General features: G+C 38.4%; 1 pseudogene; it reads left to right on the forward strand.

Annotated features, from left to right (window-relative positions):
• The first annotated feature begins 18434 nt into the window (after positions 1–18434).
• Positions 18435–40270, forward strand: LOC138080176 (frizzled-3-like; annotated as a pseudogene).
• The last annotated feature ends 31819 nt before the right edge of the window (positions 40271–72089 follow it).

Raw genomic sequence — 72089 nt, forward strand, 5'->3', positions numbered from 1 at the left:
ACTGGTAAATTGGGGAATATCAGATTCCTGACGTTACACATTGATAAAAATTAAAGTGTAGGGTTAAATTTATTTAGTCCTTTTTGTTTTCTGATGAAATAATCATCAGGTCACTTAATCTGAAATTAGTTTTCCACATATCTTATATTGCTCTGTAAAGAAGTAAATGTCTCTTTTCTCAGGATTAGGGTATGAAAAACTGTTGCGAGACCCCTCATTTTTACTGGTCTTTGGAGCCTGAGACTGTTCCTTCCAGTTACTCCAGCAATTTCCTTTGTTCAGCTGAGATTCTGCAGATTCCTATAGTAAAAGATATATCAAAAAGAATGCAAAAAATCTTTTAACCTGTATGTGATCAGTTGCTGTATTTTGTCAGTATTTCCTGGTTTCCTCAATATTCTGTGTCCTGCTGTCTGAAACTTGCAGCTTCTTCAAGGATGGTTCTCTTAGGAAAAAGGACTGTTGCTATCCATACTCACGTGATCCTGATTAGAAGCACTTATTTCATTATGTTATTGAAAAGCAATTTAGAATATATATCAGAAGTTTTTTTTTTTTTTAACTGTGCGTAATATTTGGTTCAGCTGAGAGGTGATCTGATTTTTCTTCAGTATTGAAAATCAATTTTTGACCCATTCTAAGTTTATCATCTTTTTTTTTTTTTTTTTTTTTTTTTGCTTTTCTTGCAACCTGTAGTAGGGCATTTTTGTGTCCCTTGGCTTATTACTTAATCAACAGCCAGGAAATCATTGATTCAAGTAGTATTATTGTCAGCACATGTTTATAGATTTAGCAAACTTAATTTTCCCGTACACAAATAACATGTGACAGATTTTAAAATAACATTTCAGCATTTATAATACTTTACTACTTTTTTGGTTTTTGACCATGCTGTGCAGTGTGGGACCTTAATTCCCTGACCAGGGATCAAACTTGAGCTCCCTGAAGTAGCAGTGTGGAGTCCTAATCCCTGGATTGCCAGAGAAGTCCCTATAATATTGTATTTTCAAACAGTTCAGATAGTTTTATTCTGTTCCATGTATGTATGTTTTTGACAAAAGTGGGAGACTATATGCTGTTTTATAAATCATTTAAAATTTTATTTTTCACTTATTGTAGTTACTGTCTTTTCAAGTCAGCATATACAGATCTTGCTCATCATTTTTAGTGAGTGTGTTATGTGTTGGCTGTACCGTAGTTTAACCAATTCCTTATTGGTAGACTTTCAGATTGTTGTACTGACATTTCAGTTATACATCAGTTTACTTTCTTAGAATAAATTGCAGAATAGGTCTGCTGAATCAAATTATATACATTTTAAGGGCTTCTGGTGTCCATAGCTATATTTTTGAAATACCAACTAGTTTGCTTTTCCTCCAGTAGTATTTGAAACTGGAGAATTTCCTGGTGGTCTAGTGGTTAGACACTTCACTACCCTGGGCTGGGTTCAGGCCTTGTTTGGGGAACTAAGATTCTGCAAGCCATGTGGGACAGCCAAAAAAAAAAAAATTTCCAAGTGTTGGAATGTTGAATATATTATTTTTTCTGAACCGTCTCCTATACTGTGTTCTATTATTCTTACTTTGCTCATCTGATTGGCAAAAATGTTATATATCATGTTTGTATGTTTTTATTAGTAAAGTTGAATATCTTTTCATATGTTTGCTGGACATTTGCATTTCTTTTGTAAATTTATGTCCTTTTCCCATTTTTCTATTAAGGTAGTATTCTTTATCTGCTTTTTAAGAAATTCATTTTATGTGTTACTTTTGCTAAGCACATAATTATGTGCAAATATCCTGTACTGTTTTAAATTATTCTATTTTAGAATAGTATTTATCAAAATATGACTTATAGATCACTTGTAACAGTACCAAGATAATCGTTAGAATGCATGTACATCATTCATTTTCCAGAGGTTCGGATTTCTTAGACCTATGGGGTTTCTATGAATCTGCTGTACATTAAAATTAGGGAACCTCTGATTTGGAAGAAATATAAATTCCTTAATATTTTTACTGTTTCTATTTTTCTTCTTGTCTCATGGCATTCTACGTTTTTTTTTTTCTTATTTATCTTAATAATCATAAACTACAGTCTTAATGTATTAAGGTTTTATCCTACCCCAGCCTAAAAATAAGTTTACAAAAATGTTTTGATATATGGAAATTTGAATGTTAAAGTACATAAAGGAAAGCACTTTTGTAAGTCTGTGAGAAGCATTGTTCGTAAATGAGGCAAAAGGAATAACTGAGAGAAAAACAAGTAAAATAGAGTAGACAGAAGTATAAGGGGGTTTCTCATCTAGTTTAAAAAACTCAGTATTACTTTGTTGCTTCCTCAAGTTTTGTATGGTAATCTTCTTTGAACTGTAAATTTGGAACCCATACTGCTTGAAAAATAGTCTAAATGAGATTTTTGAAATTCTCATTGTTATATACATATTCAGTAGAGAGCAGTGTTCCCGTTACTTTTTTTTAAAGTTGCAAGCAGATGAACATGCTGCATAAGCAGCAAACTACAAAAAAGGAACTTATATGGATGTTTTGATACTGTAGCCAAATAAAGCTTTCAGGGCTTATTTGACACATTTATTGATAGGCATAATTGTTACTGTGCTGCATGATAATTAAGCTTAAATATACATGACTGTGTTTAATATCACTTTTCCATAGCCAGACATCACATTTCTGGGCCCACCTTGAAGGAGGAAAAAATATGGCAGGCCCAGAAGTTTTAACAAATATTTCTGATTTAGAGATTTCAATTTCAGAGAGATTAGACGTTTGAGGCAGAGGTTGCTTGTAAGTTTGGTGTTCCTAATTCCTAAGGTTATAGACTTTCCTTTTCCCTTCTTCTACTCAAGACCATATGCTTGGGGGAGAAATTGGGAAGATTCAGCCATGGCTTTACTGTCTCAAAATAGTTTTTTCTGCCCAATAATTAAAGCTTGGGATGCAGAGGTCTCTGTCATTGGTAGTACACAAAGGACAGTTTCTCTGCTTTAGCCAAGCCGGTTCAAGTTCTCAGGGTCTAAGCTGTCACGAGCCCTAATATCTTTTTGAGTTGTCCTGTTTACCTGGGTCTCTTGAGGATTTCTGAACTGGCCTTCTCATGTTTTCCCAGTCGAGGTTGTGTACTTCAAACAGAAATATTTGACATCTGTGAAACAAAAATAAAGTAAAAGCAGATTTAAAATCATTGCAAAACCAAATGCAAGTATGATAGTTTTAGAATATGCTTTTTTCCTACCAGTCCTGCCTTCCACTCTAACTACCCTTCCAGCCCCAAAAGAGGTGCATAGTTTTCTCTCTAGAAAAAAAGTGAAAGTGAAAGTTGGATCCAACTCTCTGCAACCCCATGGACTGTAAGCCTGCCAGGCTCCTCTGTCCATGGAATTCTCCAGGCAAGAATACTGGAGTGGGTTGCCATTTCCTCCTCCAGGGAATCTTCCCAACCCAGGGATCGAACCCTTGTCTCTAGCATTGCAGGTGGATTCTTTACCATCTGAGCCACCAAGGAAGCCCCCAGGAAAGGCAGTGTCAAGTCAGACTCTGAAACTTGGTATAAACTCTTTAACTGGAAATCATTCATATCCCACACTGTAACTTTCTAGGGTTGACTCTTCTCTGCAGCCTGACTGTGTAATGAAGCATTTGTTGGTCAAACATTTTCTCTATCTAGGTACTAAATTTTTGTACTATTTAAAAGGATGAAGCATTGTTGGAAAAATGTCCTCATACTACTTTTAGAATCTTCTGTTTGCCAGTTCAGTATTGGTTGATAGAAGTAAGTCTTTGTATCCACTATAATTCAGTACTAAAACTGCCTGAAGTTTGATGTTGCTTTACCTTTTATAGAGTACATTATTTTGTAATTCACTGATATACCATCTTTGATAGGTGCAATTTTTAGAAAGAAAAATTCTGAGCTCAGAGAAGTTAAGTGATTCACATAGTTGGGAAAAGGCTTGAATCTTTATCTTTTGATTTCTTTATATTTTACGCCTTTCACAGATACTATCTGCTGAATCATTTAATGATTAAAACATACATAATAAAATTTAAATAACTTGTTATTAACTGTGCCAGATATTTAAATAAAATTTAGGACAACAGCATGCAAATTTTTCAGAATGGATCAATTATGTCTTTGTGACAAATGAAAAACTACCATTATAGATGGGAAATTAAACTATATCTTATATAAACAACTGAGGAAGCAAATAGTACCTTTAAATGCTATTTATGGATTCTTTGGTATATCTATAGCAAGAATGATAAGGTAGAAAAATTATAGTATTTTTATTATGAAATACCCATGTATTTTATCTGTAAGGCAGTATTGTATCTCTCATCAAAGTTTGTGATTGGTGTTGTTAGCCACACTCCCGGCATTTGGAATTTTAGTTCTCCACCAGGGAGTGCACTGGTGCTCCAGCAGTGGATGTGTGCAGTTTTAATCACGGGACCTCCAGAAAGTCCCAAAGGCAGTATCTTAAAATTTCTCTTTCTAGTAGCTAATTGTTAGTGTGTAGAAACGCAACTGATTTTTGTATACCGATTTTGTATCCTGCAACTTTACTGAGCTAATCAAAGTTTTAATATCAAGCCTGTAATATTTTAAGAGGAAATTGCTAATTTCTCCCAATTTTTTTAAAAAATTATTTTTCAGATATTTCAGTCAAAGGAAGAAATAGTTGTTCTCCTAGCATGGAATCTGTTGTTTGGGAGTGTGGTTGTTAGCAGCTTGACAAGTTGGCCAAATGGTGCCCGATGTAATAAAATGAAAAGAAGAGGCAAGATGATGTTATTTTCCCATATTGTGAAACCAAAAACAAATGCCTTTTGTGAGACTAAGCTAACAAACCTCTGACGGTGCAAAGAGTAATTCTATTTGAAGAACTTAACAGTAAAATAGAATATGAAGTACTTTCAAGCTGAGACCTGCAGTTGTACAGAGATCTAAAATACGTATTGAGTAGGCCTGATCATCTGAATCTCATTGAATAGAGAAAGCATGGCTATGAGTTGGATTGTCTTCTGTCTGTGGCCCTTGACTATATTTGTAGGCCATATAGGTGGGCACAGTTTGTTTTCTTTGAGCCTATTACCTTGAGGATATGCCAAGATTTGCCTTATAAACTGCCTTTCATGCCCAATCTTCTCAATCATTATGACCAACAGAGAACAGCTTTAGCAATGGAGGTAAGACTTCATCTATTATTTGGCATGTCATAGAAAATTATTCTTGTATTGCCCTTTTAATCAGTCTAATGAATGTGTTTGATAAATAGCAGGAAAAACTAATGTGTTATTTTTAACTGCATCTTGTACATTAAAAAGATATGTATTTAGGTTCAGACTCAGATAGATTGAAGATTTCATGTTTGGGGAATGTTACTCATCTTAGTTTTCAGATATTATTCTTTTAGGAAGAAATTTGAAGCATTAGAACTGGGGAAGTAATAGCCTTTCAGAAGTTTAAATATTCCAAGTTATGGTTACATCTTTTCTGTTATTTGATAATAAGACTTTAAAGAGCAGACTATAATAATATTCATAATTCAGTTAGTAAATATTAAAGGTAACATGATTTTGAAAATGGATTCTTTGGTTCACCCTTTAGGCTGATGGGTTTACAGTATTTTAGTTCAGTTCAGTCACTCAATCGCGTCCGACTCTTTGCGACCCTATGAATTGCAGCACGCCGGGCCTCCCTGTCCATCACCAACTCCCAGAGTTCACTTGGACTCACGTCCATCCAGTCAGTGATGCCATCCAGCCATCTCATCCTCTGTCATCCCCTTCTCCTCCTGCCCCCAATCCCTCCCAGCATCAGAGTCTTTTCCAATGAGTCAACTCTTCCCATGAGGTGGCCAAAGTACTGGAGCTTCAACTTTAGGATCATTCCTTCCAAAGAACACCTAGGGCTGATCTCCTTTAGAATGGACTGGTTGGATCTCCTTGCAGTGCAAGGGACTCTCAAGAGTCTTCTCCAACACCACAGTTCTAAAGCATCAATTCTTCGGTGCTCAGCTTTCTTCACAGTCCAACTCTCACATCCATACATGACTACTGGAAAAACCATAGCCATGACTAGACTGAACTTTGTTGCAAAGTAATGTCTCTGCTTTTGAATATGCTATCTAGGTTGGTGATAACTTTCTTTCCAAGGAGTAAGCGTCTTTTAATCTCATGGCTGCAGTCACCATCTGCAGTGATTTTGGAGCCCAAAAAAATAAAGTCTGACACCATTTCCACTATTTCCCCATCTATTTCCCATGAAGTGATGGGTCCAGATGCCATGATCTTCGTTTTCTGAATGTTGAGCTTTAAGCCAACATTTTCACTCTCCTCTTTCACTTTCATCAAGAGGCTATTTCCACTTCACTTTCTGCCATAATGGTGGTTTCATCTGCATATCTGAGGTTATTAATATTCCTCCTGGCAATCTTGATTCCAGCTTGTGCTTCTTCCAGCCCAGCATTTCTCATGATGTACTCTGCATAGAAGTTAAATAATCAGGGTAACAATATACAGCCTCGACATACTCCTTTTCCTATTTGGAACCAGTCTGTTGTTCCATGTCCAGTTTTAACTGTTGCTTCCTGACCTGTATATAGGTTTCTCAAGAGGCAGGTCAGGTGATCTGGTATTCCCATCTCTTGAAGAATTTTCCACAGTTTATTGTGACCCACACAGTCAAATGCTTTGGCATAGTCAATAATGCAGAAATAGATGTTTTTCGGGAACTCTCTTGCTTTTTTCCATGATCCAGCAGATGTTGGCAATTTGATTTCTGGTTCTTCTGCCTTTTCTAAAACAAGCTTGAACATCTGGAAGTTCATGGTTCACGTAATTGCTGAAGCCTGGCTTAGAGAATTTTGAGCATTACTTTACTAGCGTGTGAGATGAGTGCAATTATATGGTAGTTTGAGCATTCTTTGGCATTGCCTTTCTTTGTGACTGGAATGAAAACTGACCTTTTCCAGTCCTGTGGCCACTGCTGAGTTTTCCTTATTTGCTGGCATATTGAGTGCAGCACTTTCACAGCATTGATACATAGAAATTAGGGATCAGTAAACTGTGACGATAAGAGATAAAAGTTTTGGAGTTGTATAAACTGCAGCAGCAGCTACCACTTTCACTTTCTATCTGTATTACTTTGGGCAATTTACTTGAGCTTTCTTACTATTGTCACTTTGCTTGTAAAATAGAGTTAACACTTTGGCAAATATGGAATGAAGCGTTTATAAAGTACTTGTCACAGTACTTTTGGAGTAAGTTCTCTTAAAGTGATAGCTTTTACCATTTTTCCATATTCTCATATAAATGTAGCTACATAATACATAGAATTTAAAGTTTTTTTTTTTTTTTTTTTTTAATTTAGTCTCTAATCCTTTGTTACCGTGCTTTCAGCAAGTTGAATACTATGTGTTTTGGAATCTTCATTTTATAGTAAAATTCAAAGGTTTAGTACTTCCAAGTAAAATAACATAAATCTGGAAAAATTTGTAGAAAGATTATTATTCATAGATTTTGAAACATAAGAGGGCAGCTTGTATAGTCCAAATACTTGAAAATATTGTAGAGATTGAACAAAATATTTCTGCTCTTCCACTGACTATGCAAAGTCTAACTGGTAAGGGGAGATTTGGTATAGGCTGTTAGATTGGGTATATGAAATGCATATTGTTTTAATATAGGAATTTGATTCCAGGCATAGTAGTCCCTGTTGGATATTAAAACTACCCAATTCTCTCACCAAAAAAAATGAAGGAGGAATATCTTTGGTTCTGGTGTCATTTTAAGTCAGTATAACTCCTTTGGAAAGCAAATAGAGTTGTAAGAAATAAGTCATAAAGATTTGGGTTTACCTGGTGGCTCAGAGGTTAAAGCATCTGACTGCAATGCGGGAGACCTGTGTTCGATCCCTGTGTCAGGAAGATCCCCTGAAGAAGGAAATGGCAACCCACTCCAGTATTCTTGCCCAGAGAATCCCATGGATGGAGGAGCCTGGTGGGCTACAGTCCACGGGGTCGCAAAGAGTCGGGTACGACTGAGTGACTTCACTTTCACTTTGCCTCTTTCCCGTAGTAGCTTTCAGACTTTGAAATTAAGTCACCTAACATCTCTGTGATCTGGAGAAGGAAATGGCAACCCACTCCAGTACTCTTGCCTGGAAAATCCCATAGACGGAGGAGCCCAGTAGGCTACAGTCCATGGGGTGGCAAAGAGTTGGACACGACTGAGTCACTTTACTTCAACATGTTTGTGAAAATCATTTGTGAAAAGGCACTAATAACAAAAATACTTTGAATGGCTATTAAGATTAAATGAGAGATTTAAGTAGCTAGCACAATCCATGATGCAGAATAGATGATCCGCAAGTGTTAATTCTATTCCAAATTTCATTTCTAAGTGACCCTAGAGAGAAAGTACTAGAAAAACGATGTATTTGTTTCATATGAATTTGCATCTCTCATTGTGGGCTTTCATAATGGTGGCATGGTGAGCTGTCTCTGTCCTCTCTTCAAACATGCCCATATAGGCTAGACAATTTGTTGGCAGTGAGACTGCATCTTTTTGAATTTCACTCATTCTAGGGAGAGCACCTAGATGAGTAAGAAAAAGCTCTGGTGATATGAAGTGATGTGGGGATAGTTGGCTTGGTCATCATATCAGGACAGTGATGCCACTGACGGAGTCTCCTGACAGTCTGGGAGTGTCAAGTTTCTGTAATAGCAAAGAATATGGAAATTCAGCAATCAGCACAGCATACTTGCAAATAGAAGTAAGGATTCTTAGATCCTTACAAGGACTTGTCTGCTGATGACACCCTCCTGTCTCTAATCCAGGAACTTTGGATCAGCTTGGCAGCTTTTAGTGGGAGCAAATAATTGGAGCAGGTAACCCCAACACATTCTTGAGTGTTCTTTGTGGGACTGGATGTGTTGAAAGACATTTCCTAGGTATAGCATCTTTCAGCAGACCCAGGCTTCAAGCCTGCCTCGAGTTCATTCCCATACTGATGTTTGGTGAAATCAAAATGAGTGCTTCGAATGAAATAATATATGATATTGAACTAAGGATGCCAGGAGAGAAATTGCAGAACTTGGATTATTTCAAATTTTCTTATTATTGTTCATAATCAACAAGTTGGGTGTTCTTTCATCATGTATAGAAAATTCCTCCTCAATACTTCGATTGAAATTGGAACATGTTCAAATAAATGGGGTGAATGTCTGTTTATTAAATTGGAGAAAAGATCCTTGTTAGTATGTTAATATGTTTATTTCTCTTATTTACAAAACGTGCATTTATACACACATACACATATTAAATTTTTCTTAAGTTCTTAACTTGATGTCTGTCTTTTCCCTGAGTATTGTGGCTTTTGATAGAAACAGGATTACTCATTCCTGAGTTTCTCACACCATTTTGAACTGTCTAAATTGCCAAGTACAGGATATAGTACAGTTGTCTTCAATGTACAATTGTCATTGTACAGGAGACAGGAATCAAGACCATCCCCAAGAAAAAGAAATGCAAAAAAGCAAAATGGCTGTCTGAGGAGGCCTTACAAATAGCTGTGAAAAGACAGGAAGTGAAAAGCAAAGGAGAAAAGGAAAGATACACCCATTTGAGTGCAGAGTTCCAAAGAATAGCAAGGAGAGATAAGAAAGCCTTCCTCAGCGATCAGTGCAAAGAAATAGAGGAAAACAATAGAATGGGAAAGACTAGAGATCTCTTCAAGAAAGTTAGAGATACCAACAGAACATTTCATGCAAAGATGAGCTCAATAAAGGACAGAAATGGTAGGGACCTAACAGAAGCAGAGGATATTAAAAACAAGTGGCAAGAACACACAGAAGAACTGTACAAAAAAGATCTTCACTACACAGATACTCACGATGGTGTGATCACTCACCTAGTGCCAGGCATCCTGGAATGTGAAGTCAAGTGGGACTTAGGAAGCATCACTACAAACAAAGCTAGTGGAGGTGATGAAATTCCAGTTGAGCTATTTCAAATCCTGAAACATGATGCTGTGAAAGTGCTGCACTCAATATGCCAGCAAATAAGGAAAACTCAGTAGTGGCCACAGGACCAGAAAAGTCAGTTTTCATTCCAATTTCAAAGAAAGGCTATTCCAAAGAATGCTCAGAATACCACACAATTGCAATCATCTCACATGCTAGTAAAGTTCTCCAAGCCAGGCTTCAGCAATACATGGACTGAGAACTTCCAGTTGTTCAAGCTGGTTTTAGACAAGGCAGAAGAACCAGAGATCAAATTGCCAACATCTGCTGGATCATGGAAAAAGCAAGAGAGTTCCAGAAAAATATCTATTTCTGCATTATTGACTATGCCAAAGCCTTTGACTGTGTAGATCACAATAAACTCTGGACAGTTCTGAAAGAGATGGGAATACCAGAACACCTGACCTGCCTCTTGAGAAACCTATATACAGGTCAGGAAGCAATAGTTAGAACTGGACATGGAACAACAGATTGGTTCCAAATAGGAAAAGGAGTATGTCAAGGCTGTATATTGTCACCCTGCTTATCTAACTCATACCCAGAGTACATCATGAGAAATGCTGGGCTGGAGGAAGCACAAGCTGGAATCAAGATTGCCAGGAGAAATATCAATAACCTTAGAGATGCAGATGATGCCACCCTTATGGCAGAAAGTGAAGAGGAAATAAAAAGCCTCTTGATGAAAGTGAAAGAGGAGAGTGAAAAAGTTGGTTGAAAGCTCAGCCAACATTCAGAAAACGAAGATCATGACATCTGGTCCCATCACTTCAAGAGAAATACATGGGGAAACAGTGGAAATGGTGTCAGACTTTATTTTTGGGGGCTCCAAAATCACTGCAGATGGTGACTGCAGCCATGAAATTAAAAGATGCATACTCCTTGGAAGAAAAGTTATGACCAACCTAGATAGCATATTGAAAAGCAGAGACATTACTTTGCCAACAAAGGTCCATCTAGTCAAGGCTATGGTTTATCCAGTGGTCATGTATGGATGTGAGAGTTGGACTGTGAAGAAAGCTGAGCGCCGAAGAATTGATGCTTTTGAACTGTGGTGTTGGAGAAAACTCTTTGAGAGTCCCTTGGACTGCAAAGAGATCCAACCATTCCATTCTAAAGAAGATCAGCCCTGGGTGTTTTTTGGAAGGAATGATGCTAAAAACTCTAGTACTTTGGCCACCTCATGCGAAGAGTTGACTCATTGAAAAAGACTCTGATGCTGGGAGGGATTGGGGGGCAGGAGGAGAGGATGAGATGTCTGGATGGCATTACCAACTCAATGGAAGTGAGTTTGAGTGAAGTCCGGGAGTTGATGATGGACAGGAAGGCCTGGTGTGCTACGATTCATGGGATTGCAAAGAGTCAGACATGACTGAGTGACTGAACTGAACTGAACTGTCTAGTTTTGGTATCAGGTTGATGGTGGCCTTGTAGAATGAGTTTGGAATTGTTCCTTCCTGTGCAATTTTTGAAAGAATTTTAGAAGGATAGGCATTAGATGTTCTCTAAATGTTTGATAGAATCCTGCTTTTGAAGCCATCTGGTCCTGGGCCTTTGCTTTTTGGGAGATTTTTGATCACAGCTTCAATTTTAATGCTTGCAGTTGGGTTGTTCATAATTTCTATTTCTTCCTGGTTCAGTCTTAGAATATAGAAGGTTTCTAAGAATCTGTCAGTTTCTTCCAGGTTATCCATTTTATTACCATATAGTTGTTTATCATAGTCTCATAATCCTTTGTATTTCTGCATTGATGTTTTAGCCTCTCCTTTTCATTTCTGATTTTGTTGATTTGATTCTTCTCTCCTTCTTTCTTGATGAATCTGGCTAAAGGTTTGTCAATTTTGTTTATCTTCTCAAAGAACCAGCTTTTAGTTTTATTAATCTTTACTATTGTTTCTTTCATTTCTTTTTCATTTATTTCTGCTTGGATCTTTGTGATTTCTTTCCTTCTTCTTTTTTTTTTTTTTTGTTCTTTTTACTTCAGTAGTTTTAGGTGTAAAGTTAGGTTGTCTATTCCATGTTTTTCTTTTTTATTAAGGTAAGATTGTATTGTCATAAACTTCCCTCTTAGAGCTGCTTTTGCTGCATCCCATAGGTTTTGAGTTGTCATGTTTTCATTGTCATTTGTTTCTAGGAATTCTTTTATTTCCCTTTTAACTTCTTCAGTAACTTGTTGGTTGTTTAGAAACATGTTCTTTAATCTCCGTGTGTTTGTGTTTCTTACAGTTTTTTCTTGTAATTGATATCTAGTCTCATAGCATTATGGTCAGAGAAGATGCTTGATACGATTTCAATTTTCTTAAATTTACTGAGGTTTGATTTGTGACCTAAGATGTGGTCTAGCCTGGAGAATGTTCCATGTGCCCTTGGGAAGAAGGTGTATTCTTCTGCATTTGGATGGAATGTCCTGAAGATATCAATGAGATCCATCTCATCTAATGTGTCATTTAAGACTTGTGTTTCCTTATTAATTTTCTGTTTTGATGATCTGTCCAGTGGTGTGAGTGGGGTGTTAAAGTCTCTTACTATTATTGTGTTACTGTCAGTTTCTCCTTTTATGTCTGTTAGTGTTTGTCTTATGTATTGAGATGCTCCTATGTTGGGTGCATAAATATTTATAATTGTTATGTCTTCCTCTTGGACTGATCCTTTGATCATTATGTAGTGTCCTTCCTTATCTCTTATAATTTCCTTTACTTTAAGGTCTTCTTTGTCTGATATGAGGATTGCTATTCCAGCTTTCTTTTACTTCCCATTTGCATGCAATATATTTTTCAATCCCCTCACTTTCAATCTATATGTGTCTTTATGTCTAAAGTGGGTTTCTTGTTGACAGCATATATATGGGTCTTTGGTATCCATTCAGCCAGTCTTTGTCTTTTGGTTGGAGCATTTAATCCATTTACATTTAAAGTAATTATTGATATATATGTTCCTATTGCCATTTCCTTAATTGTTTTGGGTTGATATTTTAGATCTTTTTTCTTTTATATTTCTTGTCTGTATAAGTCCCTTTAACATTTGTTGTAAAGCTGGTTTGGTGGTACTGAATTCTTTTAACTTTTGCTTGTCTGAAAAGCTTTTTATTTCTCCATCAATTTTGAATGAGATCCTTGCCAGGTACAGTAATCTTGGTTGTAGATTTTTCCCTTTCAGTACTTTAAATATATCCTTCATTCCCTTCTGGCCTGCAGAGTTTCTGCTGAAAGATAGCTGTTAAGTGTATGGGGTTTCCCTTGTATGTTACTTGTTGCTTCTCCCTTGCTGCTTTGGATATTCTTTCTTTGTGTTTAGTCTTCGTTACTTTGATTAGTGTGTGTCTCAGCATGTTTCTCCTTGTGTTTATCCTGTATGGGACTCTTTGAGCCTCTTGGACTTGACTGACTTTCCTTTTACATGTTGGGGAAGTTTTCAACAATAATCTCTCAACAATTTTCTCATACCCAGTCTTTTTCTCTTATTCTTCTGGGGCCCCTGTAATTTGAATGTTGGTGCATTTGCTATTGTTCCAGAGGTCTCTGAGACTATCCTCAGTTCTTTCCATTCTTTTAATTCTTCTAGGCCTTGTTAATTGATTCTTGCATTCTCTCTATTTTGTTTTCAAGGTTTTTGATCGTCTTTACTATCCTTATTCTGAATTGTTTTTCAGGTAGTTTGTCTATTTCCTCTTCATTTATTTGGAATTCTGTGTTTCTAGTTTGCTCCTTCATTTGTGTAGTATTTTTCTGCCTTTTCATAATTTTTTCTTAACTTGTTGTGTTTGAAGTCTCCTTTTCCCAGCTTCAAGCAAAGTTGAATTCTTGAAGAAGGTTTTGGTTTCTGCCCTTCTAAGGCTGGTCCAGTAGTTTGTGTAAGCTTTGTGTAGAGTGAGATTTGTGCTGAGGTTTTGTTTGTTTGTTTTTCCTCTGATGGGTAACGCTGAGTGAGGTGGTAATCCTATCTGTTGATGATTTTGTATTTTTGTTTTGTTTGTTGTTTAGATGAGGCGTCCTGCACAGGGTGCTACTGGTGGTTGGGTGATGCTGGATATACTGTTCAAGTGGTTTCCTTTGTGTGAGTTCTCACTATTTGATATGCCCTATGGTAGTATAGTTCAAATAGTTCTCTGGTAGTCTAAGGTCAGTGCTCTGACTCCAAAGGTTCAGGGCTTGATCTCTGATTAGAAACAAAGATTCCACAAGTGGTTTGTTATGACATTAAGTGAGATTAAAACAAATATCCAAAAATGAGAAACCAAAGGTGAACCCCAGACAAATGGCAGTTACAAAATCAGGCAAATAATAGTTAAAATAATGGAATATACACATACATATATATACACCCATGAGCAAAGTCGAAACAGTCCAACAAAAATAAAGTGCAGAAGATTGATCCGGCAAACAAAGGAAATCAAAAGTTATATTTACCAGTTAAGAACAAAACTAACTAAAGCACAAACTAGAAAACAAAACTAAAGCAATGTGCCAAGTGGGGAATAGAGCAATGAAAACAAAACTAACAAATATGTTGAGAGGAAAGGAAGGAAAGAAAAGAAAGAATGGATTTGCAAATTTAAATAGAGATAGATGAAGATTTATATACATTAAAGATTAACTGCAAGGGAGAAAAACAATAGGAAAGGCAAAGAAAAGGATAGATATACAAAAAATACAATAGGTTTAAAAAAATTAAAATTATAAAGAGGAGAAAAGGAAAAAAAAAATGGAAGAAAGAAAAAAGGAAAAGTCCACAGAACTGCAAAAGCCCAATGTAAAGGCAGAGGTTTATAACAACATTAAAAAGTGTGACTGAATATACACATATACATATACACCCATAGGCAAAATCAAAAAGTCCAACAAAAATAAAGTACAATAGATTGACCCAGTGAACAAAAGAAACCAAAAATTATATCTACCAGAACAAAACTAGTGAAAGCACAAACTGGAAAACAAAACTAAAGCAAGGTGCCAACTGGGGAATAAAGCATTTAAACTATAACAACTATGTTGTTAGAAAAGGAGAGAAAGAAACAAAAGAAAGCATAGATATACAATGTTAGATAAAGGTAGATAAAGAAGATTTATATATGTTAAAGATTAACTGCAAGGGAAAAATAACCATAGGAAAAGCAAACAAAGGAATAAGTATAAAAAAATAAAAATAGGTTTAAAAATTTTAAAAAAGAGAAAAGAAAAAAAGAGGAAAATTCCACAGAACTGCAGAAGCCCAATATAGAGGCAGAGGTTTATAACAATAAAAGTGACTAGAAAAAGTAAAGCTCAAAAGCTTAATTGGATTTCATAGTGCCAGTAAAATCGACAGCTACAATAGAGGGGGAAGAAAAGGGGAAAAAAGAAAAAAAAAATCCAAAAGAATATACAGAACAAGTCAAAAAATAAGAATAATAAATGTTTTTCTTGAGTGGTTGCTGTCAGCGTCCTTTCCCTAGCTGGGAGTCATAGTCCACTTTACCTCCCTAGGATGCCCTCCAGCACTGTGCTGGTCTCTGGACCTGCTGTAGGGGCAGCTCAGATTCTAATCTGGTCCTACCCCTGTGTATTCTTGCCTCCAGTGTCCACAGCTTTCAGAACTAGTGAGTTTTCTTTTGTTGGAGCTCTCAGTGACCTTTTATATATTCAGTAGACACAGAGTCTGCCTAGTTGATCATGTGGATTTAATCTGCAGCTTGTACAGCTGGTGGTAAGGTTTTAGGTCTTCTTCCTTAGCCACACTGCCCCTGGGTTTCAATTGTGGTTTTATTTCCACCTATACATGTTGGTCTTCCACTGGGGTTTGCTCCTGCGGCTGCCCTGGAGGACTTGGATTTGCCCCTGTGAGGGTCAGGTATGGAGGTGGTGCCGTTGATGGGTTGCAGGGGTTCTGGCAGCACCAGGTACTCAGGGGAGTTGGTGGCTAGGGCAGCAGGAAATACAGTGCTCTAGAAGGGTATGGCAGGGCTTCCCTGGTGGCTCAGAGGTTAAAGCATCTGCCTGCAATGCGGGAGACCTGGGTTCGATCCCTGGGTCGGGAAGATCCCCTGGAGAAGGAAATGGCAACCCACTCCAGTATTCTTGCCTGGAGAATTCCATGGATGGAGGAGCCTGGTCGACTACAGTCCACGGGGTCGCAAAGGGTCGGACACGACTAAGCGACTTCACTTTCACTTTCAGGAGGGTATGGCAACCAGTATTGGCCAGTACACTCCAGTGTTCTTGCCTGGAGAACCCCCTCCTCCCTGACAGAGATGCCTGGCAGGCCACAGTTTACAAGGCAGCAAAGAGTTGCACATGACTGAAGCGACCCTGTGGGCATAGACACAAGACTTTTGCCTGTGGCAGCTCTGCCCCAGTGAGAATTGAGCATGAAGGTGGCACAGCTGCTTGGCTTGCAGGGACCCTGGCAGCACCAAGTGTGCAAGGACCTGGACTGCCTCCACTGCAGGAGTTATGTCCCTATCAGAGTCTTTTTTTGAGCCTCTTGTAGCTGGTGATCAAAAGGCCTCTTTGCCCATTCTATCCCTGTAGCTCCGCCTGTTCAGGCACTTAAAGGGCTACCTTGCCTGGGGTCCTCTGTTGTTCGGTGTGTCAGGCACATAGAGGGGCTGTCCTGGCTGGGATCCTAGTCTGTAGGTTGGCGCCCCTGGCACTTAAAGTGGCACCCTGGATGGGGCCTACCCTGTAGTGCAATGTGTCAGGTGTTTGATGGGCCAGCCTCTCTCTATTGTTTAGCGGCCGATGCTGGCATCTGGGGACAGAGAGGCTATGGTGATGGCTCCATCCACCACCCGTGACTCAGCAGTATTAACTTGCTTCCATGGCTGCCTGGCTTTCCTCCCTGCTATCCCCTCAGTCCGTCTCTCTTCCCTCACATCCCCTCAGTCCATCTCTCCCCAGTCAACAGCAGCCCTCGCCTTGGGATTGCCCCACAATCCCTAAACTCCAGCTCCCAGCTGCTGTGCCTTCCAGGGGACCAGTGTTCCTGTCCAGGATGTGTTTGGCTGCGGCAAGGACTGTCTGATTCTCACTCCATTTAGGCTGCCACAGATCAGCTGTTTCCCGCTCAGCCTTAAATGTTTCTCCTCTGACTCAGACAGTTGCCCCAATGCGGGGATTGGACCCCTGCCTCAGTTCCCTCACCAGCCGAGGGCAGGTCCAGTCCTTCTAACACTCCTGTTATTCCCCATAGTTGTTCGTCCTACCGCGTTTTGCGTGGAAGAAGGCTGAGTGCCGAAGAATTGATGCTTTTGAACTGTGGTGTTGGAGAAGACTCTTGAGAGTCCCTTGGACTGCAAGGAGATCCAACCAGTCCATTCTGAAGGAGATCAACCCTGGGATTTCTTTGGAAGGAATGATGCTAAAGCTGAAACTCCAGTACTTCGGCCACCTCATGCAAAGAGTTGACTCATTGGAAAAAACTCTGATGCTGGGAGGGATTGGGGGCAGGAGGAGAAGGGGACGACCAAGGATGAGATGGCTGGATGGCATCCTGGACTCGATGGACGTGAGTCTGAGTGAACTCTGGGAGATGGTGATGAACAGAGAGGCCTGGCATGCTGCGATTCATGGGGTCGCAAAGAGTCGAACACGACTGAGCAACTGAACTGAACTGATATATTCTTTTCCACTGGTCAGGTACTCTTGTCCTCTGTTAGCTGGTGTTCTGCATTCACTTCTGTCTCTGAAGGTGTATTCCTGATGTATTCTTGGAGAGAGATGTACTCCACATCCACCGACTCCTCTGCCATCTTGTTCTAGGGAAGATTTTTACCTCTTATTTTTAAGAAAGTTGCATTTGAGTCTAGGGTAAATTAAGGACTACCTTGTAATTAAATGTTTAAAAAAAAATAACTTTTAGCTACTATTCTACTGGAGCTTTTTATTTTTGTATGTTTATTTTATATATATACTTATAGTTTGAAATTTTACTGTAAACTGTGTGTCCTAAAGAAATAGTATTAATTACACTATTTATTAATGGCTATGCCTGTTTTAATAAAGAGTAATATTTTTGAAGCCAAAACAAAATTAAGTATGTATTTTTCATTTTTTTGCCAACTGTGCAGTATCTCATTGTATGACCCACAAGCAAGATATTTGCATTATTTCTTCGACATATGGTAATGTTCTCCAAGGACATAAGCATAAATAAGCCACAACTGCTAAATGTGGAAATCCAAATCATTGGGTTCCCAATAAGTAAATGATTCTTGTCTTGTGTTTTTAGGTTCCCAGATTGTGATGAGCCATATTCTGGGCTAGTGGACCTGAATTTATCTGGTGATCCTACTGAAGGAGCCTCAGTGGCAGTGCAGAGGGACTATGGCTGTTGGTGTCCCTGAGAGTTGAAAATTGATCCTGATCTTGGCTATTCATTTTTGCACATGTATGATTGTTCACCTCCTTGTTCAAATATGTACTTTAGGAGAGAAGAGCTTTCATTTGCTCGGTATTTCATAGGACTGATTTCAGTCATTTGCCTCTCTGCCACGTTGTTTACTTTGTTAACTTTTTTGATTGATGTGATAAGATTCTGTTTTCTTGAAAGACCCATTATATTTTATGCCATCTGCTACATGATGGTGTCATTAATTTTCTTTATTGTGTTTTTGCTTGAGGACCGAGTCGCCTGCAATACATCCAGCCCTGCACAATATAAGGTTTCCATAGTGACTCAAGGATCTCATAACAAAGCCTGTATCATGCTTTTTATGATACTGTATTTTTTTTTTTACTATGGCTGGCAGCGTTTGGTGGGTGATTCTTACCATGACGTGGTTCTTGGCAGTCGTGCCAAAGTGGGGTAGTGAAGCTATTGAGCAGAAAGCCTTGCTGTTTCATGCCAGTGCGTGGGGCATCCCTGGAACGCTGACCATCATCCTTTTAGCGATGAATAAAATTGAAGGTAACAATATCAGTGGTGTGTGTTTTGTTGGCCTCTACGATGTTGATCCCTTGAGGTATTGTTCTTGCACCCCTCTGCCTGTATGTGGTAGGTGGGCTTTCACTCCTTTTAGCCAGCATTATATCCCTAAACAGGGTGTGAGTTGAGATTCCATTAGAAAAGTAGAACCAGGATAAACTGGTGAAGTTTATGATCCAGATTGGTGTTTTCAGCACTGTATCTCATACCACTCTTGGTTGTAATTAGATGCTACTTTTATGAGCAAGCTTACCGTGGCATCTGGGAAACAATGTGGATATAAGAACGCTTCAAAGAATATCACATTCCATGTCCATATCAGGTAAAGGAAACCTTGTTCTAAATTTCAAAAATATTTAACAGTAAGCTAAGAGCTAATCTTAGCTGTTTTTTTTTTTTAACTCTTCATGAAAAACATGAACATTAAAATTTTGAAGTGAAGTTAATGAACAAATTTATTGTAGTAAGAATGTCATACACACATTTCTGTTAACATCTTCCTTTTAAAAGATCACTTTCGTGAGTCCAAGCCATGGCTTTTAAGCATGTTACTTCTGTTATCACAAAATAGTTACTACACACATTTCTGTTAACATCTTCCTTTTAAAAGATCACTTTCGTGAGTCCAAGCCATGGCTTTTAAGCATGTTACTTCTGTTATCACAAAATAGTTACTACACACATTTCTGTTAACATCTTCCTTTTAAAAGATCACTTTCGTGAGTCCAAGCCTTGGCTTTTAAGCATGTTACTTTTGTTATCACAAAATAGTTGCTTGTTGATTACTTAGAAGTCTGCAGGTTTGAGGGGAAGATATTGATTAAAAGACTGTGGAAATTTTACTGATACTTAGAACGGGAGTTTTAGTAGTTTTGAAAAAAAAATTAGAATGCATTTGTACAAACAGTTTCATCTTTTAGTTGCTCTTAGTTTTTCTTTTTTGTATACTGAATATTTGTGATTTACCTTTTAACTTAAAGAGATCAGATAATCATAGAATTTTAGATCTAGAGGGGACCTTAGAGATGGTTTATTCAAATTCCCTCTATAATTTAGAGTTCTTAAACATCTGTCTCATTTGAGGCTTAGAAATGTTAAGTGACTTGCTCACTTTATTAAAGTACTTATGCATTATAGATAACTTCCATTTACTTGTCTCTTTCCGCTAATAGACAGTTAACTCTTTAAACGCAAGAACATCTTTTTCATATTTTTTCAAAGCATGTTTTATAGATTAGTAGATGATGGCATTGAGAATGGGAATGTGTATATCGAGAAGAAAAGACATTTTTAAGAAATGTTCCAGTTTTACTGGAAACACGGAATGTGTGATTAGTACATAGTCAATTCTTGTAAATACTTGATGACTGAAAATGCCATTTCCTTTTTTATTTTGTGGTATAAATAATTCTACACAAAATTACATTTTAATTATAATATTACATTATATATATAATATTATAAATATTAGCTACTGGCTTTTAAAAAAACAGCCTATAATTGAGAGACCAGAAAAAATGAATAATTGAAATTTTATTACATTTCTTGATAGAATTGCTTATGAAAAACTCTTAATAAGTTTTCAGGCCTGAAGCTCAGTAAGCAAATTTTGCCTCTAATGAGAAAGAGATGATTGAATTACATCATGTGTTTCTCCGTGTAAGGTTTCTAAGATTCCAAATATATATTATCTTAGGAAAAGGCAATGGCACCCCAATCCAGTACTCTCATGGACGGAGGAGCCTGGTAGGGTGCAGTCCATGGGGTCGCTGAGAGTCGGACACGACTGAGTGACTTCACTTTCACTTTTCACTTTCATGCATTGGAGAAGGAAATGGCAACCCACTCCAGTGTTCTTGCCTGGAGAATCCCAGGGACTGGGAAGCCTGGTGGTCTGCCGTCTATGGGGTCGCACAGAGTCAGACACAACTGAAGAGACTTAGCAGCAGCAGGACTATAAAAGAATGTTTGGCTCTGAAATAATGATCTGAAAAATACCAGACCTCAAACATGTAAATTAGTAAAATAGAGTAGTTGGGACAGCACTATTTTAAAGACATTCCTAAGAATCTTATAGCATCTTTAGAACCAATTTGAGCTATACAAAAATCTGTGTGTGTATTCATTTCTTTACAGTCATAGGTTCTATAAGTGTTTTTTATTTCCAACTCACAGAAATAATGTTGGATTTCCAACATCCTAAAAAGAATAGAAAATGGTATAAAACTAATAATATGGTATAAAGTCTGGGTCAGGAATCCTGGCTTCATATCTAACTCTTATTATTTACTAGTTTTATAGCTTTAGATCAGCTTCACCTCTCTCCACTTCAATTCCTCATCTGTGGAATGAGTAATGGAATCTCATAGTAATAAAAGAAAAATCGTGTTAGATAGAAATAGTAGTAGCATCTGTGTCCTAGGACTGTTTTTAGGCATCTACATGCAGTTAGAAGTGTGCCTTCTGTATAATAAGTGCTCGAATGTTAGTTCTGTTACTCATTTTTTCATTTATTGTTGCTGTTGTTACTGTTATTTACATACATACATACATAAACATTTTTAAAAACCATTCAGTACCAAACTTTAGCAAATGCCATATTTAACTTATTGAGAATATACATGACAGTATGTGTACCATTAACTTGTTCATTTTAACTGCAGTTCAATTCAGTTCAGTCCCTCAGTCGTATCCGACTCTTTGCCACCCCATGAATTGCAGCACGCCAGGCCTCCTTGTCCATCACCAACCCCCGGAGTTCACTCAAACTCAACGTCCATCCAGTCGGTGATGCCATCCAGCCATCTCATCCTCTGTCGTCCCCTTTTCCTGCTGCCCCCAATCCCTCCCAGCATCAGAGTCTTTTCCAGTGAGTCAACTCTTCGCATGAGGTGGCCAAAGTACTGGAGTTTCAGCTTTAGCATCAGTCCTTCCCAAGAACACCCAGGGCTGATCTCCTTTAGAATGGACTGTTTGGATCTCTTTGCAGTCCATGGGACTCTCAAGGGTCTTCTCCAACACCACAGTTCAAAAGCATCAATTCTTTGGCGCTCAACTTTCTTCACAGTCCAGCTCTGACATCTGTACATGACCACTGGATAAACCATAGCCGACTAGATGGACCTTTGTTGGCAAAGTAATGTCTCTGCTTTTGAATATGCTATCCAGGTTGGTCATAACTGTCCTTCCAAGGAGTAAGCGTCTTTTAATTTCATGGCTGTGGTCACCATCTGCAGTGACTTTGGAGCCCAAAAATATAAAGTCTGACATTGTTTCCACTGTTTCCCCATCTATTTCCCATGAAGTGATGGGACTAGATGCCATGATCTTCGTTTTCTGAATGTTGAGCTTTAAGCCAACTTTTTCACTCTCCTCTTTCACTTTCATCAGGAGGCTTTTTAGTTCCTCTTCACTTTCTGCCATAAGGCTGGTGTCATCTGCATATCTGAGGTTATTGATATTTTTCCCCAACAATCTTGATTCCAGCTTGTGCTTCTTCCAGCCCAGTGTTTCTCGTGATGTACTCTGCATATAAGTTAAATAAGCAGGGTGACAATATACAGCCTTGACGTATATTTTTTTCTTTTTCCTGTTTGGAACCAGTCTATTGTTCCATGTCCAGTTCTAACTGTTGCTTCCTGACCTGCATACAGATTTCTCAAGAGGCAGGTCAGGTGATTTGGTATTCCCATCTCTTAAGAATTTTCCAGAGTTTGTTACAATCCACACAAAGGCTTTGGCATAGTCAATAAAGCAGAAATAGATGTGTGTGTTTTTTTTTTTTTTTCTGGAACTCTCTTGCTTTTTTGATGATCCAACGGATGTTGGCAATTTAATCTCTGGTTCCTCTACCTTTTCTAAATCCAGCTTTAGGATCTGGGAGTTCTCAGTTCGTGTATTGTTGAAGTCTGACTTGGAGAATTTTGTGCATTACTTTACTAGCATGTGAGATGAGTGCAATTGTGCGGTAGTCTGAGCATTCTTTGGCATTGCCTTTCTTTGGAATTGGAATGAAAACTGACCTTTTCCAGTCCTGTGGCCACTGCTGAGTTTTCCAAATTTGCTGACATACTGAGTGCAGCACTTTCACAGCATCATCTCTTAGGATTTGAAATAGCTTTACTGGAATTCCATCACCTCCACTAGTTTTGTTCATAGTGATGCTTCCCGAGGCTCACTTAACTTCACATTTCAGGGTGTCTGGCTCTAGGAGAGTGATCATACCGTTGTGATTATCTGGGTAGTGGCACTCTTTGTACAGTTCTTCTGTGTATTCTTGCCACCTCTTCTTAATATCCTCTGCTTCTATTAGGTCCATACCATGTCTGTCCTTTATTGAGCCCATCTTTGCATGAAATATTCCCTTGGTAGCTCTGATTTTCTTGAAGAGATCTCTAGTCTTTTCTGTTCTGTTGTTTTCCTCTATTTCTTTGCACTGACCACTGAGGAAGGCCTTTTTATCTCTCCTTGCTATTCTTTGGAAATCTCCATTCAAATGGGTATATCTTTCCTTTTCTCCTTTGTTTTTCACTTCTTTTCACAGCTGTTTGTAAGGCCTCCTCAGACAACCATTTTGCCTTTTTGCATTTCTTTTTCTTGGGGATCGTCTCGATCCCTGTCTCCTGTACAGTGTCGTGAACCTCCATTGATAGTCCCTCAGGCGCTCTCTATCAGATCTAATCACTTGAATCTATTCATCACTTTCACTGTCGTAAGGGATTTGATTTAGGTCATACCTGAATGGTCTAGTGGTTTTCCCTACTTTCTTCAATTTAATTCTGAATTAGGCAATAAGGAATTCACGATCTGAGCCACAGTCAGCTCCCAGCCTTGTTTTTGCTGACTGTATAGAGCTTCTTCATCTTTGGCTGCAAAGACTATAATCAGTCTGATTTCAGCATTAACCATCTGGTAATATCTATGTGTAGAGTCTTCTGTTGTGTCCTTGGACGAGGGTGTTTGCTATGACTAGTGTATTCATTCACTTGGAAAACTCTATTAGCCTTTGCCCTGCTTCATTCTGTACTCCAAGGCCAAATTTGCCTGTTACTCCAGGTGTTTCTTGACTTCCTACTTGTGCATCCCAGTCCTCTATAATGGAAAGGGTATCTTTTGGGGGTGTGAGTTCTAGACGGTCTTGTACGAACTAGAACCATTCAACTTCAGCTTCTTCAGCATTACTGGTCAAGGCGTAGACTTGAATTACTGTGATATTGAGTTGTTTGCCTTGGAAATGTATAGATCATTCTTTTTTGAGATTGCATCCAGGTACTGTATTTTGGACTCTTGTTTTGCAGACACCACAGTTTTTACAAATTGAAGGTTCGTGGAAACCCTTTGTTGAGCAAATATGTTGGTGCCTTTTTTTCCAACAGCATTCGCTCACTTCATATCCCTGTGTCACATTTTGGTAACACTTGTATAATAGGCATATCTCTGAGATAGTGAAGGTTTGATTCCAGACCACTACAATAAAGCAAATATCACAATAAAGCAAGTCACACACGTTTTGGGGATGGGTTTACATATAAAAGGCTCTCCATGTGCTTCCCTATTCAGTTAGACACAACGATATTGAAATCAGGCCAACTAACCTTACAGTGGCCGCTAAGGGTTCAAGTGAAAGGAGTTGCATACCTCTCACTTTAAATCAAAAGCTAAACATGATTAAGCTTAGTGAGAAAGTCATGTTGAAAGTTGAAACAGGCCAAAAGTTAGGCCTTTTGAGCCCAACAGCCAAGTTGTGAATCCAAAGGGAAGGTTTTTAAAGTAAATTGAAAATGATACTCTAGTGAATTCATGAATGATAAGGAAACAAAACAGCCTTATTGCTGATATGGAGAAAGTTTTGGAATCTGCATAGTTCAGCCAGCGATGGTATTCCCTTAAGCCCAAGCCTAATCTAAGACAAGGCCCTAACTCTAATTCTGTGAAGGCTCTGAGAGAGGTGAGGAAGCTGCAGAAGAAAGGTTTGAAGCTAGCAGGGGTCGATTTCGTGAAGTTTAAGGAAAGACATTATCTCTGTAGCATCAGAGTTCATGCAGAGCAGCAAGTACTGAGGTAGAAGCTGCACCAAATTATCCAGAAGATCTAGCTAAGATCATTCATGAAGGTGGCTGTTCTAAACAACAGATTTTCAGTGTAGACAGAACAGTCTTCTATTGGAAGAAGATGCCACCAGGACTTTCATAGCTAGAGAGGAGAGGTCAGTGCCTGGCTTGAGAGCTTCACAGGGCAGGATGACTCTCTTGTTAGGGGCTAATGCAGCTGGTCTGGTGGCTCAGTGGTAAAGAATCTACCTGTCAATGCAGGAGATGTGGGTTTGGTCCCTGAGTCAGGAAAATCCCCTGTAGAAGGAAATGGCAACCCACTGCAGTATTCTTGCCTGGGAAATTCCATGGACAGAGGAGCCTGGTGGGCTACAGTCCATGGTGTTTCAAAAGAGTAGGATATGATGTGTCAGCTGAATAGTAACAAAATGCTCATTTGCCATTCTGAATTATGCTAAATCTCTTCCTGTGCTCTGTAAATGCAACAGCAAAGCATGGGTGATAGCACATCTGTTTACAACATGGTTTGCTAAATATTTGAAGCCCACTGTTGAGATCTACTGCTTAGAAAAAAAGAGAGTCCTTTTAACATATTACTGCTTATTGACAATGCGTTTGGTCACCCAAGCACTCTGATGGAGATGTACAAGATTAATGTTGTTTAATGCCTACCTTCTCAACATCCATTCTACAGCCCACTGATCAAGGAGTAATTTGAACTTTCAAGGCTTTATTATTTAAGAAATATATTTTGGGGGTGGCATACCTCACAGCTTGCAGGGTCTTAGTTTCCTGACCAGGAATTGAATCTGGGCCACCACAGTCAAAGTGCCAAATTCTAACCACTGGACTGCTAGGGAAGTCCCATAAGAAATACATTTTTAGGCTATAACTACCATGGTGATTCCTCTGATGGATTTGGGTGGTTAAATGAAAACCTGGGTAGGATTCACCATTCTAGATGCCATTGAGAACATTCATGATTCAAGGGAAGAGGTCAAAATATAACTATTAGCAGGATTTTGAAAGAAGTTGATTCCAACCCTCATGGTGCCTTGTGGGGCTTTAAGACTTTGGTGGAGGAAATAACACCCAGTGTGGTAGAAAAATAGTCCATTTAGAGAACTAGAATTAGAAGTGGAACCTGAAGATGTGACTAAGTTGCTTCAATCTCATGATAAAACTTTAATGGATGAGGAGTTGCTTCTCATGGGTAAGCATTAAGAAAATGATTTCTTGACACAGAATCTACTCCCAGTGAAGATGCTGTGAGGATTGATGAAATGACAACAGAGGATTTAGAATATTACATAAACTTAGTTGATAAAGCAGAAGCAGGGTTTGAGAGGACTGACTTCAGTTTTGAAAGACATTCTACTTTGGGTAAAATGTTACCAAACAGTAATTCATGCTACAGAGAAATTTTTCGTGAAAGGAAGAGTCAATGGATGCATCAAACTTCATTATCTTCTTCTTTTAAGAAATTGCCACAGTCATCCTATCCTACAGAAACCACCCCAATCAGTTAGCAGCCTTCAACATTGAGGCAAGACCCTCCACAACAAAAAGAGTATGACTCACTTGAAGCCTCAAATGATGGTTAACACTTTTTAGCAATAAGATATTTTTTAATTTAGATATGAGCATTGTTATTTAGACTGTATGAGTAGATACTACATTCTACATTATAATATAAATGTAAGTTTTCTATGTACTGGGAAACAAAATAATCCCCATGATTCACATTATTGTGGTATTTGTTTATTGTGGTATGGAACCAGACTACAATATCTTTGAGAATGCCTATATAGAAGATTCGAACAACACAACTAATAAAGTTGGTCTAATACATATAGAAAATTTTGTACCTAACAAATAGAGAGTAAGCATTATTTCTGAGCACAGGAGTACTTTAAAAAATGGACTATGTCCTAAATCACGAAAGAAGTTTCCAAACTATAAGGTAACCAGAATCAAATAGACTACATTCTGTGACTATAATAATTTAACTTGAAATCAACAATAAAAATAAATCTTTAAAAAAACTCACCTGAATAGAAACTAAAAAATGTACTTATAAATAATTCATAGGTTAAAGAGGAAGCTTGAAAACAGCCAGCAAAGCAGACATGAAAGGAGAATCATATTAAATAAAAGAACAGAAACTAATAAAATGGAAATGATTAACACTTTCCTAATTGTATATTGTAACCAATGATAGGATGAGCAAAAGTTTATTTTCTATATTAGTAATCTTTTTCTTTAGACAATGTCTAATATGAGCTAGCAATAAAATTATAGAACTCAGGCTATAGATAGTCATTGTCAAATTTTCAGCAGTATATCTTTTCCATATAATGAGAAAATTTTTGGACTGTGTAAGTGCAAACATCAGACTTTTATAATTATTTTACTATTTATTTAGAAGATTTTACAGTGGTCTTTAAGAGAAATTTCTATTTATGTATTTAAGATATGCTTCTTTCCCTTCTTGTAGGTTAGTCAAATGAGTCATCCAGATCTGATTCTCTTTCTGATGAAATACCTGATGGCTCTCATAGTTGATATTCCTTCCATTTTTGGGGTTGGAAGCAAAAAGACTTGCTTTGAATGGGCCAGTTTTTTTTTTTTTTTTTTTTCATGGTCGTAGGAAAAAAGAGTAAGTTGAAGTAAATTATCATGGTGTTCACAGGCTTCACATTTACATAATTTTGTGTGTGTGTGTTTCCTATGTTGAAACAATTTGGACATGGAGGAAACATTCCAACAAGATTATAACCTCAGCTGCCACCAGGTATGATTAAATCTTAAACCTGAAAATGTACTCAGAAAAGATAGCCAAGTAGAACCAGGCTTAAGGCCTGTTCCTTACTAATTCAGAATATTTGAGGGAAAGCCAATCTTTAAAAAAAAAAAACAAAACAACCCAAATTAGAATCTTCTTAAAATTAAAATCAAATGAATGCATATATATATATATATATATATATATATATATTCTTATTTAATCTTTTTGACATTTCTCTGATAACTAGTATTATCATCTCTGTGTTAAAGATATGAAAACTGATGCACAGAGAGGCTCAGTGCCCTGGCTAAAGTCACATAGCATTAGACTTCCATTTCCAATTGTCCATTGTTCATCCAGGTTACACCATAAATTATTTAAAGAGATAACATGTTATTTTATTCTAAGTCATACACATTAAAGCCAAAATAGTAAAATGATACTAGCAGATAAAAGGAAATATGTTAAGGATGTTATTTTTATTCATAGTTGGCCAAATTGCATGTTAGATAGTCATGGTAAAATAGAAGATTTGGCCATATTTGAGGAATCTTTCATTTTTTGACCACTTAATTAATAGAACAAAATAAGATCCTGCAGTATTCACAAAGGAACAGATGACTTCAAACTTTTTACTAAGTATAAAGCTAATATTTATATAATATTTGAATTGTCACAAATTCTAAGTTAGTGGGATCCATGTTCTTATGATTTTATTTAACCCAGGTTACATGGAAAATAAATTTTGGGAAAATTAATTTCTATAAAAGTCTTAAGATTATATGTAAAATGTTATTGTGTTTTGTATGGGTTAATGTACTTTTAAAATAGATCTTAAATTACCACATTATCAGAATCTTGTGTTTTCTCAATTATCACTGATTAGCAGCTTCTGTTACACAGATTAGATTGAAATCTATAAAAAATCACAATTTTAAAATATACATTCCTTATTACCATATCTGAGACTACTGCTAGTGATATCAGACAATGCATTTCTCCTTTAAATGCAGTTTCATTGGGCAGAGAAGAAAAGAAGGGGAAAGGTTAATTCAACAATGACAAAAATGTCTTTTCTGGGAATTCATCCTTTGAGAAAGACGTTAATGAGTGGTTACTATGTGCCATCAACTACTTGGTGATGCCACAGATTCAATAGCAAACAAAATAAACCAAGTCCTTGATTTCTGTGGAACAGCCTTACTTGGGATATGTATCTGTGTATTCTTTGAAATTTTTAAATGTATTTTAATCATTATATACAATGATTAAAAACAAATGAATGCTTATATATATATATATTCTTATTTAATATTTTTGACATTTCTGTGATGACTAGTATTATCATCTCTGTGTTAAAGATATGAAAACTGATACAGAGAGAGGCTCTGTGCATACATCATTTTAATCATGTATTTTAATCACAGTAAAACATAATTCTAAGGAGAGGGTTTGAATTAGCATTCCTGGTCACCTCTGGGCCACACACAAGCCACTCAGTCACACAGCAATTCTGTTGTGTTAGAAACTCCAGATGGGGCTAAACTAAACCAACTGGGGACTCATCCCAGTTATTTTGGGGATCCTGACTGGGCCAGAATCCTTTTGAAACTGGTTAGACCTCCTCCAAACCCTTCCATTTGGTTTTCTGGAACCATGGACCACCCACTTCCCTGACTCAACAAACTCATTATGACCCTCCTAGCTGGGACTGTGCTCTGGGCTAGAGAGTCATTCCTCCAGAGTGTGAGCAGCCTCAGTCATTTCTAGCATTTGTCTGGTTGAGCCTTTGAGAAATGACTAGAAAGTAACCATAATAATGGTTTCCAATCAATTGAGCCCACTTAATACTCAAAGCACTGTTCTAATCACTAAATCATTTAATCCTCTAGACAACCTTGTGAGGAAGATTGTCGTTTTACAGATCAGAACATAAAACCAAGGTTCAATAGCTAGTGAGTGGTAGAACTGAGATTCAAACCCAAGCAGTTTGATTCTAGCCTTTAGTCTTTACTGTTAACCCCTCTGTTATACTGTGCTGTCAAAAGACTGGCTTCTAAAATTATGACAGTCAAATTAGTGTTCTTTCTCTCAGTGAAGCCACATTTAAGATTGTGTATGCTAATAATTCTGACACTGGTTGAAATACTTTTAGAAATCTTGTTTTGGAATTATCTGGGTCATACCACTTAATTTTTTTGGCCCCCCGTTTTCTTATTTGTGAAATGAGGAGACAGACCTTCACCATTTGAAAGTAGATCAGATTTTTGGAATGACCAGAAGTCAGTTTGAACCAATTTTAAAAAATAAGTTTAGAAAATAAATTCATCAGTCCAGAGCAACTTTGGATGTATGTACATGTGCACAGGGCCATTGATGACAGAAGAATAAATGTTGTAATAACTATATTTGAGTTGTTCTTTCTTCTATCTAGTTTTTGATACTTTCAGGATATATGTAAACATGTTTTATCATTACTTTATGATTTGCTGGGAGCCAGCATGGGGAATACCACCCATGGCAAAGGTCATGAGGAAGGGGGCCTGGCAAAAGGCAAAGGCTGAGATCAGGCCTCAGCGGTACCCCTGGATTTGCCTGAGCAGCTACCCCCAAAACCAGAGTTTGCCTGCTTTATTGTACTGTGCTTTCCACTTTTCTGACATAACAGGGGGCTATCCTTGACCACCTTTCTCTGGAAAGAGTTAACTTAGAGCTCTAGTTAACAGTCTCCTGCGTATAAAAGGAGTGTTTCAGCTCAAACCCCTCTGATGTCTCTCTAACTTGCCTGACAGTTAGAGACTTTTACAACTTGTGATTGTTTACAGCCCCTCAACTGCGAGAGGCATGCAGCTTAAAACATCTTAAAAGATATAGAGCCTTTTCTAAAGAGCTAAGAATTATATTGATGATGGGTTTTCATTGTTGAGTCAATGACTGCTGCCCGGCCTCCATATTCTTTATCTTTTAGGCACCTGGAGGATATTAATCAATGTCATTGGGATATAGAAAAAGGAATATAGTAGTTTTGATGTTAGCAACACTAGACTTTTGAGTTAATGAATTTTCTCTTTGTTATAAATTACTTTGTTATAAATTGTTGTGTCCTTGCTATATAAGAATGTAGCTTTATTTAGTGCTTTCTGAAAGTGGCATCAGACTTTAGTAAGAACAACACTTTTAAGCAAATAAGTTTTTCTGGTTGACAGACCCTTATCAGAAAAGGGCCGTAAAATGCTAATAGGCCTCCTGGCCAGAAGATGATGTAAATCACCTAAGACTTGTGTAGACAGCTAGGTATGCAGAGAGAAAGCCTGGTCTCGATAGAGTCAGGGCTGCTGACGCTGCATAATTTTGTATTATCCATTGATCTCTATGTACAACCAAAAGTATAAAAAGCTTTCCTGGACAGTAAAGGATGGACCAGTCACTGCAAAGACTGGTTTCCCCTGTGTGGTCTTTTCTCCTTCTTTTCTTTTCTGGCTGAATTCCCATCTGGAGCATGGAGGCTCTCCATGTCTACTTACTTACCCTGGCTTCTAAGACCCACGTGAAAGGGAGCCCAAGGCGGGGCACCCTCTGCTATTCAAGGGGGTGCCAGTGGCCTCCGTAGGTGGTGCAATTTTCTTGTCTTGAGACTTCTATTAGCTTTCCACATAAACCAAGTTATTCAGCAACTTTTCTCCACTAATTTTGCTACTACACTATTCTTTCCTAATTTATCTTTATATTTCTAAATAAATAAGTTTTTCCTCGCCAGCTCCATCCTCGCTTCGAATTCCCTGGATCCACCGGGGCTGGACCCTGGCAATGATTAACTTTGAAACATTTAAACTTAAGTTTTATCCCCAACTGTTGTTTTGCTGTATGACTTTTGAAAAGTTCTTTAATCCCTTGTGACCTCACTTTCTTCATCTATAAAATGGGGATCACAATACTTACTCTTGATGGATATCTACCCCATAGAAGTGTCTGTTTGGGAGTTAATCTCTATAATAAAAACATTATTAAGAAAGATTAACAGAGACTATATGTAAAACACTTGGCATTATGCTGGTACTCAACAAATACTAGTCTTCTTTGAGTTCTTCTATCCCAGCACTAAAAATAACAATGGCAATAACAGCAGTGATTCTTTTCTAATTTGAAAACTTAGATTATATGTACTTTGTCAATTTATGATATAATCTTTACATGTCACAACTTTTTTAAAAATAATATTGTCTAATTTTAACTTTATGATTCTTATAGTCAGTTATTTACCCAAACTGATACACTGACCTTTGCACCTGTTTAATTGGCTCTTTAATTACCATTTTGTTCATCAACATCTGCTTTTAGTCTTTCCATAGCAGTTAAAAACTTTAGCTCTGGACATAATTCATCTCCTTAATTCTTTTTTTCCTAAGCCTTTATTATGTCTCGGACTTCATTGTATGTTTGCCTAAACTAATTTTTCATATGTTTTGTTCTAGTTAGGTCACGTTTATTCAAGCACTAGATAACAGCTTCTGTCGTAAAATCAACTTGTAACCTAAAAACAACTGCTCTTACAAATTAAAAAATGAGTCTATGCCATGATGAGACCTCCACTACTATCAACCATGCAAGAAAATAATATTTTTACTTTATAGTAGTACCTTTGAAATATTTCAGTGTCTTCAAGAATGATTAATTTCTTTAGCCAAAAGGGGCTTTTTAAAAATGACGAAATTAAAAAAAAATAAAAAAATAAAAATGACAAAATTGTATGCCTTCATTTTATGGATGAGGAAAATTAAGAAAAGGGGATAGTGACTTGTCTAAGATCACATATTTATTGATAGAGTTGGAACTAAAATCCTGAGTTCCTCATTCTAATATGAACCTCTTTCTATCATACCAGTTTAGGGGACAGATTGACACCGATTTTTGTTTTAGTCTGTCTTCTGTCAACAGTGTTACCTTATATCTGTCCTATAAAGACATTGTTTGAAGAGCTTTTTTTTTGAAGAATAATATCAGTCTGTCAAAATATTGTTTTTGGTCTCTAGGGTTGTTATCTTACACTTAGTATTTTGTTGTCTATGATAGTGAACGAGAGCCAACAGGTACTCCAGGAACCTGAGGGATACAAATAGTCCTATCATGAGGAAATCAAGAGGAACTTCCACTCAAGGGACAGGTACTCCAGGAACCTGAGGGATACAAATAGTCCTATGATAAGGAAATCAAGAGGAACTTCCACTCAAGGGACATCCACACATGCTTCTTCAATGCAGCTGGCCATAGTGGATGACCAGAGAAGCAAAGCAGGGAGTGTCCACAGCAAAGTGAGCAGCGACTACGGCAGCCTCCACAGGTCCTGTGATGGCAGGTGAGTTTTATCGGCAGCTTAGTTTATATCATGTGCTGGGTTAGAGTCATACGGCATCTGAAGGAAGAGCAGCCAATTCTGAAACAGAAGTTGATCATTATTAACCTTTCTGAACTTTGCTAGGTTCAGTTGTCCCAGATTATGGTTAGACTTAATGGCAGCCAGATGAGTTTAGACGTGATACAGCGAGCAATGTGGAGTCATTGCTCATCAGAGAGAAGGCAGAATAAAAGTGGTTTTTTAGTAAGATTAACTTAACAAACAATTATGGAATACCTACTGTGTCAGACATTGCGTGAGTCTCTAGGAATACAAAGCTGATTTAGGCATGATCTTTGTTCTTAATAAGCTCGAGAAAAATAGGGTAGTGATTATTTGTGGTGTAGTTAAAAGCATGGGGTCTAGAATAATAAACCTCAGTTTCCTTATCTGTAAAATGGAAATAGTAATAATATCTGTCCCTTAGCAATGTTATAAAAAATAAATGAGATAATATACCTAATTGCTCAGAATAGTGCAAATATAATGGTATAGTCCAGAGGTTGTCATTTTTTCTATAAAGAGAAACATAACTAATATAATAAATATTGTATTATAAATGAAATAACATAATAAATAACTTTAGGTTTTGTGGGTTGCATGGTCTTTGTTGCCACCATTCATTTCTGCTGTTAATACCATGCAAGCAGCCATAGACAGTATGCAGTCAAAATAGGAGTGGCTGTGTTCCAGTAAAACTGCTTACAAAAATAGGAAGGGGCCCGATTTGACCAGTAGGCCACAGTTGGCCAACCCCTGTTTTGTAGCATGGACAGGAGGTGATTAAATCTGGTGAGAAGGAGGTGGGAGAAAGCTTCACAGAGAATGTCTGAGAGTGGGCAGGATATGCTTTCTTGTTATATTTGATGGTAGAGACACTAGAATTAGAAACCTCTTAGGAGCTCTGCAGTAATTCAGTTAAGAGATGATGGAAGTTTAGCAAATGAAGCAACTGACAAACAACTAATCTCAAAGTTATATGAGCAACTTATGCAGCTCAATTCCAGAAAAATAAATGACCCAATCAAAAAGTGGGCCAAAGAACTAAATAGACATTTCTCTAAAGAAGACATACGGATGGCTAACAAACACATGAAAAGATGCTCAACATCACTTATAACCAGAGAAATGCAAATCAAAACCACAATGAGGTACCATTTCACACCAGTCAGAATGGCAGAGATCCAAAAGTCTACAAGCAATAAATGCTGGAGAGGGTGTGGAGAAAAGGGAATCCCCTTACACTGTTGGTGGGAATGCAAACTAGTACAGCCACTATGGAGAACAGTGTGGAGATTCCTTAAAAAATTGCAAATAGAACTGCCTTATGACCCAGCAATCCCACTGCTGGGCATACACACTGAGGAAACCAGAATTGAAAAGACACGTGTACCCCAATGTTCATTGCAGCACTGTTTATAATAGCCAGGACATGGAAACAACCTAGATGTCCATCAGCAGATGAATGGATAAGAAACAATGGACATCCACAATGGAGTATTACTCAGCCATTAAAAAGAATACATTTGAATCATTCTAATGAGGTGAATGAAACTGGAGCCTATTATACAGAGTGAAGAAGCCAGAAAGAAAAACACCAATACTGTATACTAACACATATATATGGAATTTAGAAAGATGGTAATGATAACCCTGTATGGAAGACAGCAAAAGAGACACATATTTAGAATGGACTTTTTGACTGTGGGAGAGGGAGAAGTGGGATGATTTGGGAGAATGACATTGAAACATGTATACTATCATGTAAGAAATGAATCACCAGTCTGTGTTCAATACAGGATACAGGATGCTTGAGGCTGGTGCACAGGGATGATCCAGAGAGATGATATGGGGTGGGAGGTGGGAGGGGGGTTCAGGATTGGGAACTCGTGTAAACCTGTGGTGGATTCATATCAATGTATGGCAAAACCAATACAGTATTGTAAAGCAAAATAAAGTAAAAATAAAATTTTAAAAATAAAAAAGAGATGATGGAAGTTTATGAAAGAACAGTGACAGTGCCAAGAGAGTAATAGCTGATCTGAAAGATATTTAAAAAGAAGAAATGAAATGATAGGAGTTGGTGATGGATTAAAACGGAGAGAAGGAATGTGCCGAAACAATTTTTTTTTTTTTTTAAGACTTCTAAGCTTGGGAACCTGAAAGAATGAAAATTATGATGACTGAAATTCTCTCTTCTGTGTTTCTGTGGCTGTCCTGTATCCTTCCAGGATCATTCCAGCCTTTCTTTCAGTCTTCCCTGTCCTTGTCATGTAGGATATGATTCCTAGATGTACTCTCTTTTTAGAATGTTTAGAATGTTTAGAATCTTTCCTTCTTGTTTGTCCTCTCAACTTGCTTTCTTTTGCCTTCTAATTTGGTCAGCTTCTCTAGGTTTTGAAAAGGAGCAGCCTTTGACATGTTTTCTATCTTGTATCCATTTCTTTTTATTTTCCTTGCAAGATTTTTGAAATATTTTGAATATTTCCTTTCTACCAATTCCATCCTTCATTGTATTTCTGGTCTTTTTCACCTTCTTACCCCACTTCTAACATAACCAACGACCTGTTTTTAAACTATCAAAGATCCTTTCCCTTTCCTGCTTTTTCCTTTCATTCAGCACTCCTAAGTTAAAAAACATTCTTCTAGGTGCTAGAAACACAGAGATGGAAGACAAAAGAGTAGTAGTATGATAAAATCATACATAATGTACTTTGGGATTCCAGAGAAGAAAGCCTTTTAAGTCACTGTGGAAAGTCTCGTTCACAAACAAGGTAGTACTTTAATTTGACTAGGGTACAGAGGAGGCAGTTGGAAATCTCAGACAAGGAAATAGCACATGCAGAGGCAAGGAGGACAAAAAGGCATTTAGGTATCAGGGCCACCATAGGAGATGAAACATGCTGAGGAGTTCGGGGTTTTTTCCTCTAGAGCAATGAGAAACTATTAAAAGACTTTGAGCATTGGGGTAATAAAATCAGACTTGTGTTTTAGGAAGATCACTTTGACAACAGCATAGGAGAGGAGGTTGTAAGTAAGGCCAGTTGGGAAATTTCTAGAGGAAAATTAGAGCTCTTAACTTAAAACACTCATATAGAGAGAGGAAACAAGAGAATCTTTCAAAATACCTGCCTCCACGAACTGCTAGCTCCATTTGGCGCTAGTGGTAAAGAACCCACCTGCCAATGCTGGAGATGTAAGAGACATGAGTTTGATCCCTCGATTGAGAAGATTCCCTGGAGGAGGAAATGGCAACCCATTCTTGCCTGGAGAATCCCATGTACAGAGGAGCCTGCCATGGGGTCACAAAGAATTGGACATGACTGACATGATGACATAGAATGGCTGCATGAACTGACTTTCAGCAGTATTTGCTATTTGACATTAGCCTCATCCTTTTCAATAAGGAATGAACAGTTATACTACAACTCTTATGCATGTGGCATTCTGTGTATTAAGAGATATACAGAAGAAAGCTAAAGTATAATTTCTACTTTCCAGGAGCATAGAACCTTACAGGAAAGGTAGGACATAACCAATTTAAAATAGTTCAAGTTAGCATATAATTAAAACTGTGAGTATTAGAGATGATCAGTGTTAGAGAACTTCAAATGATCAGATTGGCTCCTCTGAAAATATTTCAGAGGAGATAAGTAGGGTAAGCAGATGGTAGTATAAGTATTGAGTTCATATTGAGCAGAGAACTTCTGAAGGGAGAAGCTTCTGTAATCTAAATGAAATTAAAGTTTAGGTAAGAGAGCTTATAATCTTTAATATAAGGTAGTGGTAATTAAAAAGCTGTGAGATGGAATTCCTTGAAGCTTAATAAAACAGGATATACCAAGAACAATATAATCAGTCATCATCAGTTCAGTTGCTCAGTTGTGTCCAGCTCTTTGTGACCCCCATGGACTGCAGCACGCCAGGCCTCCCTGTCCATCACCAACTCCCGGAGTTTGCTCAAACTCATGTCTGTCGAGTCAGTGATACCATCCAACCATCTCATCCTCTGTCGTCCCCTTCTAGAAGAACAAGATACAGTAATGAAAACAATACAGTAAGAATAGCCTAGCATGTGATTCAGAGAAAATGCTTATAAACACATGAAGGTCTCTGTGAAAGTTTGGTGTCATGGAAACTAGGCGATAGTGTATGACCTCTTGTGATGACCTTTCTTATCTCTCTGCTTAATTAAAATCACACTCATCCTTAAGTCTTGCTTAATTCCCATACCATGGCAGCTAATTAATTGCTTTTTATACATTCTTTGAGTGTGACCTTTTAGTGCAGTTTGGCTTTTTTTTTTTTTTTTCCTCAGCTAAGTTTGCAGTTTCTGGAGAATGTGAACTTGCTGACAGATATCTGTATATCCCTTGACAGTATCTAGCCCTGTGTTGTTCTTTAGTTGCTAAGTCGTGTTTGACTCTTTGCGACCCAGTGGACTATAGCCTGCCAGGCTCCTGTCTATGGGATTTTCCAGGCAAGAATACTGGAGTGGGTTGCCATTTTCTTCTCCAGAGAATCTTCCCAACCTGGGGATCAAACCCATGTCTTCTGCATTGGCAGGCAGATTTTTTATCACAGAGCCACGAGGGAGGAAACAAATAAATCTGTCAAACAACTTTAGAAATAATTTGGGCATGCCATCTCATGGATATTTATTTCTGCATCAGTCAGTTTTCAAGTTTACACGTTAGCACTATATTTTGGCCATGGTTTTCTCATCATCTCATGTTATCTTGACTGTAAGATTACACATATGCACACATATCTGCTTCTCAGTACTCACTCTAGTCCAGATTCCTTGATGGATAATTACTGATCTCAGTCCTACATACAGTAAAATAGACTTAGGTAAATATAGTTAGATGAGAGGATATAGAAAAGGAAATGGATGAGTAGCTGAGTGAAATTTGAGAATGAGTGGTTAGTTTAGTAAGTGGGTGACATTTTACTATATAGTTGAGTCCTAATTATCCATGGCAGGTGGTTCATATACTAGAATTTTGTGGATAACCATATATTTCAGTTAAATAGACATAACTCAGTTTTTTCTATGAAAAAGGTATTCTTTGAGTCTTATTCACTAAATTAAACTCAGATTTAGGTTTCAGTTTTAGAAAATGTAATTCATATTTTTAATTACTTTGATATCATCATATTTTGCTTTTTTCATTTGCCATATTTACTTGAATTACATACTTATGAAGTCATCAAGAGGTGAAAGTTCTCCAAATTAGCTAGCTAGTTAGAAAAGTTTTCCGTTTAGGGCAATAATTATTATGTAAAATAATTATTAACTAGAATAACATGCTTATTCTAATTTCATTATTTTAATTTGAAACATTGTAATTATTTAATCAAAACTTACAAATCAAATTTAAAACCTTTATGTTCTGACTGTGAAGTCTTTTAATAAATAAAAATTAAATGCTCCTTTATCCATTAATTTGAGGAATTTAAAAAAATATTCTAAAGGTAGTTTTTCATTCTTAAATTTTCTTTTTTGCTTTATTCAAACAGAAGAAAGACATGCTTTCTTTTCTCATTTTAAAAGGACTTCGTTTTTAAACTTGGTGCTCTAATAAAAACATTGTTTGATAAGCACTGCTATATAAGACTAGATCACCTCAGTAGTATATGAATCGGTCTTTACAATCTTTAAATTTTACAAATGATTCATAATGAGTCATGAAATTTGTTATAATCATTAACTGAGGGAAATGGTAAATTGGTATTTTCTGACAGCCAGTAGGTCTTCAGCTGTTCATGACTAGTTCTTTTGATGACTTTTAAAAAGGAAAAACCTGCTACCTCCTTTTTATTTTTAGAAATACTACTAAAAATTTAATGTATTAATTATATTTGATTGTTTTCTTTGATTGTTGTTATTCTAAATTAAATACTTTTTACAAAACTGTGTTTAGTTATACAGGAGCTTTCCCGGTGGCTCAGTGGTTAACAATGCACCTGCAATGCAGGAGACACAGGAAACACAGGTTTAGTCCCTGGGTCAAGGAGATCCACTGGAGAAGGGCTTGGGAACACACTCCAGTACTCTTGCTTAGAGAATCCCATGGACAGAGCAGCCTGGAGGGCTACAGTCCATAGCATCACACAAAGAGTTGGACGTGACAGAGCGACTTAGCATGCACACACATATAGTGTATATGACTGTGAGTTTTCTTAGCTCTAATGGGGACTCAAGTGAGTCAGAATCGCAACAAAAGAAAATTTTAACATGTCCCACTGCTGCCTTTCAAGATAAATAGAATGATGGAGAGGACGGCCTGTGATGAGCAATGGAACCCAGTTGACACACTCAAAAGCTGCATCTTGGGGAAGGGATGAGGAGAGAATTTGCTTTACAGGTAGTTAATTGAGCTATTAACTGGGCTCTCTGGAAGGATGCTGTTCACACTTAGCATCATCATCGCTTGCCAACTCCCTCACTTTTTTAATGTTCTGTTAATTTCTCCTCTAATTTCATATGCTCCCTTTTCCAATCCCAGGGTTGTAGTGAGATTGGAGTTTGCTGCACCATGACTCACCATTCTTTTAGATTGCCTAGGACAAAGCCATATTTCTTCTGTTCTTATTCTTCCTCTCCTGGGACCTACCTCATAACCCAAAACTTATTTGAATGAGAAAAATATCCTTACTTAGCGTAGTTTTAGATCAGTTAGCTCTGCCTAACTTCACCGTCTGTCTGGTTGCAAGGCATCTCTTAATTCTGAGCCTAAATAGTAGATTTTTTTCTCCCTTTTGTTTGGCCATTTGTAAATCAGTGTTATTTTCATGAAAAATTTTAGTATTATTTTCTAATGTGTTCTGTTACCTCCTACATTAGGTACACTCCCTGCAGTTACAGAGTAATGGAAGAGAGACTACCTCATAGCAGCATGTCACGACTTACAGATCACTCCAGGCACAGTAGTTCCCATCAGCTCAATGAACAGTCACGACATAGCAGCATCAGAGATCTCAGTAATAATCCTATGACTCACATCACACATGGTACCTGCATGAATCGAGTTATTGAAGAAGTTGGAACCAGTGCTCAAATTGTGCTAAGGTGGAACATTTGTGCTGTTTAAAAAGATTTTATTCTTTGCCTTTGCATGACTGATTGCTATAACTCAGTTATGATGCTTTCAGTCAGGTGCAGATTGTGTCCATTTGCTTTTTATATTGCATCAAACTTGGAACTTCAAGGCATCCAAAATGCTAAGAATGATATGATCACATAAATAACTCTTATTTCTAGGTGATGAAGAAATAATTATTTGTCTGGTAAGCATTTTTATAAACACACTTGTTTTATATTTGGAAAAATCCTAAATGTATGGTGACTGCTTTATAGTGAACTTTCATATAATATCAACTAGTTGTGAGGTAACATTCTGGTAGTTAGTTCTGTTAATAAAACAAAATTTCAGAATTAAAATTTTCTATGCAAGGTTTATTTCTCAGATGAATAGTAGGACTTTGTAGTTTTCTTTCCACTAAGTGAAAAAGAACTGTTTTTAAACCGTAGGAGAATTTGATAAATCAGCAAGGGTATTTTAGCTAATAGAATATAAAATCAACTGAAGAATCTGATTAGTCTACTGAGACTCTTTTGAAATTCTGTCAAAATAGTCTTTATCCAGAGAAATACAGGAGTAGGATTAGCAACAGAGTAAAAGTGGAGATGGACATTTTTTTCTCAGTAATTGTGCTGTTTTTATTACTTTAGTAAATATTACTTTTACTGGCTGTGTTTTTATATTGATAACATCCATATGCATGACAGAAAATTTTTACTTTTAGCCATTTTTTTTCCCATGTAGTAGTATTGATTTGTAGAGAACCTCATATTCAGATATGTTCTATGGAAGCATATAAGATAAGCATCACACACTGTAAGCCTTTTTCTAGTAACCATAATTACAAAACAGCAAAGTGTTTCCTCTGTATCTGTTATTGTGTTTTTTGCAGTGAGATGTAATCTTGCCAAAGCTGCCAGATGTTGGTATCCAGGCCCCTCCTATCAGTGGACTTGTTTCACTTGCATTGCCCAGTAGCCAATAAGCTATAGCTTTTGCCCCACACCCATATCTTCAGATTCTGGGTCATTCTTCTTTACAATTGAAATATATATATAATCCTAGTACACAGTGGTGATTAATTTGGGATATTTGAAATTCATTGTAGCTTAATGAAGCATGATTAGTCCTGCTATGAAGTATCTTTTAACTGTAAAAATATCAACTCAAAAATCTTTGACATTTGGTCTTGTAATATTTAAATAACTCATAATAAAAATTGTAAACTGTATTAGGCATGATAATGATCAGAAGGGAAAGAAAACATTTGGAAAATTCTGGATGTGTTATGTAGACAAGCATATTTAAACAAGCCATCCTCAACCCTGACTGCTGTTAAGAATCACTTGGGGAACCTCGGATGCCTGACACCTTCCTCTCATTGAGATGAGGACTGGTAGTTTTATATAAAGCTTCCCCAGTGATTCTAATCTGCTGCAGGCCTGACTGCAGGCTGTTTGAAACTAACTTGCCCCTGCTGACAATGTGATGGCATCATATCATATCATATCATATCATATCATATCATATCATATCATGAAAACCTAGCTGGACACAATGTTAGGCTTTTATATCCATTACCTGACTGATCTACAACTGGAATTCTGGACCCCACTTCTAAAAATTCATACTCAGGAAGTTAAAGGTGATGGTTCAGTTCAGTTCAGTTCAGTTGCCCAGTAGTGTCCGACTCTTTGCGACCCCATGAATTGCAGCACGCCAGGCCTCCCTGTCCATCACCAACTCCCGGAGTTCACCCAAACTCATGTCCATTGAGTCAGTGATGCCATCCAGCCACCTCATCCTCTGTCATCCCCTTCTCCTCCTGCCCCCAATCCCTCCCAGCATCAGAGACTTTTCCAATGAGTCAGCTCTTCGCATGAGGTGGCCAAAGTACTGGAGTTTCAGCTTTAGCATCATTCCTTCCAAAGAAATCTCAGAGCTGATCTCCTTCAGAATGGACTGGTTGGATCTCCTTCCAGTCCAAGGGACTCTCAAGAGTCTTCTCCAACAGCACAGTTCAAACGCATCAATTCTTCGGTGCTCAGCCTTCTTCACAGTCCAACTCTCACATCCATACGTGACTACTGGAAAAACCATAGCCTTGGCTAGACGGATCTTAGTCGGCAAAGTAATATCTCTGCTTTTGAATATGCTATCTAGGTTGGTCATAACTTTTCTTCCAAGGATTGTCTTTTAATTTCATGGCTGCAGTCACCATCTGCAGTGATTTTGGAGCCCCCAAAAATAAAGTCTGACACTGTTTCCACTGTTTCTCCATCTATTTCCCATGAAGTGATGGGACTGGATGCCATGATCTTAGTTTTCTGAATGTTGAGCTTTAAGCCAACTTTTTCACTCTCCTCTTTCATTTTCATCAAGAGGCTTTTTAGTTCCTCTTCACTTTCTGCCATAAGGGTGATGTCATCTGCATATCTGAGGTTATTGATATTTCTCCCAACAATCTTGATTCCAGCTTGTGTTTCTTCCAGTCCAGCGTTTCTCATGATGTACTCTGTATATAAGTTATCTTTAAAAATCTATCGTCATAAAAATATTAATATCATAGGTGATTCTTATGCAGATATCCAAGAATCAGACTTTAAAAAATATTCTAGACTTCAGAGAGGTCTGGCTTTGCCATGTGCTAGTTTTTGACCTTTTACAAATTAATTTCTCTGAACCTTAGTTCCCTTGTTTTTGAATGAAGATAGAAAATAAATACCTACCTCACGAAGTTGTCAATAGGTATCAGATGAAAAATCATATAAAAGCTGAAAGCTCTTTGAAAACTTTAGTGTTATGAACTAGAAGGGATTAAGATTATTGAGGACATAAGATATTTGTTTGAGGACTATCATAGTGCAGTCTTTGACATGTGTTTGAATTCATGGGGAGTTTTTCCTCTCCTTCTTTAAAACAAAATGTACCCAGAAATTTGGTGTTGGAAAAGCTTTCATCAGGCACAGAAATCAGTTTTCTGATAATAATAATTTGTTTGCCTCTCATGTTTTTTTTTCTTTCAAAGTACATATTTTTTAATAATTATTATTAATTCTTCATAAGATATTTGAACATTTGGCTCAAATGCTTTACTTTTTCCTCCATGCTCATTGTCTTTCTCCTTGAAACTGGAGTTAATACTCAAGACAAGTAGAGTCTGAATTCCCTCACATCTGACAGTAGACCTTTACTCTGAAGATCAAATTGGTAACAACTCATTTATGAATAAATCAGTAATTCATGAGGCTTTTGTCTGAGAATTTCTCCTGAGAACAGCATGAAAGACCAAAACAAACATTCAAACACAAAAATAAGTTAACATAGAAGGTACCAGTTTGAGCTCAAAGATGCTGTCATTCATTGCCATCTGCATTATATCATCAATTGCCAAAATGTTAATTGGTTTCTTTGTGGGCCAAGTATAGACAGTTCAGTTCAGTTCAGTCGGTCAGTCGTGTCCGATTCTTAGCGATCCCATGAATCACAGCACACCAGGCCTACCTGTCCGTCACCAACTCCTGGAGTTTACTCAAATTCATGTCCATTGAGTCGGCGATGCCATCCAGCCATCTCATCCTCTGTTGTCCCCTTCTCCTGCTGCCCCCAATCCTTCCGAGCATCAGGGTCTTTTCCTATGAATCAACTCTTCGCATGAGGTGGCCAAAGTATTGGAGTTTCAGCTTCAGTATCAGTCCTTCCAATGAACACCCAGGATTGATCTTCTGTAGGATGGACTGGTTGGATCTCCTTGCAGTTCAAGGGACTCTCAAGAGTCTTCTCCAACACCACAGTTCAAAAGCATCAATTCTTCAGTGCTCAGCTTTCTTCACAGTCCAACTCTCATATCCATAGACAGTTAAATGAACATCAGTATGAAAATCTTAACCCTGTGCTTACTGATTTTTAAATATTCATTTGTATCTTCTCATTTAAACTGTTGATATATTTGTAAATGCTTTATTGGCCTTTCAGTTGCTTTCACTGTCTTAGTTTTGCATCACAGAATTTACTTAATATTGTTAATCTATTGTTTTAAATAACAGTATTTTATTTGAGTTGTGTTATTTATCAAACTAGTGCTCCGAATTAAAACTTCTTTCTTTAAAGAGACAATTGAAGAACTATATTAAAACAACAATTTCAAGTCTCAACTAGCTTAAACCAACTTGAACAAGTCCGGACAGCTTTCTTACCATATGTTTAATTTGTGTTGTGATTGGCAGATGATAATGTTTAGTATTTTATTTGTTCAATTGACAACTGAGAAAATAATAGTTCTCTCTAAAATGTTAACATATAACCAAAAAGTTTTTGAAAAGTACGCTGATTTCAGCAATATTGTATTGAATTTTTTCAGTGATTAAAGCAAACAATTCAAAGCAATATTTAGCTCGAAACAATAATTAGTTTCAAAGAACAGTTAATAACTCAGCAACTAGAAGAGGGCATGGTAGGTTTTCAAAAAATATTTAAATGAGTGAGTGTTATGAAACTCACTTTAGTAGTGATAGTCTCAGTTCAAAGAAGTTTGAAGAGTCTACATTTAAGCTAAGTTAAATGAGTCTCTGCTTTTCCAGAATAATATGTGGCAAGTAATAATCAATGAATTGCACCAAATAAAGTTTATTTCTCCTAGAGTAACAGCACATATTACTATTTTAATTAATTATATATACAAACTTACACTAACACTTTATATTAATTTAAAAGGTGAACAGATTTTAGAAGTACGTAGGTTCTTGTTGGTTTTATGTGAAATTAGATCTTTGTGTACTAGTTGGGTGAATTAATATTCGAGTGAACTTTTATTAATGATGATTTTCTAAACTGTTTCTTAGGACAGATTTAAGAAAATTCTAAGAATCTCTTCAAATGAGTAAAACGAACTACATTTTAACCTACCTCATTAGTTTCTTTGTGATAATAGCTGGAAATAGCTAAAGTTGTAACTATTGATCCCATGAAATAAAAGGAAGTACTTAAAATTTTTTGATAAAGTAATGGATCATTGGCTGGAGCTTAGAAAATGTTAACATACTAAATTTTCACTATGATGATATTTATATTGCTTTTGACATGCCAAAGGTATACTTATATATTATCATACTTGGATGACTAACGTAGTTTAGTGTAATGAAAATTGCCCTGGGCTTGGAATTCAAAAGACCCATAATAATGATGTAAACTGAACAGGTCATTTAATTTCTCTTTGTCTCAATTTCTTTGATGTAAAATGAGGATAAGGTAATTTGGGGCTCTGAGACCTGCTTTACAGGACATTGTGAGGATCAAATGAGCTAACAAGAATTATTCTGTTCTTTAAAAAACACTGATAGTATTTGATTTTGTTAGAATTTGGAGGTTACAGAAAGCAAGCATAGTGGTATTGAGCAGTAAAAACAATAGGCAGTTAGGCCAATATTCATTTGACACAGTCTTTAAATCAGCAATCCAATTGACCCTTTAAAAATGAGATTCTTTTTCGAGAATGACTATGCCCTTAGATTGTATTGGCCCTTTATTATATGTTATACCAGAATATGCTCTGAAAATTTGTATGGTTGAATTTATAGGTCACTTTCAACAGAAATTTGGGGATATCCATTATATGTCTCCTTTGATATGGAATGATATAACTACATTAGTTTGGCAAGAAAGATATAAAGAGAAGTGTAGACCTTGTTATTTTTTTCCTTTGAGGTCTTTCATATGCCTAATTACTTCCAATTAGGAACAGTTCTTTTTTTATTAGTGATTACTGTAACTTATTGGTTTTCATCATGACAAAAATTTAAATTTTAAGTGATACTATTATATTTGTATATGTAATTTTTTAACCTGTAAAAAGTAAGGATTTCTCCACTCTTCCACACATAAACACACAAAAAGGCATTTTTTTATAGAACTTAGATGTACAAAGGAACTCGTGATTCCTTTAAACTACTTTTATGCCTTTTTACAACTAAGGAAACGTGTTTATGTTTACTTCAGGTATGTTTCTTAGTAGCTGTCTGATTTTATACATTATTCTTGTGTCATTTTTATGTTTTTTATGAAAAAATTATGTTGACGTCTCTTCATATTTTAATTCACTTCAATTCTGTTTTGCTCCAATTATATGATTTTTGAGAAAGAAATGGGAAAATTAAGCAACCTTTACCTACCATCTTATTGTAATTACTCTCCTGGATTTTTTCCTAATTTAAATTCTATACTTCCTTAATAGCCAAATTGAGAGGATTATAATAATTTCTCTCAAGATGCAAAGTCTTCTGGGAAAGAGAATATTAAGGTTTATCCAAAACCAGCCATCTTTGTAGACATTTCTATTTGGTTGATTTGTAAAGATTTAATACAGTAAATTAATAAGGGTATTTCTTATTCTGTGATCTCTAATTAGAAAGTAACATTTTTGTTGCCATAAAGATAAAAGAAAGTAAATTTTCACTTAAATTCACTTTCAAATCCCATGCCAGTGCAACATTACCTCCTATAAAAGAGAGTAGTTTAACCTACTTAAATGTATTGAAGAATGGTTTCCTTCAGAATTTTTTTTTTTTTTTTTTTAATAACCACTTTTCTCAGGAAATCTGTTATGTCCTTTCTTGGACATTTTCACTGGTGTGATTTTTTTTTTTTTTTAATCATTTCATTGGCCACTGTCAGCAGTTTTCCATGATCAAGAGAAGCAAATATTACCTTAGAGTAATTCAGACCTTGAAAATTCAAGGTTTCATTATTTTCATAATTACTGTTTATTAATAACATTAATTTTTATAAGACAGTGATATTTTTCAAGAATTTTATCATATTTCCTGTAGTTCAGTTAAGTTCAGTCTCTCAGTCGTGTCCGACTATTTGCGGCCCCATGAATCACAGCACGCCAGGCCTCCCTGTCCATCACCAACTCCTGGAGTTCACTCAGATTCACATCCATCGACTCAGTGATGCCATCCAGCCATCTCATCCTCTGTCGTCCCCTTCTTCTCTTGCCCCTGATCCCTCCCAGCATCAAAGTATTTTCCAATGAGTCAACTCTTCACATGATGTGGCCAAAGTACTGGAGTTTCAGCTTTAGCATCATTCCTTCCAAAGAAATCCCAGAGCTGATCTTCAGAATGGACTGGTTGGATCTGCTTGCAGTTCAAGGAACTCTCAAGAGTCCTCCAACACCACAGTTCAAAAGCATCAATTCTTCGGTGCTCAGCCTTCTTCACAGTCCAACACTCACATCCATACATGACTACTGGAAAAACCATAGCCATGACTAGATGGACCTTAGTCAACAAAGTAATATTTCTGCTTTTGAATATGCTATCTAGGTTGGTCATAACTTTTCTTCCAAGGAGTAGGCGTCTTTTAATTTCATGGCTGCAGTCACCATCTGCAGTGGTTTTGGAGCCCAAAAAAATAAAGCCTGACACTCTCCACTGTTTTCCCATCTATTTCCCATGAAGTGATGGGACTGGATGCCATGATCTTCATTTTCTGAATGTTGAGCTTTAAGCCAACTTTTGCACTCTCCACTTTCACGTTCATCAAGAGGCTTTTTAGTTCCTCTTCACTTTCTGCCGTAAGGCTGGTGTCATCTGCATATCTGAGGTTATTGATATTTCTTCTGGCAATCTTGATTTCAGCTTGTGTTTCTTCCAGTCCAGTGTTTCTCATTATGTATTCTGCATATAAGTTAAATAATCAGGGTGAGAATATACAGCCTTGACATACTCCTTTTCCTATTTGGAACCAGTCTGTTGTTCGATGTCCAGTTCTAACTGTTGCTTCCTGACCTGCATACAGGTTTCTCAAGAGGCAGGTCAGGTAGTTTGGTATTCCCATCTCTCAGAATTTTCCACAGTTAATTGTGATCCACACAGTCAAAGGCTTTGACATTGTCAATAAAGCAGAAATAGATGTTTTTCTGGAACTCTCTTGCTTTTTTGATGATCCAGTGGATATTGCCAATTTGATCTCAGGTTCCTCTGCCTTTTCTAAAACCAGCTTGAACATCTGGAAGTTCACGATTCACGTATTGCTGAAGCCTGGCTTGGAGAATTTTGGGCATTACTTTACTAGCATGTGAGATGAGTGCAATTGTGCGGTAGTTTGAGCATTCTTGGGCATTGGCTTTCTTTGGGATTGGAATGAAAACTGACCTTTTCCAGTCCTGTGGCCACTGCTGAGTTTTCCAAATTTGTTGGCATATTGAGTGCAGCACTTTCACAGCATCATCTTTTAGAATTTGAAATAGCTCTACTGGAATTCCATCACCTCCACCAGCTTTGTTAGTACTGATGCTTTCTAAGGCCCACTTGACTTCACATTCCAGGATGTCTGGCTCTAAATGAGTGATCACACCATCGTGATTATCTGGGTCATGATCTTTTTTGTACAGTTCTTCTGTGTATTCTTGCCACCTCCTCTTAATATCTTCTACTTCTGTTAGGTCCAGACCATTTCTGTCCTTTATCGAGCCCATCTTTGCATGAAATGTTCCCTGGTATCTCTAATTTTCTTGAAGAGATCTCTAGTCTTTCCCATTCTGTTGTTTTCCTCTATTTCTTTGCATTGATCACTGAAGAAGGCTTTCTTATCTCTTCTTGCTATTCTTTGGAACTCTGCATTCAGATGCTTATATCTTTCCTTTTCTTCTTTGCTTTTCACTTCTCTTCTTTTCACAGCTATTTGTAAGGCCTCCCCAGACAGCCATTTTGCTTTTTTGCATTTCTTTTCCATGGGATGGTCTTGATCCCTGTTTCCTGTACAATGCCATGAACCTCATTCCATAGTTCATCAGGCACTCTATCTATCAGATCTAGGCCCTTAAATCTATTTCTCACTTCCACTGGAGGATGAGCTATATTTTTATTATAGCCCTGGGATTTTTGTTATATAAGTCAGCTTGTTTGTATTGCTAACTTGCAATTATTACTTTAATTGTGTTGACATGCTTTTGACATAAAAGAAAGAACTTTAGAGCTTAATAGTTTCTTTTTCTAAGTTGGCAGATTTTTTGAATGCTTAGTAAAAATACATTATGTTAACTTTTAAATCTGACAGAACATTGTATCAGAGGGCTGATTTGTAGTGTTGCCTCTGTTTTCAATGAGCTGTGCAACTTTGCAGTTTTATCTCTTGGGACCTCAGTTTATCTATCTGTAAGTGAAATAAAAAGGGGATTAGACCAGGTCGTGTCTCAGATTCCACCTGTCTCTGGTTTGGTTTCCCCTTGTTTTTTTTTTTTATAATCATTATCTTATTCTTGTTATTCCTCCCGTGAACTCCATTTACTAGATCAGCCTGCAGTGTTAATGCAAGTTGTACTTAAATTGATAGGATTCAGTTATGTTGCTGACTTTGTTTTTAATTCTTGATTTTAGGTAATTTTAAAGGAGAAAAATTATATTACAGATTGTAAAGGTAAAAAAAAAAAAAAAACTTACAAATAATCAACATGACCTTTTTTCCTCCCAAGGGAAAAATCTCCTGAGGAACCAATATAAGCACCTTAAAACTGATATACAGAAAAAAATAACATCTAAAATTTTGTGGTCTTTGTTCATTTAAATATGAGCATAGCAACTTAGGCTAAACTTTTAAACAAAATGTATTAAGGTAAAATTGGTAAACAAAGCATGTAACAGTTATATGGCCCATATAACTCATTAAAAAGCTATTAGGTTTGGCTGACATTAAAATAATGATAAAATACAAAAAAAAATTGAGGACTGGATTGAAATTTGTCTGTTGAGTAATTAGCCGTAAGCTGGATTCTTAGATTCTTTGTGTAACTACAGTTGCCAGATTGCCATGAGCAAGTGAATGCCCTGCTTTAAAATATCTTTGGAGATAAATGTGGTTTGTTTGTTTTATTTTTTCAGTTCTGCAGAAGATGTTTCTGCGAAGCCTTCTTCTGTAATAAAATGTAGAGATTCTATTACTTCCTTCTCTAGACAGAGTTCTCTTGTAGATTTATTGATAATTACATTCTCTGAGAACAAGGCCATTGAGGTTCCTGTTACACTTAAAGATCATTGTCTTTGTTCTAATTGTCTTCATTAACTCCTGTCAATCTCTTGAACCCCTGGTCTGTAGATTCACAATCTAGGTACTGGGTTTGGTGTCTGGTGAGTAGAGAAGAGTAATGGAAATGGATACAGGAATGTGCACTGGTTTCTGATTTAATTTGTTTGGCTGTGCTTGATTCCTTGTCTTTGGTCAGTTCACTGGATTAGGCAGCTCTCCTGACATCCAAAAGTTCAATTAGATACCCAGCGTCTCATTCACACATTGCTATATTACAGTGTTATATTAACCGCCTGTTAAGAACACCACCACAACTTTCTTTTCTGTTCTCTGACTCTGTGTGTTTTGCTATTATATTTGTTAAACCTTGAGTCTGAGGTCTAAACATTTCATTGAGTATTTTCTGGGTTTTGATAATGGGATATATAAGGTAAAACAGATAATCCTAGGGTGGTTTAATTTATATTTATCCATCCACCATTTTTCTGTTTTTCTAACTGGCCCCTCCTCAGTTTTGAAAATTAAGTTTATAAATATCTTCCATCTCTCCCTTAGCCCTGCCTCAGATAATTTTTCTTTGAACTACTTTTCTTGGCAGAAAGGTTTGATATGAAATAATTCTGTATTTCCGAGACAAGACCAATGCAGTAGTTCTTTACATTGAGCTGAGGTGAACATGTACTTGAAAATGTTGCAGTTTCTTAATATGTGAACTTAAAATTATTTTTTTTTTATCATGAAAAGGACTCTGCAATTTGAAAACATTAGTTTGGAAGTTCTCTTGTCATCAGGTGCTATTTCTACCTTAGCTGTGAATTATCATCATAAATCTGAATTCTTTATTTTTCATCTTTTTTAAAAAGTTAATGCCTCTAGAATGATCCCATTTCACAAATCTTTTTTTTTTTTCACCACAAATCTTTAATACCAACTTCAAACAACTTTTCTGCTTTTATTTTCAAATTCCAGACTCTATTTTTAAGTTTTATTTTTTCACTGAAGTTTAAACATATTACTGTGTGAAGGAGTGACTGCAGTTTGAACATTTACTTTGGCATGCTAAACAGAGCTATACCATCCATAGTCGCTTTCTCCCATTCCCAGAAAGAAAAGTTTGTTTGTCACTTAAAAGCTGTTAAATTGTCTTATTTTTATTTGAAAGAGCTATGGAAGCTGTTTCTTTTCATTTAAACTTTTTAACAAATGCCAACTTTGCTATATTTTAATCTGATAGTGAATTGGGATTATTTATATAAGTATATATGTCTATAGTTTATCATAGTTAATAGTTATTTCACTTTCTGTAATATATGATACCTGAAGCTCACATTTATTTAAAGTGAATTTTTTTTTTGAGCCCCTTTTTTTGTTTTGTCTTTTATTTTCTTAGTGTTGCACATTATTGTATATGTTAAGTCATCATGGTCATCTCAGTAGAAAGCTCTTGAGTAGATGGTTTTTTGTTTTTGAGAATCAGCCCAAGGAGATTCATATTACATGGCCATAGCTAGGTAATATTATTCTGAGCTATGTGAAGTTATTGGTTTTGTTGATCAAATGTTAGCAGTTTCATAATACATATTCAAGAAACAACCAAACAAACGATCTTTTAGAAGAGCTATTTCAACTTCCCAATTCAACTCTTTAAACCGACCTACCAGAGGCTTTATGAAGATTCAAACTACAGATAAACAGAGGCCTATCAAGAAAATTCTGCTTTGTTTTGCTGTTAAATTGCCCAGTTTTCAAAGGTGTTTAATTAAAATGACTTCAGTAATTGAAGCAAATATCTTTTGGGAATGCTTAAGGTATGTAAGTTTTTCATTAAATCTGTGTATAGTTTTTCAGCTTCCATTCACTGAGATATTGTCATATATCAAAGGATTATTCTGAATATCATTTGAAGGCAAAATAACTACCTCCCACAAATATCTAATATGGACTCAATTTTGCCAGCTATAGAATTCTGTCTTCTTAGTATATACTTTCTAAAATAATAATATTATGTTATGTAGCCTACAGATTTGCCTAAACATGCCATTTTAAAGATTTTCTTTAAACCTGTGTTTCAAGTTATAAGAATTAAAACGTATGAGTATGAAGCTCCTACATAGGAAATCCCCAATGTTAAATAGAACTGTGTTTTGAAAGGTTGCGGATTGGGTTGTTCCAAAGTCAGACTATATCTCCTCATATAATTATAAGATTATGAATAATAAGGGTAGCAGATAGCCAACAAGAGCTGACCTAATGTTCTCCAAAATTAACCTAGGGATCTTTGTTTGGAATAAAGTGTTCGTGACTATAGCTCTTTCCCTCGTTTTTAAAAAACAAATACATTGTTGTTAGCACAGATGACTATCAATTAGTAGAATAAATATTTAGCTTTAAAACAAAAGTGGAAATAGTTCAATCCGTGTTGGTGAAACTATTTTGAGACAAGAGATTTCACTTAGGTGACTTAAGTTGGGAATCTGTTCCTCTTTTGAAGAGCCCGTGTGATGACTGAAAGTGCTGTGTGTTTTCAGTGACCTTGAGGAAGGGAGCCAGTCATTTCTTCTTAAGGGTCATAAGAAGTAGGGGGCTTGCTGATCTCATGCTTTTCAGTTCAAAAACTGTGTCCAGAACATCTTAGATATCCTTCACCACATTGTTCAGAGGCTGTCTATTTCAGTCTCAGTCTACACTACCTTCAGCTGAGCCTGTCTTCCAGCTCTGCTCCCTCGTACTAAATTTACAGGTGGGCATTCTCCATTCTTTTTTTTTTTTTAAGTCTTTACTCATTTTACTGTTATGAGAAATGACCACCACCTTCTCCATTTTTCAAGAAATATAAAGGTAGTAGAGATACTCCTTTTTCATTATTTTTAAAAGCTATTGTTTTTGAACTGCTGGAACTCAGCAGTTTAGTTTTTAGACCCTAATCTGAATTACGTTGATGGAAGTGATCCTAAAATTGATCTAAAGTTTTGATCTTGCTTTATCATATAAGCATCGGGTTGGAAATTGTGCTGATGAAGAGTTGTATTTTGTGGCATTAGTTCTTCATGTTTCTTTTTTATGTGTTTAAAATCGATCATTAATTTCCAAACGAGTGGAGAATTTACTGTTGTTGAGCTGTGTAGAGGGCAAGTGTGCTTGATTACAGCATGAACTGTTATTTCACATTAGCTGATGTGCTTTGAACACGCTCTTGTAGATTTGTTTTGTTTACAGTAGACTGATGTCAAGTTTTTGTAAATGTTTTTACTTAGCACTTTAACTATGATTGTACAAACTGATTTTAAATGTAGTGGTTGTATATTTTGGCTGTAAATTGGAAATTTGTAATAAAAATTAAATGATTTGTTCTCTATCTTGTCATCAATACCCGATTGAGTGTAATTTTCTACATCATCTATCTACACTGCTATTTTTTAATTAGGTTCCATATTTTATGTTTTTCTAATTACTAATTTTTTTTTCATTCACAATAGCATAGACTCCACAGCAATCTGGAATATAGATACATCATTCTGTATCATATCTCTGGAATATAGCTAGATCATTCTGAATGCTATCTCATCTCTATTCACTATTATACCCCCATGCATATCACTCCCAGGTATATAACAGGAGAAATAGATGAATGCATTAAAGTACCGATATCAATTTCCCCAATAGGAAGTCCTACTGAGAGGGTAACAGACAGGAAGGCCAGGGGTCTCCAAATGGAGGAAATAGCCTGCAAGTGTCAGACATGTTTCTCTCTCTTAAGCGCAGGAGGAAACAAACTAGCGATATTTTTTCCTTCTCTATACAAATTTAAAAGGAGGTTTCTCTTAAAATTCTGTGTTGCCATGACATCTGGTTTCAGCTGAAGTTAACTATTCTCAAACCTAGAGAAAACCAATGCCTTTTTCTTATGGAAATATTTATCTTAAGCTATGCTAATGTACTATGCATTTACCCCAAACTCTTGTCTTCAAGTCGGTTCCGCCTTTTGGCTCAGAACCTACTTGATAAACCAGTATGTTATACTCTGATATTGTTCCTCTAATCTATGTAAATGAAACTATTTGTATGCTGATCTGCCCTTCTTCAAGATTCAAGTTAATCATTTTATGGCCCAAGATACACCATTTGGTGCCAAGAGTATCTCAAAATACATCTTATGGGTGAGGGGCCTGGTGCCATTCTAAGTTTTGAGACATTCCTTTCTTTCATTAACAGACTGCTGGTGACTATATAACATCCAGCTGAAGACTAGCAGGGGGGTACTCTTTCTGCCTCCTTCTGATGCCTATGTCAGAAGCTTTCTCTATCTCCTTTATACTTTAATAAAACTTCATTACATAAAAGCTCTGAGCGATCAAGCCTCATCTCTGGCCCCGGATTGAATTCTCCTCCGGGGGCCAAGAATCCTGGCGTCGTGATTCAACAACAACCTTTCACTACCCATATAAGCAAATCAGTTGTTTTTTTTTTCCATACACAGTACAGTCGATTAAGACTTAAACTGGTACTAGAGTGTTTTTTGCCTAGATCATTCATTCTTTACTTGGAAGGGACCTTAGAAATCATAAGGTTCAACTTCAAACCCAGTACCAACATCATCCAAAACCATCTTTATAAGCCTCTGCTTGAATGATTTCAGTAACAGGAAGCTTACTACTCTAAGGCCTTCCATTCCATTTTGAAGTCAACCGACAACCAAAACGAGCAAAGTGAGCAAGGAAATTAACACTCCCCTAAAGTCTTCATAAAAGGCTACCCACTCCAGTATTCTGGCCTAGAGAATCCCATGGGTTATATAATCCTTGGAGTCGCAAAGAGTTGGACATGACTGAGCGACTTTCGCTTTCAAAGTCTTCATAAAGGAGCTGCTGATATCTTCATTTCAGCCCCATGAGACCCATGTCAGAATTCTAACTTATAGAAGGTGATAAGTTGCTTAAGTGTTGCTTAAACCCACAAATTTATGGTAATTTATTAGAGCAGCAGTAGAAAACTGAAATATTCAGCCTCACACTTGCACATCTGGAAAGCATGGGCAATAAACAAACGAGGAATGGAAAATGGCCCAAAGAATCTATTAAAGACCAGAAACATTGCACAGAACTGGCCTGTTGCCATGAAACAGACAGTTGAGGTGGCTTGGAGAAATTGGAGGTACTGAGATTAATAAGAGCAATCAGTCTCTAGTGTCCTTCTTCCAATATTATCCTTCAGTTTTTTTTCACCATTATTGTCCAGTTTTCTTTTTATTCCCACTCCTCTTTATCTTCTCCTCCATCGTACTTTCCTCCTTTGTTAAACAGTGCTCTTTATTTTTATCTGCTAATCAAGTGTTATGGGTTTATCAACCTCACACTCCCACTAGCATACCCACCCAGTTTGTTGGAAGGAGATAAGGAGCAGAATATGAAAGGAGCATTGGGAGAAGGTTGAGATTTTCCAGCGTGCCAAGAATTAAAAAGGTAAGGAATGTAGCTTTACCACCTGGTCTCTGAGTACTCCAGTGCAGCACAAGAATTCACACATGAGGGTTATATACAAATCCATTTAATAGAAAAAAAAAAAAAAAAAAAAAACCTAAGCAGGCATTCAAAAGTATTTTGAAAATAATAAAAGGTTTTTACTAAGGTACCGACTAGTGACTGTCCCCTATTTTGCTGCTGAAAAACTATGTTGAGCTCTTTTCACTATTTCTAAGCTCAAAACTAAGGCCTTAAGGAGATAAGGGAAGGTTTTCATCAACTTCAAGTAACGTTAAATGAGCTGCTGAACAATAGTGAATACAATAGGAGCATCTAAACACTTAAGTGAATCAATAAATCATGTACATTTTTATTTTAAGAATTTTTTGGCACCAGATATTTTAGGAAAGTGTTTTCTGAGTATGATGACTAAGATCCATGCACTAATGTCTATATACAAGCTTTTGATTTCGCACATGTCCTGCTGGCTACAAGGGCAGAAGGGGCATTGTTCTCTGGCGACAGATTGGGCTTTGGTGGAGCCAATTTAGGGACACTCTTGGCAATAATCCCAAGGGCACAAGTATTACCTCAGTCATCAATTTAATAGATTCCAAATGAACCCTTAGCACAAAGACAAGGAGAGAAGTCTCTTTCATTTCCAATGTGATGATAAGCATTTCTGAAAATTCCAAAAATTGTGTGGGCCACATGACTGTCAGAAATTGGCTTATTTCTAGAGCCATTGCTGCAGCACTAAAATTGATGAGCAAATACAGAGGAGAACAAAGTCATTTAATCTCAAAGTCCTTTTCTTCCTCTCTTCTGTCCTAATCATTGTTAGGAATTCTTTTGTAGAAGCATGACATATTTAATTAGAGACTTGTTTTTGCTGTCACAGTTTTAATTGTTTTTCCAGAACCAAAAGTTACATTCATATTGTTTTTCTTGTCTGTTGATGAAAGTAATTTTAGAAAATGATTTTTCAAGTCTCTGTGATTGTTCATTAGCATTCATTCATTTATTCAGTAAACATGCATTTGTTTACCTACTCCTTATCAGGTAGTGAATAAGACCCTAGAATTCTAATTTGAAGGAGAAAATGTCATGATTTATACTCCTGCAGAGTTCACACTCCAGGAAGGAGATAAGCTTGTAGACACCTGAGTACTGTAATGGTGGTGTGTTCACAGTGTTATTTGAGCACAAATGTGGAAGTAGTTACTTCTGCCATGAAGACTGGGTGTTCAGAGAACTATTAGAATATAAAAGATCCAATCAATAGGAATTTATTAATCACCTAATAATTGCTGAGGTTATGGTAGGGAACAAATAGACAGTTGTCCTTTTATAGTTCTATAATGGAAGTTTTGAGTCTAAAGAGAAGGAGCAGACAATAAGTAAAGACATTAACAGATTAGTTTCAGATAGTAATAAGTGTTATGAGATACAACTAAGCGTCCTGTAGGGAAAGGCTTAAGGGTCTTCGTAAACAATATGGATTTCATTCAAAGTGCAAAGGTGTGCCATTGAAGCATTTTAATTAAGGGATTAACATGAGTAATTTACCTTTTTAAAGGAAAATGGATTTTGAAAATCAAGAATGCACACAGGAAAGCCAATAGAAAAGCAATTGTATTAGTACAGGTTAGAGATAATAATGACTAAGACTCAGGTGGCAGTAGATGGATAGGAAAGGGAAAATTCAGGATGTCTAAAAAGTAGACTCAGTACCACAGACTTAGAAAATAAACTCAAGGTTGCCAGAGGGAAGGGATAGTTAAGGACTTTTGGGAATGTCAGGCACACACTGCTATATTTAAAATGGATAACCAACAAGGACCTACTGTATAGCACGTGGAACCCTGCTCAATGTTATGTACCAGCCTGGATGGGAGGGGGGTTTGGGGGAGAACGGATACATGTATATGTATGGACTGAGTCCCTTCACTGTTCACTTGAAACTATTGCAACATTGTAAATTGTCTGTATCCCAATAAAAAATGCTTTTGGTGTTAAAAATAAATAAAATTTTATAAATAAATACTTCAAGATAAAAATAGAATAAATAAGATTGACATACTGGATGTGATAGTGACAGGAAGGGGGTGAGTGAAAGATGACTCCTAGTTCTTTGTTTAGAGCCACAGGGTGGAGTCAAGGCCATTCACTATGGTGGAGAAAACTGGAGGAAGAATAGATGCTGGAGGGGAAAACCAAGAGTTCTGTTTTGGACAGGTTTAAAGTGAACGTTACCCATGTGAAGATGCCAAGTAAGCAGCTGGATATAAGTCTCGAGCTCAGTTCAAGATTTTGGCCTGAGACTGAAATGTGAGAATCATCGAGATGTAGGTAGGATATAAAGCCATCAAGTTATAGGAGATCACCTTGGGAAGACTGGATAGAGAGAAGCTGTGTAGAAGACAAAAGGTCAGGAAAGGAAGGAGAGGCCAGTGATGCCGGAATATCCAGGGAATGTGTTGAAGAAGCCAGGAAAGAAATGCTGTATAAAGGAAGGAGTCCTTAAACCAGTCAAATGATGCTTAAAGGTCAAATAAGACGATGACTAAGGAAGATCATTTGATTGGACAACGTGGAGGATACTGAAAAGAACAACTTAAGGGGAATACCCTGATCATCCAGTGGTTGGGACTCCATGTTTTCACTACCAGGGGCCCGGTTTCAATTCCTGGTCAGGGGACTAGCATGGTGTGGCAAAAGCAAAATAACACCACCACCAACAACAAATGGAGTGGGAGGGGAGGCACCCTGGAGTGGACTGCAGAGTGAATTGGGAACTTGCATTTTTAGGAGTTGGAAGATTAGATACTCAATGACCCTCCCAATGTAAACAGTCAAAAATCACCTTTGTATTGCTAAACTCTCATGATCTTAACAAAGGTCAAAAACAAAGTGAAAGCTAGAAACACTGGTGATAAGGTAGCACCAACACCAGCTTCTCTTGAGTTTTTTGCTGAACCCTAGAGACAGTACCATATTTGGGGGGCAAGAAATTAAGCTTAATATCAATTGCTGCTAAGTCACTTCAGTCGTGTCCTACTCTGTGCGACCCCATAGACGGCAGCCCACCAGGCTCCCCCGTCCCTGGGATTCTCCAGGTAAGAACACTGGAGTGGGTTGCTTGGAGACTGATAAATCTCTCCAAAAAGCTGAGATTTCAATGGGTTATACCTTCAATGTAAAGGAGATGAAAGAAAGGAAAGTCACATGGAACGAGACATCAAAGAAATCTGAATCCGAGTTTAGCACTGGTTGGCAGGAGTATGGTGGAATTTCCCCCTGAGAACGTGTAATGACCCTCACAATACATTTTTGGTCCAAAAATATGCTGCATGTGACCTGCACCTTAAACCAAGAATATAACTCAAAGTGTCTTGGATTGCTTGTTACTCCAGGCAGTTGTCAGAAGCCAATGTACATCTTTGGAGAAAAGCAGTCTAATGTTGGAAAGACTGGGGGCAGGAGGAGAAGGGAGCAACAGAGGATGAGATGGTCAGAGGGCATCACTGACTTGATGGACATGAATTTGAGCAAACTCCGAGAGATTGCGAAGGACAGGGAAGCCTGGCGTGCTGCAGTCTGTGGGGTTGCAAAGAGTCGGACATGACTTAGTGACTAAGCAACAGCAATAACAACGTAAATTTAGGTGCCAAGGAATTTCCACAGAGAAATTTCCAAGGGAAAGGAGCAATTCATAGTCAAAGCTAGCAACACACACACTAAAGAACAAGACATCAGGAGTGAGAGTCTATTCTCCAAAGACTGAATATTTTTTTAGAGTTAGCACACAATATAAAATAACAATTTAACATGTTTAAAGAAATCAAAGAAGGTATTAGATGTATAACACGATACTGTGAAAAATCACTAGGTAGATTTGAAAAAAAGAGGCCTAGCTGAATGTCTAGATATGAATGTTTTAGTAACTGAAATTAGAAGCAACAGATTAAACACAACCGATGAGAGACTACTGAACTGAAATACGCATCCTCAGTTGTTCAGTCAAGTCTGACTCTTTGCAACCCTATGGACTGTAGCCCACCAGGCTCCTCTGAACGTGGAGAAATTTATGTGGTGATTTTAAAAATTTATATTTTGGCTATGCTGCACAGCATGTAGGATCTTACTTCCCCAACCAAGGGTGGAATCTCTGCCTCCTGCAGTGTAAGTGTGGATTCTTAACCACTGGACTGCCAGGGAAGCCCTCTGTGGTGATTTTTAAGTGTTTAGAATTCTTTGATATTCTCCTCTTCAGGAGGTGGAGCTTCATTCCCCTTCCCTTAAGCATAGATCAGCCGTCTTGATTTGCTTCTAAGAAACTGAATAAAGCGGAACTGAAGGTGTGTGATTCAGGGACTGGGTCATAAAAGATGCTGTGGCTTCCTGCTGCTGCTTTCCCTCTCTCATACCTCAGCTTGGGGAAGCCAGCTGGTCTGTCAGAGACTACTCAGGCAGCTCTGGGAGAGGCCCCTGTGGGGAGGAATGGAAGTGAGCCAACCTGGAAGCAGCTTTCTCTCCAGCCCTGGTCCCACCCTCTGTTGATGACAGCCCCAGGGTCACTTGACATTCACCTTGTGAAAGACACTGAGCCAAAACCACCCAACTAAGTCATTCCTGGATTCCTGTCCCCAAGAAACTGTGTGAAGTAGTACATGTTTGTTACTTTCAGCAGCTAAGTTTGTGGTAATTTATTATACAGCAATAAATAAGTAAAACTAGATTATTTTCAAGAAATTACCCTAAAGGCAGCACAGGGATAGAAAGTGATAGAAAACATTAAATGAGATTAACCAACATTCCAGAAAGAATAATGGGAATAAAGAAATATTTGAAGTATTAATTGCTAAGAAATCTTTAGAGTTGTTGAAAGACAATAATCATTAGGTCCATGGAGCCTAGTGAATCCTAAGATGAATACTTTATTTTTTTTTAAACAGCACTTATACATCTTATAGGAAAACTGATGAATACCAGACGGGGAAAATATTCTTTAATAAAACACAGCCAGAGAGGAGAAAGCTCAGTCTCAAAGGCATGGCAATTACAGTGAAGGCTGATTTCTCTATAGCAATAATGGAAGTCAGGAGCCAGGAATATATCTTGATTTACTGACTGCAAGACAACTGTAGTTTGAGCATTCTTTGGCATTGCCTTTCTTTGGGATTGGAAGGAAAAGTGACCTTTTCCAGTCTGGTGGCCACTGCTGAGTTTTCCAAATCTGCTAGCATATTGTGCAGCACTTTCACAGCATCATTTTTTAGGATTTGAAATAGCTCAGCTGGAATTCCATCACCTCCACTAGCTTTGTTAGTGCTGATGCTTCCTAAGGCCTACTTGACTTTGGACTCCAGGATGTCTGGCTCTAGGTGAGTGATCACACCATCGTGGTTATCTGGGTCATTAAGATCTTTTTTGCATAGTTCTTCTGTGCATTCTTGCCACCTTAATATCTTCTGCTTCTGTAAAGTCCATACCATTTCTGTCCTTTATTGAGCCCATCTTTGCATGAAATGTTCCCTTGGTATCTCTAATTTTCTTGAAGGGATCTCTAGTCTTTCCCATTCTATTATTTTCCTCTATTTCTTTGCATTGTTCACTTAGGAAGGCTTTCTTATCTCTCCCTGCTATTCTTTGGAACTCTGCATTCAGATGGGTTATATCTTTCCTTTTCTCCTTTACCTTTAGCTTCTCTTCTTTTCTTAGCTATTTGTAAGGCCTGGTCAGATGACTATTTTGCCTTTTTGCATTTCTTTTTCTTGGGGATGGTCTTGATCACTGCCTGTATAATTTTATGAACCTCTGTGCATAGTTCTTCAGGCACTCTATCAGATCTAATCCCTTGAATCTATTTGTCACTTCCACTCTATTTTCATAAGGGATTAATTTAGGTTGTACCTGAATGGCCTAGTGGTTTTCACCACTTTCTTCAATTTCAGTCTGAATTTTGCAATAAGGAGTTCATGATCTGAGCCACAGTCAGCTCCCAGTCTTACTTCTGCTGACTGTATAGAGCTTCTCCATCTTTGGCTGCAAAGAATATTATCAATCTGATTTCGGTATTAACCATCTGGTGATGTCTACGTATAGTCATCTCTTGTGTTGTTGAAAGAAGGTGTTTGCTATGACCAGTAGGTTCTCTTGGCAAAACTCTATTAGCCTTTGCCCTGCTTCATTCTGTACTCCAAGACCAAACTTGCCTGTTACTCCAGGTATCTCTTGACTTCCTACTTTTGTATGTCAGTCACCTATGATGAAAAGGACATCTTTTTTGGGTGTTAATTCTAGAAGGTCTTATAGGTCTTCATAGAACGGTTCAGCTTCTTTGGTGTTAGTGGTTGGGACAGAGACTTGGATTACTATGATATTGAATGGTTTGCCTTGGAAATGAACAGAGACCATTCTATCAATATGCTAGCAAATTTGGAAAACTCAGCAGTGTCCACAGGACTGGAAAAAAGGTCAGTTTTCATTCCAATTCTAAAGAAAGAATGCCAAAGAATGCTCAAATGGCACCACACAATTGCACTCATTTGACATACTAGCAAAGTAATAGTCAAAATTCTTCTAGCTAGGCTTCAACAGTACATGAACTGAGAACTTCTAGATGTTCAAGCTAGATTTAGAAAAGGTAGGGGAACCAGAGATCAAATTGCCAACCTGTGTTGGATCATAAAAAAAGCAAGAGAATTTCATAAAAACATCTACTTCTGCTTCATTGACTACACTATAGCCTTTGACTATGTGAATCACAGCAAAGTGTGGAAAATTCTTAAAGAGATGGGAATACCAGAGCACCTTACCTGTCTCCTGAGAAACCTGTGTGCATGTCAAGGAGCAACAGTTAGAACTGGACATGGAACAACAGACTGGATCCAAATTGGGAAAGGAGTACATCAAGGCTGTATATTGTCACCCTGCTTATTTAACTTACATACAGAGTACATTATGAGAAACACTGGGCTGGATGGAGCACAGCTGAAATCAACATTGCTGAGAGAAATATCAGCAACCTCAGATATGCAGATGACACCACCCCTATTCCAGAAAGTGAAAAGGAACTAAACCTCTTGATGAAAGTGAAAGAGGAGAGTGAAAAAGCTAGCCTGAAACTCAGCATTCAAAAAGCTAAGATTATGACATCTGGTCCCATCATTTCATGGCAAATAGATGTGGAAGCAATGGAAACAGTGACAGACTTTGTTTTCTTGGGCTCCAGAATCACTGCAGATGGTGACTGCAGCCATGAAATTAAAAGACATTTGCTACTTGGAAGAAAAGCTATGATAAACCTAGACAGCGTATTAAAAAGCAGAGACATTACTTTGCCAACAAAGGTCCATCTAGTCAAAGCTATGGTTTTTCCAGTCATGTATGGACATGAGAGTTGGACTATAAAGAAAGCTGAGTGCTGAAGAATTGATGCTTTTGAACTGTGGTGTTGGAGAACACTCTTGTGAGTCACTTGGACTGCAAGGAGATCAAGATGGATTCTAGCAAAGAGGCTTCTGAGTAGGCTGACATCACCTACTAAGGGGTGGTGCCCCCTCCCTTTCTGACCCTGGAGGAGCCTTTCCGTATGTGTGCAGTTGGGAAGGTCGCCTTGACTTCTAGAGTGAGAACCATCTGGTTTCTTCACCTCTTATCTGGGCAGGCTCAACCCCTTCTCACTCCTGCTATTACGTTCATCTTAGAGTCTCTGTCCACGGGGGGACAGACTGCAGCTCTCAGCCTGGGGCCCACTACCTCAGAGTGGCATGCATGGAGGGGTGTGGAAGCTCCATGCTGTCTCTCCACTCCTTACTCTGGACATCTCATCCATCTGGCTCCTCCTGCATTACCTCGTTTTATACTAAACCAGTGATCTGGAGGCTCTGTATGAAGACAGTGACATTAGATAATGGAAGGGGACCCTTGATGTGTTCGTCCCAGACAATTAGTGATGTTGAACATCTATTCAGGTATCTGCTGGCTGTCTGATTATCTTCTTTGGAAATATGTCAGTTTGGGTTCCAGACCACCCAGCACCTCAGGGTGCACTCTGCCGCTGCCCAGCGTCCTCCAGTCAGATTCTCTGGATGGGCAGGAATCGAGGCCAAGTTATTTGCTTTCCTGCTGAAGTGAGGCAGAAGAATGAGCTGGTGGGGCCCCTTGATTGAAGACTCAGGTCAGATGGAACTGCCAAACAACCGTATTCCCTGGCCAGATGGGACCCCCAGCAAAGCCACTGGCTGGGATGTCTGCTCCCATACATGGTAAGTGGGAACAGGTTTCACAGAGGGCCATAAGCAGGTCCCTGCAAGCCTGGTGCCCTGTGTCTATATGATCCCTGATGGTGGAGCCCTGCCATTCCCTCAAGTAATTTCTTTGAGGCAAGACCCAAACAGACCTCCCTAAAAGCACGTTCCACAATGCTGGGAAAGCTGGGTGTCCATTTGGGGTTCTCTTTTTGCCTGCCAGAGAAACTAGGTGGGGGGCAGGGATGGGGGTGCTCTTCAGGCAGTGCTATGGCAGCCTAGGGTAGGAACAATGTGGTCAGACTCTAATTGCTCCTTCTACCTTTGAATGTGGTCCTCCTCAGTCTCTCTGGTCCAGATGGGTGCTTCAGCCTCACCCCTATGTCCTCTGATTTTCTCTGTAGAAAGATCCTAGTTGATCCTCTTGTGAGGGGGGCTGAAGTGGCTTGAGGCATGGCTCCATCCTTATGAACTTACCTTGGGGAATATGCTGCTGTAGGCCCAGCTAGGGCACTGGGGCAAGCTCTTAATTGCCCAGAAAGTTTGGCTGGTGATGGCAGGATCTGCTAGTAGTGGAGGGTTTCCTCTCAGGTGGTCGGGCGGGGCCTGTGGCTCACTAGGGGAAAAAGGCCACTGGTGGCAGTAGCTGTGGGGAGCACTCACTGGTGTGAGCCGTCCTGGAGACCATTGTTTTCTCACCAAGACCTGCCCCACCCAGCAGCCTTGTTGTTTAGTCACTAAGTTGTGTCTGTTTACAACCTCATGGACACAGCACACCAGGCTCCCCTGTCCTTCACTATTTCCCAGAGTTGGCTCAGATTCATGTCCACTGAATCGGTGATGCCATCAACCATCTCATCTTCTGCTGTCCCCTTCTCCTCCTCCCTTCAATCTTTCCCAGCATCAGGGTCTTTTATAATGAGTCAGTTCTTTGCATCAGGTGGCCAAAGTATTGGAGCTTCAGCTTCAGCATCAGTCCTTCCAATGAATATTCAGGGTTGATTTCCTTTAGGATTGACTGGTTTGATCTCCTTGAAGTCCAAGGGACTCAAGAAGTCTTCTCAGGCACCACAAATTGAAAGCATCAATTTTGTAGCCCCTCAGAGATGTAGACTCAGTAGGTCTGAGGTGGGGCCCAGGAATCTGAATCTGGAAGCGCACATGATTCTAATGCTTGTGGCCTAAGGACCACACTTAGAAAAGCATTCTTACACATCATAGATTCTTGAACCCATTAGGCAGCAAGCACATCTGTATCACAGAAGCACAAATAAGCAGGTGATGATGAGTTGTTTTGAATACTTCTTGAGGTTTTTTTCCCTTTCCCCTTTTCCCCGAATCCTTGGCTCTGCAGCAGCTTGCCTGTGCTGTGGGGTAGGCACGTGGGAAGTGTGGACACCTGTCAGCCAGCCTGGTGGGTGCAGCACAGCTCCAGGGAGGGACAGGGCAGTTCTGAGTCACCTTTCCTAATGAGCATCGCTTGTTGACTGACTGGAGGGGAGGAGCTCATTGTTCATGTTTGGCCCAGGGCCTTCTCTCTTGATTGCAAAGGAACAGAGGCCCCACGGCTTCCATCATGTTCACCTCTGTGGGAAAAAAAGTGGAAAGATCATCAAAGCAACACTTTAGTTCACCCTTCTCATTGAAAAGAGTTAGATTACCTGGAAGGAAGCTTATGAAGCTGTTTGGCAGATAATTTTCACACTTGATCTATTCCTTTCTTCCTCCATCTATTACCCCTTGCCCAGCCCACCTTGATCCTTTGAATAGGGACATTGTCTGCTCTAAGTCATCCAAAACAAAGCCTCTATTCTTTTGAGCAATTCCTGCCCTCCCCCCACTCCAGCCCCCAGATGCTTCAGAAACATAGCCCCTAAGAAAACAACAAGAGGTTAAAGAATATCATGTCAGTATCCCTAGTCCTGTGAAAGGGCTGGCTTAATCCAGAAACTTCATTTCTCATATTGTCCTTGTTTCAAAATCCTACAGCACCTTTTTTTTTTTTTTTTTGGTCTCCTGGTAGAACTCTCAAATAAAGCCCCTAGAGCCAAACATATTTGGAGTTAAAAATTAAGTTGGGAAACAGGGTGGAATTTGTGGAGCTCAACTCCAAAGTGCCTTCCTGGACCAGCCAGAGCCAACACTTCAGGGTGATGGTTTCAACATAAACAACCTTCTTTAATCATGAGATAGCTCTGTACAAAGGCGTAATGGAAGGTTCTTCCCTCCCCAGAAGAGGAAGGTTCACTTCATCCTGGCCCCCGGTTCTGTAGCCCACAGGGACTGGAAAGGAGAGAAGCCTTAGCTCCTCTTCCTGCAGCCTTGGCTCCAGTTCTCCATCCATGGCACCCAAGACTCCTACTGGCCCCTGGACAGCTTCTGGGCTAACCTTGTATCAATTCAAAAATGTCCATTTTCATCTGTGGGAGTCCCTTCACTAGGTCTTGAGAGGCGAGTGATTTGCTAAGATAACAGTGCTCAGAGGGGTGGTTCCCATCTGATGTCATTCTAGAATAGCTCCTATCATCAAGTTTTAAGATCACAGTGCTCCCTTTGAAAGTGGGATGTGTTTAGATGAGAGAGAAGCTGGGCTGGGGAGGGGAATGCCCATCTTCCTTTCTTTCCTTGCGGCTCTTTTTGCCCACTTCTCCATGTTTCTGCCTCGTAGCATCTTTCTCCTTGCTTTTGCTCCTCTGTAGCTCTGTTTAAGCCTTCCATGGTGGCTCAATGTTAAAGAATCCACCTGCCAAGCAGGAGACTCAGGTTTGATCTCTGGGTTGGGAAGATCCCCAGAAGGAAATGGCAACCCACACTGGTATTTTTGTCTGGAAAATCCCATGGATAGAGAAACCTGGTGGGCTACAGCCCATGGGTCACAAAAGAGTCGGACACAACTGAGTGACTAAGCAACAACAGTCTTGTTTAAACCAGGAGCTCTTTTTTTGGCTGTGCCACTCAGCTTGTGGGATCTTAATTCCCTCAGCAGGGCTTGAACCCGGGATATGGCAGTGAAAACCCAGAATCCTAACCACTAGGCAACCAGGGAACTCCATTAAACCAGGAGTTCTGAACCTGATCCAGGAGTTCATGGATCTCTTGAATATACAAGAATATGTCTATTTTATGGGGAAAAGCCCACAGTTTTCACATTGTCAAAGTGGACTGAGAAGAAAGAACAATCATTCTAAATTTTCCCTCCCTTTTCCTTTCTCTGACACTCTCGCTGCCCCCTTAGGATTCTCACTCCTGTACTGTTATGACTCTTCCTCGCTGATCCATGTCTCTCCTGTTTCTTCTCTCATGTGCTAAGTCACTCAGTCATGTCTGACTCTTTGGGGCTGTATCTCGCCAGGCTCCTCTCTCCATGGGATTCTCCAGGCAAGAATACTGAAGTGGGTTGCCACGCACTCCTCCAGGGGTTGTTCCTGTTACAGGGATCAAATCCCTGTCTCTTATGTCCCCTGCTTTGGCAGGCAGGTTCTTTACCACTAGCACTGTCTGGAAAGCCCTTATTCTCTCCTATCTTCTCTCTTTCTCCTTCTGTCTTAGGCTTATTGTCCCATGCCATCTTTTTTTTTTTTTTTTTTCTGAAAATAGAATATATAAAAAGTGAATACTAATAATTGTCACATATTGGACAATGTTCAGGAAATGAAGGTTTAATTACCCTAGTTATGTTCTTAATTTTAAAAGCCACTGAACTGGATATTTTCTCTAAAAACAAAATTCACGAGGGGTAATTGTTGGGTACTTTTTAAAGAAGTCATCTGTGATGGTTCATTCTACCCACTGTGAGCCCTCAGTTTTGAATGAGAGCATAGCTTCCTGCCCGCAGTCTAATCAGACATCGGGAGCGCAATCCCGCGCCCCGTAGTGTCACAGTTTTAGACTGCATATTGCGTTAGATGAGGGAGGTTACCTCCAAAGGCAAGAAATCTAATTATTCAATAGAATTTGATTCCATGAACAGGATTGCTTTCAGCAGCTTGCTGGTCTATCCCAACGGGGGGCTTCAGAGAGAAAGAGGCAGAGGGAACAGGGAAGGGTCTGACTCTTTGTCATCGGAGCTATGCAAGACTCCTCAACCATTAGATACAGTGGATCTTTGTCCTTAAAGAGTACAGACTGCAATCCCACCTTCTGGTGTTTTGATGTTTTGATGTATTAATATTCCAGTATTTTTCTGGCATAATGCTACCATTATGGTAATGTAAAAAATCTGAAATGCATCCTGAGATACGTTTAGAGAGTTAGACACTGCATTAATTTTCAAATGGTAAAGTTTACTCATCTGTAAAGTGTTCTTTTATGCCTGTATAACATTCAAGAAGAGAAAGAAAATCAACTGACAGAGAATCTCTTGCAAAAATGAGTCTCCATTTTCAGACTTTAGAAACTTTATTTCTCATATTATCCCAGGAGAAGGAAATGGCAAGCTACTCCAGTATTCTTGCCTGGGAAACCCCACGGACAGAGAAGCCTGGCGGACTACAGCCTGTGGTGTGACAAAGAGTTGGATGTGACTTAGTGACTATCCCTGCTTCAAACCCCCTAAAGTACCTTTTTCTTGGAACTCTTTATCTATTGGTGGAACTCTAGAATAAAAACACAAGAGCCATGCTTATCTGTTTGGAGTTAAAAATAAAGTTGGAAGATAAGGTGGAATTTATGGAGCTTAATTCCAGAGTACCTTCCTTGAACCAGCTCCAGATGACACCCCAAGGAAAGGGAAAAAGCCTGGGGCAAAGGTCAGCATTAGACACTTCAGGTGGAAGGTTTCAACACCGATATCCACCTTCTTTAACCATGAGACTGCTCTACACAGAAGTGCAAAGGGAGGTTCCTCCCTCCCCAGAATTCTACAGTGTCTAAATGTAAAATCATTGTTGTTCCCTGGGCATTCATCTTGTTCCTATGTAATGTGCAAAACTGAGATCCATCCGGGAATGAGAGAAGGACGGCATCCATGGGAGCCTCAGGGACCAAGAGAGGAGATGGTTCTGAAGGTGAGAAACAACGATGATGTTAGAAGCTGTTGTCAAAATGCTCCTACGTCAAAGCAGCTGCACCAAACTCTCAGAAACCTACTAAAATACACAGTTACCGAGGCACCGGGAGGGAACCATGTAGAGGCAGTTTATATTGATTGCAGGCCAAGCAGTGGGAAGAAATGAACTTACCATCTCATCTTTTTTAAGGGACATGAAATGAGGTGCTGTGAGATGGGAGTGGGAACCAACAATTACTGAGCACCTACTGTATGCCACTCGCCGCCTCTCATTTATCCTTCAAAACAGCTCTGGGCGGTAGGTAGTATTAGCCCTAGTTTTCAAGAATCAAGAACTTGAGGATCAGGTTAAACGGCATGATTTTTTCATGTTCCTATGATGAATTGGCTGAAGTATCCCACAGTAACTCCCTGCAAAGCTGAATCAAAGGAGCGGTCAGCTGTAGTTGCCCAGACATCACTCTCTAAGGACTCTCCATCCTTGCTGGAATGTAGTAATGTAGAGAACATTAATTCCACTCCCATCCCCCGCCCCGCACTTTCTCTTAGGGAGAATAGAATAAAAAGCTGTAAGAAATAGTCGATGGCCTTTTGGGGGTGAAGTGGAGTTATAACCCCTGGCTCCTAGCCGTCCTTCTGGAATGTGGAGAAGGCAGTGATTAACTCATGACTCTGGTTTGCTGAGGTGGCATGCAAGGTTAGATAGCGGGTTTGAGACCGCGCAGGAAAGGCGGAGCGGCTGCCACCAGAGGGCGCCCTTCGCTCCTGCCGGCACCCCAGACCCATCCACACCCACCGCGCAGCTCTAGCCCCAGCCTGGTCTCCACCCGCATCTAGTTCATTTCTCCAGTCTTTTTCGTTCTCCCCGCCCTCCTCCCTCCACGCTCACCCGCTCCCGCTCTTCTCTCTGAGGATCATAAGGCAGCAATGAAGGAAACCTCCGGTAACTGCTTTTCCACCGCTAGGCACTTTGTTGTCGTGTCTATCCATGGAGGTTATTTGACAATTTTATGTGACCTTCACTTTGGGTAAATCTTTTCAGTCTTTAATAACAACGTTGCTGGAAATTTTTTCCCCAGGGGGAAAATAACAAGCCCACCATACTAGAATTACAACAGGCCTTGCTTTTTAACGTTTAGAGTGACAGCTAGTTAAAAAGCCAATTTCCGGGTGATCACGTAAATGTGCGTCTTAATTAATGGGAACGGTGTATCATAAAACAAAATCTAGCCATTTTCAAAATTCCTTTTAAAAACGAAATAATCCAGAATATTGTAGAAAATAGTTGGATCTTTTCCCCACATGATAAGAGGAAAGACATAAGTGGGAAGGTTGGGAAGAGAGAGAGGATCACACAGAGGGATGGGGTAGAAAAAGAAGGAGGAAGATAAGGAAGATACAGTGGGAGGAGGGCACAGAGTCTGACCTGAGGAAAAGAGGGTGAAAAAGTGATGAAGAGGAAAGGGAAAGAAAAGAGGCATAATGGTTCCTGCATCACGTGCCCGGAATGACTTAAGTGGGTGGAAATTAAAGCCTGGGTGTTAGCACCTTAAGTTTTCCTTGCCTATGAGGTGGAAGGTGAGGGGGAATTCCAGGGAAAAGAGTCCTAGAGAAACTGCTAACCCCACCATCTTTCTCAGAGCATGTTCTCATCTTTTATACCCACAGCAGAGGAAACTGCAGAAGGAAGGTCCAAAGCTGTTCCCCTCGCAAAATGAGTGTGCTTCCATCTGCCAGGCTGTCTGCTTGCTTTTCACATCTCCCCAAATCAAATGCTAACAGCACCCATCGTCTGCCATCCTGGCACAAGCCCAAGAAGATGCAGCTAAATTAGAACGTAGGGGAGAGGAGAAGAGCACAGCTTGTTTTCTGCTGTGGAATTTGTGGTAATTCATGAGTCACTGCTGCTGTTTAGTCGCTCAGTCGTGTCCGACTCTTTGAGACCCCATGGACTGTAGCCCACCAGGCTCCTCTGTTCATGGGATTCTTCAGGCAAGAATACTGGAGTGGGTTGCCCTTTCCTTCTCCAGGGGATCTTGAGGCCTTTGGAGGTCCAGGCAATTGGGATCCTTTAGAAAAGGATTCAGGGTTTTGTGCTGGGCTTGCCCAGTCTCTCCTCACTCCCTTTGACCTGGTTGGTGTGCTTCTGAACATCAGCAGATTCTTGTGGGACAGTCTTGGAATTCAGTTGAAATGAATGTTCCTCCAAGATAAGTCTCTTTAGTTCACTTTTGGTGGTCTGGAGTTCTTTTTCGATTCAAACAACAAGTATTTGTTGCATGACTTCTACATGCCAGAACAAGAATCAGAGTGGATTGAAAGATCCCTGCTGTCTCACAGAGATTCTCTTCTCACAGAACAGGACAGTAACCAAAGAAATAAACAAGAAATCTATCAACAAGTAAGATGAGCTACACAGATAATTACAATAAGTTGCCATAATAGTGAGTGAATGGGTGGTCTTCTGGCACGGGTCCTCTGAGCTGGTGACATCACTCGGAGTACCAGAGGCCCCCACCCTGCCAAGATATGAGGGGACATATTGTAGGCTGATGCAAAGGCCCCAGCCCAGGACTAACCTTGGAACATTTGAGGGACAGAGGCAAGGCTAACTTGTCCTGAGCCCAGTGAATGAACAGAGAGGTGTGGGATGACAGTTGGAAAGACAGTGGAGGGTAGGGGGGATCACTGAGGCTTTTCTGACTCAAAAGAAGGAATTTGGATTTTTTTTCCAAGTGCAGTGGGAAATCATCGGAAAGCTTTAAGCTTAAGGATAATTTGATCTGGTCTATATTGGCTCAGATGGTAAAGAATTTGCCTGCAATGCAAATTTGATCCCTGAGTTGGAAAGATCCCCTGGAGGAGGGCACGCAACCCACTCCAGAATTCTTGCATGGGAACTCCCATGGACAGAGGAGCCTGATGGGCTACAGTCCATAGGGTTGCAAAAGAGTTGGACATGACTGAGTGACTAACACACGTACACACATATTTTTAAAAGGTCACTGGTGGGTTTGTGAAGAGGAAACGAGTCTGGGATCAGGGTGGATACCACAATGGTAAGACAGAAATTTGGCCCA

The sequence above is a fragment of the Capricornis sumatraensis genome, chromosome 5 (genome assembly GCF_032405125.1).
Source record: "Capricornis sumatraensis isolate serow.1 chromosome 5, serow.2, whole genome shotgun sequence".
Lineage (NCBI taxonomy): Eukaryota > Metazoa > Chordata > Mammalia > Artiodactyla > Bovidae > Capricornis > Capricornis sumatraensis.